We start from the raw sequence: 71,531 nt of genomic DNA, 5'->3' as shown, positions 1-71,531 counted from the left end.
TGCTTGCCGGCAAGCTACTCCTCGTTGTGGTGATTCACTCACTTGGAGGTTCACGCGCTAATTGGCATCACACGCCAAACCCTCGATAGGGTGCCGCACAACCAACACAAGATGAGGATCACACAAGCCACGAGCAATCCACTAGAGTACCTTTTGGTGCTCCGCCGGGGAAAGGTCAAGAACCCCTCACAATCACCATGATCGGAGCCGGAGACAATCACCACCCTCCGCTCGACAATCCTCGCTGCTCCAAGCCATCTAGGTGGCTTCAACCACCAAGAGTAACAAGCAAATCCCGCAGCGAAACACGAACACCAAGTGCCTCTAGATGCAAACACTCAAGCAATGCACTTGGATTCACTCCCAATCTCACAAAGATGAAGAATCAATGATGGAGATGAGTGGGAGGCCTTTGGCTAAGCTCACAAGGTTGCTATGTCAATGTAAATGTCCAAGAGAGCGAGCTTGAGCCAGCCATGGGGCTTAAATAGAAGCCCCACGAAATAGAGCCGTTGTACCCCTTCACTGGGCACAACGCGGGGTGACTGGACGCTCCGGTCATATTGACCGGATGCTGGACCTCAGCGTCCGGTCACGTGATGCACGCCACGTGTCCCTCTCTTCAAATGCTGTGCGCCCGATCTCAACGGTCAGAAGACAACCGGACGCAGCAGCTAATAGTGACTGGACGCTGAACCCCCAGCATCCAGTCGTTTCCAGTAAGCTTCTAGAAACGATTTTTCCCTGATCGGACGCGTCCGGTCATGCTTGACCGGACATAGCCAGCGTCTGGTCACATGGTGTCTTCCTCTGTGCTGCCATGTCAGCATGACCGGACACACCCCTCTAGTGTCCGGTCACTTAGTGACCCAGCGTCCAGTCGTTTGACCGACGCCAGTGTCTTCGCTGTTACACCTGACCGGACGCACTGGTCCAACCGAGGCCAGCGTCCGATCACTTACAGTGACCACTTTCTTTTCTGTCTAGGGCGCTGGTGGAGTTTCTTACCCTTGCACCTAAACTTCACCACCCTTGATCAAATGTGCCAACCACCAAGTGTATCACCTTGTGCACATGTGTTAGCATATTTTCACAAACATTTTCAAGGGTGTTTGCACTCCACTAGATCCTAAATGCATATGCAATGAGTTAGAGCATCTAGTGGCACTTTGATAACCGCATTCCGATACGAGTTTCACCCCTCTTAATAGTACGGCTATTGATCCTAAATGTGATCACACTCACTAAGTGTTTTGATCACCAAAACAAAATGGCTCCTACAATTTATACCTTTGCCTTGAGCCTTTTGTTTTTCTCTTTCTTCTTTCCAAGTCCGAGCACTTGATCATCACCATGGCATCACCATCATCATGTTATGATCTTCATTTGCTTCACTACTTGGAGTGTGCTACCTATATCATGATTACTTGATAAACTAGGTTAGCACTTAGGGTTTCATCAATTCACCAAAATCAAACTAGAGCTTTTAGCCACGGAATGCGCGGCGGGCGAGAAGGCAGAGGCCAAAGACCCCCATACTGTACCATATACGGCAAAAACGCCAGCCACATTACAAAAGATTGCAAATACAATAGAATGGCGAGAGAACTCAAGGACAAAGACGATGCCACAAGAAGAAGTGAACCATCCAAGCATGTGTTCCATAGTGCCAGTCGCGAAATCACGCCCCACCAGCCTTTCAGCCAACCTTACATACCGACAAGCATCAGCACTTTGCAGCAACCAAGTTACCTGCTGGGATACTACCAATCACCATACACCTGGCAACAGACCACTTATCACGCATATCAGCATTCGCCCAGCATCCAGTGCACTCAGCCACTATATCTTCGCCAACTCAGCAAGAGCCGCAGCAGTCTAGCCAAATACACCCAGCAAAGCAAGAGAGCGCTCAGGAACACCAAGCAGTAAACAACATCTTACCCTCATAGGGACATATATTCGCAATCACCGCGGGTCCAATCAAGAGCATGAGAGCAAAAGAGCAAGAAGAGACTACGAAAGAAGGGTTCATGTAGTTTCACCTAGATTACCTCCGAACAGGCTTGCCTAGTCCTTGGTCCCAATAACATTTGACAAGAATGATTTCCAACTGCGAGATGACCCCCACACGAATGCGTTTGTCGCAACGGCGAACGCCGCCGGCTTCACCCTACACAACATCCTCATAGACAACGGAAGCTCTGCGGACATCTTGTTCATAAAGCCTTTCGAACAAATGAATCTCGACAAGCGCACCCTTGAACGAGCCGCAAACTCACTTTTTGGTTTCAGCGGAAAGAAGATCGATGCGCTGGGAAAAAAGCCATACCTGTGTCATTCGCCGAGGGTGAAAAGGTCCGTACAGAAACAATCACCTTTGACATAGTGAACATGGATTACCCCTGCACCTCCATATTCGGCCAAGGTGTTCTCAATAGGTTTGAGGTAGTGATCAAGCAGAGCTACTTGTGCATGAAAATGCTATCACCATTCGACATAATCACTGTCCATGAGGACCACCTGGCCTCCAGGCGAATAGAAGGCAAACCTATCCCAGGCTACAACCTCATTAATGAAGTGGCGAAGAAGCCAACCATCAATGTGGAGAACAGCGAAAGCATAGCCAACCTAAGAGCACAGGCAGCTGAAGACACGAAGAGAACTCCATTGTCCAAGCTGGCACCGGACAAATGCGTGCACATCGACACCGAGCTCACCCAAGAAGAAAGAGACCGACTCTTAGACTTCCTCCATGAAAGCAAAATCATCTTTGCTTGGTCCGGAAGCGACTTGCAGGGAGTGAGCCAGGAGTTAGCACAACACAACTGGAATGTTGCCCAAGGATCGTAGCCAAGAAAGCAGAAACTGAGAAAATGACCACAGAATGAGCAGACGTAGCTAAAGCAGAAGTAAATAGACTATTAGACGCCAGCGTAATCAGGCCAGTGCAATACCCAAAGTGGTTGGCTAATGTGGTCATGGTCAGGAAGAAAAACAAAAAATGGCGAATGTGTGTGGATTTCACAGACCTCAACAAGTGCTGCCCAAAAGACCCATATCCACTACCGAGAATTGACAAGCTAGTAGATATCGCCACAGGTTGCGAAATGATGAGCTTACTGGACTGTTTTTTGGTTACCATTAGATTTGGATGAATCCCAAAGACGAAGAGAAAACGAGTTTTATCACACTAGGAGGAACGTATTGCTACCGGCGAATGCCAGAGGGGCTACGCAACGTAGGTCCCACCTTTTCAAGGATGACCGATGAAGTATTCGACGAGCAAAAGGGAAAAAACCTGGTGGCTTGCGTCGACGACATTGTCGTAAAAAATGACAAGAAGGAAACTCACATCCAGGATCTCCAAGAAACCTTTGGGAACTTGACAAAGAGCGGTCTCAAGCTAAACCCTGAAATATGCATATGGTGCCTAGTATCCACAAGGGGCATAGAGGCGAACCTAGAGAAGATAGCGGCAATAACGAACATGAGACTGCCAGCAACTAGAAAGCAAGTACAGAATCTAATGGGGAGGCTAGCAGCACTAAACAAATTCATCGCAAGATCAGTGGAGAAAGGGTTGCCGTTTTTCAGAATTCTACGGAACACCAAACACACTTCGAATGGGGGCCTGAGCAGCAGCAAGCTTTCGAGGAACTAAAAAGTTACCTAACCAAATTGACAACATTGTCCAAGCCGTTTCCCCTCGGCCACCTTGCTGCTCTATCTGACAGCTTCGCCAGTAACTATAAGCACAGTACTAGTCGAAGAGAATGAGCATGAAAACAAAATGAAGCAGTTCCCCATATACTTCATCTTCGAGACCCTATCAGGAGCAAAGCTGAACTATTCAGAGCTTGAGAAAATAGCATACACTATGGTCATGGCATCTAGGAAGTTGCAACATTATTTCCAAGCACATCAAATCAGGGTACTGTCAGCACAACCTCTCGAGGCATTGTTTCAAACAGTGAAGCCATTGGCCAAATAGGAAAGTGGGCTACCGAATTAAACGAATATGTCATCGAATTTGAGCATAGATCAGTGATCAAGTCCCAGGCACTCACCGATTTCATTGCCGACTGGACACCGGCAGCCTTCGACACAATGCTTCAATTTAACGAACCCACTTGGATAGTACACTCGATGGGGCATGGGGTATGTTCGGCATAGGAATATCAGCGATCTTAACTCCTCCCAACAGGCCCAAGCTTCGATATGTAGCAAGACTGGAGTTCCTTACCACCAACAACATAGCCGAATATGAAGCAGTGTTGTTGGGCTTGCAAAAGCTAAGAGCACTAGGTGTCCGCAGATGCATAATCAAGTCCAACTCCCAAGTTGTTGTGGGGCATGTCGAAAAGGAGTTCACCATAAAAGAGCCAGAACTGATCAAGTACCTGGAAGCCGTAAGAAGAATGGAAAAACACTTTGCTGGTTTCTCCTTTCGACACATTCCGAGGGGCGAAAACCTAGAAGCAGAGTAGCTAGCGAAAGCTGCAGCGCAAAAGGCGCCTTTGCCAGCAAACGTGTTCTATCAAGCACTAACAATCAAGGCAATCAAAGAAGAGGAAGACCATCCGCTCAGTGTACACGCCATCTCCAACGACGACTGGAGGGCACCCATATTCACATACCTCACCGGAACCTATGAACCAGGGTCAAAGCATGAGATCGAAAGAATGAACTCCAGAACGAAACACTACTCCATAGTGACAGGAGACCTATACAAAAGCGGAATCATGGCTCCAATGCTCAAATGCATCACCAGAGAACAAGGAACCCAGCTGTTAGCCGAAATGCACTCAGGCATGTGCGGAGCTCACAGGGGACCGCATGAAATCGCCCAAAGAGCAATGAGACAAGGGTTCTACATGCCAACAGCCATCGAAGATGCAAAACAGCTAGTTCGCAGCTGCGAAAACTACCAGATGTTCGCCAAGAAGCAAAAGGCACCAGCAAACCCAACCAGACCAATATACCCAACATGGACCTTGCAGAGATGGGGAGTCGACATTGTTAGGCCTCTGCCAACAGCGCCAGGGAACCTATGTTTCGCCGCCGTGGCCCTCAAATACTTCACAAAATGGATCAAGGCAAAGGCACTATCAAAGATTACCTCAGGCACCTTAATTAGTTTTGTCTGGCAAAGAATCATATGTCATTTTGGTGTTCTAGCGTACATCACAGTAGATAACAGGAAACAGTTTGACTGCATAGAATTCAGAAATTTCTACAGTGAACTAGGCATTAAGCTAGCATTTGCATCAGTCAATCACCCTGAGAGCAATGTGACGGTCGAAAGAGCAAACAACCTTATTTTCACGGCAATATCAAAAGCGCTATTCGATTCAGCGAAAGGAAAGTGGGCACAGGAGCTATTCACCGCCGTATGGGGGCACAACATCTCAAGAACCAGAACTATAGGGTTTACACCATTTTTCTTGCTATATGTTAAGGAGGCAATTATGCCAGAGGAGCTCAAGTTGGGATCTTTCTGAACAGAAATAGTAGCAACAACACCCATGCAATGATATGTCGAACTTAAAGCCACAGAAAACACCAGGCTTGAAGCAGCAGAAAACCTCGACAAGTACCACCAAGAGACAAAAACCTAGAGAGATAAAAAAGTACTACGAAAAAACATCAACCTGGGGAAATGGTGATCATTCGCCACCCAGACAAGCAAGGCAAATTGCAGTCCCAATGGTATGACCCTTTTGTCGTGGCAAGCATGGTCAAACCAGGAGTATTCAGACTGCTCACGAAGAAGGAATTGAGACAAGTCATTCATGGAACGCAGACAACCTGCGTCGCTTCTACCCTTAAAAAGTAGATTCCAGTCATTCGCCCTGAGCGGGTTGTAATTTTCAGTTTATTTTTGAACTTTCAACCGAAATGGGGTTCACGCTCTTTTTCCTCATAGGGGAAGCCTTTGCGAAAAGGTGTGAGGTTTTTTAATGAGGCAAACTTTTGTACCCCTAAGAAAATCCTAAGTTGATGTTCCCCCATCTCAACTCCATCGCAAAAATGTCAAAACAAGACCTACTGATGCAAAGTGGGCTTGAGAGAGCATCAGCGGTCCCTGCTTTCGCACACCAAGCGAGGTCTCGCTCATGGGATAAAAGGCTGTATAGGCATAGAGCACTAAGTAGCGAAATATTGATGTCGTGAGAAAACATGTAAAGCCCAGGTTGCATACTGTCCGAAAGGAGCATGCACCTGGTTATTGCTACGAGCAAAGCTAGAGGATGGCTCAGCAGGATGTGGCCGCGTCACCGCGACAAGCAAGCATGGGGGGATGTCGTAATAAAAAACGTAACAACCCCCTGTCCGGCGAAACCACACCCCAAAGTCGAACACCTCCAAGAGACTGCATCCTTGCAGCAGCTTCGAGCTGGTAATTTTGCCTTTACCAGCTGATTTTTTTATTCTCGTGCATTCCAGGACTCTGTTTTGTTAATTTTGTGTCCTATTCACGCCACTTTTCCTAAAAAGCAGGCATCTGAAATCTGACTTTCGTTCAGACTATAACGTGATCCTTTGATCTTGCTTTAAGATTCGTACATCTGATCCATTAGATCTTCATCTCATGACTCACAGCCATTGTCTGAACAAATGCTATTTTTCATGCACCTGAAAAATAGCAAATCCTATTATTTGCTACCACCTACCGCAGCTAAAAAACAGATATACGTTACCTTTTCTTTTCAGGTTATTAGCTAAAGACATCCAAAGATTTAGTTGCTCGAGATGATTTTTCTCATGAGATAGAAACAACTCAATATCAATGTGATCCTCTTAATTAAGGCGCCCGCGCCCGTAATGAATGGCACACGCCCACGTCTCTTCTTCTTCCTCACCATTCCAGCCCATGTCCCTAGGCCGCCCCTACGCCCCAGTCAGTGGCTTCCCCGCCACTGGCCGCGCTGCCCATCGTCCAGCCCCGCCGTTCCTTTGCCGCCTTCCACTAACTGGTTGAAGAGTTTGTCCATCACCAGGCTTGCCCCACCGCCGTCGGCCTCACCAACCACTGACGACTAGTGGCACCCCACCGGCGGCCGCACTGCCCACCAACTAAGTGAAAAGTCCTAAATGGCTAGAGGGGGTGAATAGGCTATAAAAATTTCTACAAATACACTAGAGCAACTTTGTTAGTCAACTAAAAGGCGAAATGCATTTTGCTCTAGCTCTACTAAAAGACAAGCCACCTACCAACAATTCTAGTTAATTAGAATCACTAAGCACACAATGGCTATGTCACTACTTCAACTAACTAGTGAGCTAACTAAACAAGTAAATCCACTAATTACTTCTATGCTACACTAGCAAGCTAAGCTACCTCTACACAAGATCTGTAAATGAATGTAATACAAGAGAGGTAGAGGGGTGTATACCGAACCGAGTGTTGGTATTTATTAACTTGTCACTTGTTGAGTAGCCACCTAATGTTGTTGACCTTTCTTAACATCACTTTTGCTAAGTTGTCATCCCTAACTATGATGCCAGAAATGATTGTTGACATTCCTTAACGTCAATTCTAGAATGTTGCTAAGAAGTACTTTAGTATTTTATGTGACTAGAAAGAATATATAAATGAAAGGATCTGCAAGCGTACAAATAATTTACCATTGTAGCATTTCACCCGGGAGTATTCCAGGTATCGTTATTTATATTTTTACCACAGGGAAGGACTGACAGTTGGAATATATTGATAACTAATATGTATGATGTAGAAGTAAACCATAACCAAACTTCTACTCACAACAGGGGTAAGTCAAGAGATAAATATATTAAGTAATGATAAATGATCACTTAGAGTACTCCTTTCTAAGGCATTAGCATTGCTAAGTAGAAATTAGAGGAATAATTTCTAAGTCATTCTTAATTACAAGTCAAAGCATACGTTGTGTAACACCCCATGTGTTTGCCACCAGTTAAGCAATGGGTTTGAGCTCAAACATGGCATGTTAAGTGACGATGAAGATGTCAAGGTCAAACCTATGGAAATGAGCCCCAACCTAAACTCGGATATTGCACCCTTGCTTTACATATAGGCCCTTTTCATGATATATGTTGCTGTTGTAGCCCTAGTTTAAAATGAAATAAACTAATCTTCTTTAATGCATGATTAGTTAATAATGTTTGCTTTGGTGTATCTTTGAAGCATCTTAGATTGCTGTGGTGACTTGGCATGTTAGTACAGTGGTTGTAGTAGTAGTATAGTAGTACATGTTCTTGGATGATGTTGGCTACCTTGTAGAAGAGCTTTACTTCTACTATGTCCAATAAAGTTAAACATGTTCATCTACATTTCATGCATCATGATCATTACATGTCACCTCTCCGATGCACCTATGCATTAGCACTTATACATCTGCATCATACAGGATCGCAGGAGGAGTCGCTAGTAGTAGTTCAGGAAGAGCAGACTGGGACAGATCCACAAGAAGTCCAGGCACAGGAGGTGCCAGAGGAAGAGGAGCAAGCAGAGGACTTGCCCGAGTGCGTGGATCATCAACCTAGTTCGTTCGAACGAGGCAAGCCCCGGAGCATTCTAAGTCTCCTACTTTATAAAAGCAATTCTTTCTATATATGAGTTTATATATTGTTGCATTAAGTTGTAGGAGTTGATTGAAACCGTTGATGGATTTATTACTATCCTTGCCTACCTTATTACCTTTTTACCCTGTTAGGTCGGGATCGAATAACTACTTAGCCTTGCTTAGACTGGTAACGATCGGTGATTTCCGGTCACCTACATTTATAGGCGGTTACTGGAAGAATTTAGCTAAGGAAAGAATGATATCCTGGAATTAACCATGTGTGATGGATAATTGGAGACCGGACGGAAAAGTTGGAGGCAACCAGACAGGGTTCTGGGGTGCTGTTAGTTTTCCATCTGTGTCGATTAAGGACCGATCGTTGGTCATCCCTCTTGTCATGTTGAACGTATGCCTCACATTTAGCTGGCCGAATAAAGTACCTTTCGACCGCGAATCTAGTGACACTATTCGAGCCAGGATAAACTCGGATTGGCAGACTGGTGCTGAAGGGGGTATGACAGGGACGCGAAGAGTGAGCCCAAGGTGTGTCCTGGCTGTCGGGCGGTCCCTAGGTAGTGCGGTCTATGACTGTTATCCCGCGGCTACTTGGAAAGTGTCATTAGTGATCTGTAGCTCACTTGATCGGTGAGTGTGGTTTGTGTGAGGAATAAATCACCAGCTGGTTAGGAATCGATTCGAATCGCCATCGCTCCTGGATAGTGAGCACTTGACTCGAGCTACATCAGCGTAGTAATTATGATGGAACACTGATGGTTATCTGGATGGTATGGGATATGCTAAATCTAAGTTGGTAACTGGATGATATTGGTTAATCAAGTGATTGCTATAGTGTAGGTGCTTACCTAGATGGATAGGTCATAATAAAGATGATGCAAAGTACTTAAAATGGTTTCTTCATGATAGCTTATGCTTTTTGCAAACGAGTCAGCTAGCCCACTAAAGAAAGCCTTGCATAATCCTTGGTGTCACTTTATTTTTGGTTTACGATGGGTAAGTCTGGCTGAGTACATTCCAGTACTCAGAGTTTATCCCACCATGTTGCAGGTGAAGTTCTCGACCTATTGAAGATGGTGGTTAACCGCCGGTGGGCTCGGTGATTCTATAGTTATTTCTCATCTATATGCTTTTGTCTGAGGATGTCACTTATGCTAGCAATGTATTTGGAACTTATATTGAGGTAATCATTTGAAAGCTATGTTGTTTTCACTAAGCGGTTTTGAAACCCAAACTTGTACTATTATTTGTGAACTCATTTGTAATATTATTTCCGCTGCAACCCTGTGTATGTGATGTGTATTTGCTTAATCACGTGATCTTGGTTGTGATGTTGATTTACCGAGGTCTTTCGGGACACTCGGCGGACTACCGGGTTTATATGAGTGAAAGTATGTGTGTGTGAACGTGTTAGCGGGGACAGCCGTACTTGATCTTGTATAAATTGGGCGGTTCTGTCACACGTTGATTAGTGCAGTTACACTTAGTAGTCACGGCTAAGATCAACTTCATATCTACACATAAGGAATATTAATATGGAAGATCAAGAACAGAGCATATCTTCCTTCGTACTTTAGAGCGAGTGCTATACGAACTTATGTTTGAACGTAAAGATAATCTAGCTATACTAAGCATATAATCAAAGTAGACGATGATCATGATAACTAGGAACATGAATAATATTGAGAACAATGTCGAATCAATTGTAGCAAACATATGAATAATGAAAGATACAAAAGAGGGTAAAAGGGGCTATACCATGCCACGCTCTTGACAGGATCAGGAATAAGCAAAGCTTGCCTCCCTCTAGATCTAGCCTAGCTAGCTATGTCCTAGAATATGGTTGAGCTTTGAGGATGATTAGGGTTTCTGCCCTCTCAATTGACTTATGCCTGAGGGAGGGGCGTAGGGGCTGGTATATATAGGGCATAGCATCAATTCTGAGCCATCGGATCAAACCGGCCTATAAGAACGACGTAGATGCAAACCCTAAGGCGGTGGAGAACCGACATAGCAACGAGGGGACTGACAGGTGGGCCTAGGGGTTGGCTGGCCTATAGGTGGTGCCGACCGGCCCCACCTGGCTGCCTCTCACAGTCTTCTTCTCTGTGGAGTCCTCTGGAACCTTCTAGAGCTATTTTTGTCTCGGATAATTACGATTAATTCTGACATATAGGTCCACCTTGATGGATTTCTGAATAAACCCTACTGAAAACATAGATTCACCAAAACTCATGGAATTTGTTAGTTTAAACCCCTAAACCTATGTTGATGATTATTTTCATGCCATTATACATGTTATATTGATGGTTTATAATGGTTGTTAACTACCGTCAACACCGGGCAAGCAAAAAATCAATCACAGTGAATACCAATTAACACAATGATTTTTCTTCCAAGGTTCACTTGCTTGCTGGCAAGCTAGTCCCCATTGTAGCAATTCATTCACTTGGTGGTTCACGCGCTAATAGACATCACACGCCTAACCCATAATCGGGTGCCACACAACCAGCACACGATGAGGACCCACAAGCTATGAGCAATCCACTAGAGTTGCCTTTCGTGATCTCCCACGGGGAAGACATGAGAACCCCTCACAATCACCACAATCGGAGCTGGCAACAATCACCGATAGCCGCTCAATGATCCTCCAATGACTGGGCCATCTAGGTGTCGGCAAACACCAAGAGTAACAAGAATTCTATCAGCCCATAACGCTCAACTAGTGCCACAAGATGCAAAACCACAATGCAATGCACTAGAGGCTCTCCAATCTCACTCAAAATGATGAACTCAAGTGTAGAAGTGAGTGGAGCGTGTTTGCTTGCTCACAATATGAAATCTCAGCACTTTGGGGTCCAAGAGAGTGGCCATAGCCGGCCAAGGGGGCTATTTATAACCCCCACCTCGAAATAGAGCCGTTACCCCTTGGAATCACTTTCTGCGAGGGCACCGGACATGTCGGTGTGGCACTGGACATGGGGGGGGGGGTGCCCCAACAGTCGAATTCCAATGGCTAGGGTCACCAGACACAGAGGCATTGGTGCCCCCATCACATTTTCCTCCTCCTCTGGATAAAAGGGGCGGTGGCACCGGACAGGCAGGGCGGTGCCCGCGGGGTGCCCAACACCGAAACCCCTCCCTCTCTGGAAAACACGGTGGTGGCACCGGACATCCCTTGGCGGTGCACCGCCCTACCCATGGTGGTGTACACTGGTCAGGGCGGTGACCATTCCTCAACACACTGCTCGGGACTGAGTCCGGCCGGTCACCACCCTAAGGGAAGCGGTGACCCAGACTCCTTGTCCGGTGCCCCAGGGGCAGTACCTTGAGCCTGACTTTGCCTCTTTTCTTCACTTTTGCAAATGTGCTAACACCTCAAGTGTTCCACCGTCACATGCAAGTGTGTTAGCATTTTCACAATCATTTTCTAAAGGTTTATCACTTCTCACCAATTGTGCACTAGGCCTAAAAGCAATGCATGAGTCCAATGCATAGTGGCACTAGATGACCGAGTTGTCTAATAGAGCTCCCCTCTTAATAGTACGGCCATCTATCCTAAACCTTGGCACACTCTCTATAGTGTCTTGACCAGCAAAACAAAATCCGTATTTATACCTTTGCCTTGATCTCCATAGGGTTTTGTTTTTCTCTTTCTTCTTTTCCAAGTTGGAGCACTTGATCATCATTTCATGTGGCCATCTCCATCCATGAGTGCCACCTAGCTCCATCACTTGGATTGGACCAACCTATCTCAATCATACACTTAGAGCATAGTGTTAGTCTAAATAGGTTTCATCAATTATCCAAAACCAAACTAGGGCTTTCACCAAGGCTGTCGGTCGGCATCCTCCCTCCCCTAATCTCAGTCAAAGGAAGAAGTGATGGACCCCATGCCCCACTGGTGGATCCACCCCAGATATCCCCATTCCTCGCTCGCCGCCGATTGAACCGCCACCATGCTGGTCTGGCCACCGCCCCTTGCACCCTTCTAAGCTCGGAGGATATTGGAGTTTACCACCGTCGCTAGGAAGATGAAGGCACGTGCGTTGTGTCATTCAATCACGCATCGACATGTGTCTACACGTCAGTAACGATGGCAACGTGCGTGCGCCAAATAAAGATTTGGAGATAAATGAGATAGCGACCAATTTTCTACACAACATTTTTGCTTTTTTGAACAAACCCTCATCACCAATTCCATGGTTTCCACCCCTGCCACCGCGGGAATTTTTGAGCAAATCATTTTCACAACGAAAAATGTTTTTTTTCTAAAAAGATAAGCTTTGATAGGCGATTAATATGCCCCTTAAATTTTGTATCATTTTTTCGAGCATGTTAATGATCTCAAATGAAAAACTTCAAAACAAAAAACTAGTAGATCTCATTAATAGCTTCAACTTTAGTATAAATAATATCTTCATTTGGAATGGTATGAATCAGACTCTGTATCATCGTTAGATTCAAATTGTTCTAACTCGTATAAGTGTGGCTCATAAGTCCGGGTCACAAACGAGTAGGCCTCTACTCATTATGTATTGGAATTTCAATGGGGAGAATGGACTGTCTCATCAGGAAAGATATGCTTTATTCAAATAAGAAAGCATGGGACTTGAGAAATAAAAAAAAGCATACTAATTTTGTCCCTTAGCCCAACATTAGTCTCTAATTGAAGTATGGCTTGCTTTCAGTATTTCTAGCCAAAGCTGATTAGTGTTTGCATGTCCACCAAGTTTCTTATTCTAGTTTATTCTGGCCAACGCTGATTAGACTAGTTCATAGAGCTTGTTTTTGGAGACTTATATGCCTTATGTTTGTCATTTTGGCCAACGCTGATTGATGAATATTTGACCATAAAAGTTTTACTGGGCAAAACCTTAGCAAGAAATAAGTGTCGTCAAGCTAAGGATAAGAAATGAGATTCTAAGTAAATGAGCTATCCACATGGCACCCTGATTATGTTCCTAGAGAACACAGAAATCAGTGGGAGCAAAGTCCAAGGAATTGCGTTTCTACTGTTAAAACTATTTCACTAAGTTAAGATTTGGTGAATGTGTTTCTAGAGAATGCAAAAATCAGTGGGAGCTAGGGGAGTTCACAAAGGAGGAAGATTGAATCTTGGAGATATATGATATGAGCTTAATTTTCTGTATCAATGACTCAAAAAGACATAAATATCTCAGTTTGTGCCAAAAGTCATTAGTATACCTCCATTTAAATTACTACAATTCTATTGTGGATTTTCAAGAGTCCATTAGTAAGCCACAACAGATACATGTAGCAAGCATTGGTTGATAATTAGGCACATAAGTAAACCTCTATTGTTATTAAACTGCTTGTGATCCATGGTAAATCTGTAAGTGATCACATTAGAAGAGGAATTTGTTATTCTAAACTAAATAATTTTTATAAGCTAAGGTCCATAAGTATATATATAAAGTGTGGTTGTCAATAAGTTTTCTAATGAAGTCAAAACAGTAGGCTATAAATGGGTCTATAATTCTAAGCGTGACTTCAAAGGGAGTTTTAAAAGATTTAAACTAAGAACATAGCCCGTGATGGTTTATAATTTCATTAAGTGGACAATTATGTTTAAAAAAAAGGGTGAAAAAGTTTATTGTCCTAATACTCTACATGGGTTAAGTTGGGTTATGTGGCAATAGGAATGTCACATAAGTGTTTGCGCCCAAAATTTTTAATATGATATATTTTGGTAAAGCCTCTAAGTTTTTTTGGCTATTGAGATACACCATATAGGACCAAATGAGTACTAGGATTATCACGAAAAGCATATCAAATGAATGCATAAGTGATGGATTTTGAATAAGTAATGACATGCCTATTTGTTCACATAATGCAATTGCATAATGCATTAAGTTTAATTATCCCAAATATTCTAAGAATAAGTTAGTAACAATTGAAGAGGAAGACGTTCCATATGCTCCGGCTGTCATTAACTTTAAGAATGCTCAAAGTCAATACTAGTCTAGCTTGGCATTGGGATACTAGGCAAAATATTAGTTTATTAATCTAGAATAGGTCCACTGGAAGGTGCTAAAGAATTTTAACATATTGCTGAGGCACTAAAAGAGTCATCATGCCACTTATAAGAATTAAGAATTATTCGCCAATTCTCTAGAGTATGTATAAGAAAGTGCACAATTAGATTATACCCACTCTGGGAGAGAAGGACAACTTTAATGAAAGCTCCAAATATAATTAGTATTAAGATGAGCTCAATTAGTGGCATGAATACGGCAGGCTACGTGGCTTAAGAGATATTATCCCAAAATTGAGTATTGACATACTGCTACAGGCCTACAGTTAAGTTGCAGTATTATTTCGAGTAACAACAGATTAAATGCTGATGCCAAGCACATTGATTAAATGTTGTGAAAGAAAGAACCCATGATCAAATTATTAAGCTTGAGAAAAATAAGATCTAAGCTGATGCTAGGATATTTGATTATTTGAGGATTAACACTTATCCTATTTATGAGCGCGCAAATCAATTTGGGTTTTAGTGCAGAGTCTCTAACTTGATTTCTGGTAATAGGGCCATATTCTCCCAATAAATAATAAGCGTTCTAATAAGGTATTGCGGTGAACTATGAGTAATAGGGTCCCAGTGGCGATTCATGCTACTACCGACGCATTGGTCTGGTCTTTGCTGTAGTACTGAGTGTGAACATAAGTGTAAAATGAACATTAGTTGCATAAGTGCATTAGCCGTTCGATCAAGTGGGAGAATGTTAGAATGTGATCGGTTCGGCTAATCTCGAACTTAAATACGAGATTAATTAAGCGTTAAGCTTTTGGTATACCCACTCGTCATTTATTTCCAACTAAATAAGAACTGCCGTGATTCGGCGGCAACCCTTAGAATTCCGAGGATCCGTCCCCCTGGCCCACAGCGTTATTATAAATAAGAGAGGCGTCCCTGGCATCACTATCTATTGAAACCACATGACTATTCGCATAACTGATCGATTAGGTGCTGGAGGGTTCAGGAAGACCGTCTACCCAAGTCCATCCAGGTATTGCAAGATCTACGTCGCGTTCTTCACCAACTGGGAGCATCAAGCCCCGATCTGGTGAAGACTAAGATCTACTTCATCTACGTCAACTTCATCACATTTCCAGCGACACAGATGGCATTCATAGGCTCTGGTTAGTATCTAAGATTAGTTTCCGCATTAAGATGAATTAGTGATCATGTTTAGGCTAAGTTAAGATCCTGCTAGTCTAAGTTTTATTTCTACAATTTTGACATGATCTGTATTGATCGTACGCACAAAACCATGCCGCGTACACTACTGGAATCTCGCTTTTTTCTGTGTGTGTGAAAACACACAGAAAAATGCGAATACCGTCAGAAAAATATTTTTCTGACGGTGTACCCTCAGAAAAATACCCACAGAAATATAATGACAGAAAAATTAAATTTTTCTATGGGTGGGTCAGAAATAATTTTTCTGTGGGTCTCGCACGCACAAAAAAATTATGTTCGCCCAGATTAAGACTATTTTTTCTACGTGTTAATCCACATAGAAAAAAGAAATAAACGCACAGAAAAACACATGTTTTTTTTTCTGTCAGTCTAGGTGAACTCATAGAAAAATTCATTTCACCCAGATTAAAAATAATATTTCTGTGTAGCCAGCCTCACAGAAAAAAAGAGTTAAACACAGAAAAAATATTTTAAAACAGTAGCAACAACGTATTAAAATATATATTTTCCATACAGTAAATTTTGTGCATGACCAACAAGGTTTCATTCAAATAATACACAAATCAGTAGTTCATCATAAATGGAGTCAATACTTATGTCAAAAATAGAATTAGTCTGATCTATCAGCACATATATCATATATACAAATATGATATCTGGTCATCTACATGTTCAACATGAATACTCTAGAACCCTGTATCATAGCAGCTGTTTGTTCTGTTGGGGTAATCATTAGCAGACTAGAACTAGATCCTGTGCCATTTGCAACAACGGCACCATCAAATCGTTGCCTAAGTTGAATGGCATGTTCAGCCTCTGCTCGAGCAACCTGTTATGGCAATCAGATAAGGGATTACCAATAATGTCATAAGACAGCTAAAAGATTATTACACCATAAATAAATTTCAGAAAAAAAAGAAAGGAGCTAATTGAGAAGCAGCGACTGGAATCAAGACATGCATGTCGGCATCACCCAAGGCACAAAACAGAGAAATGGAAAGGCCAGACTAAAGGATGTGAAGACCACTCTGAAAGGTGATCAAACATCTCAATATGCTATGGAAGCAGTCTAGGTGGGCTTTTTCAATATAACAGGCTTAATCTCAAGGTGCTAAGAAAGAACTCTAGGTGGGTTTTCTCAACATAACAGACTTAAGTTGTAATCAATAAATAAATAGTTCAAGTGAGCAATGGAATTAATAATTAGTTTTAAGTGAACATGGGTTTGGCTAGGTAGGAATCAGAACTGGCAAGAGGCATACTTGTGCCATAAAGGTGCTAGATGTCTCAGACAACACACATGCTCATGGCTTACTAGTGCAGGTGCCATTTATGAAAACAAGAATTCAGTTGGGAATGAACGGATTAGGTCTCTCTAATTGAAGTTCTACACATATCCTCTAATAGTACCCACTTTCATAACTGTGGACGGACATGATTGCAAGGAACAATAACAGATGAAATGCCATCATGCAATAGGGCATAAAGAATAGTTCTTACTTGCAACTGGCTGCGAAGAATTTCTGACTTTGATTCCTGTTATAGAAATAGGAAAGACAATTTCGAAAAGCATGAGTCATATGTAACTGAGATGGAACATTTGGAAGATAATGAAAGTGTGCATAAGACCTGTTCAATGAGAGCTTCTTTTAATTGATTTATCAGCGATATTTAGGGGATTTCATGCTAGCTGTTTTATCTCAAAAGTTATCAACATGTTGCTAAAAAAACATTTAAGCTCTTGTTCTGATTCGAGACACATGTTTTGTGCTGTAAACACAAGCAACCTTAATACATTTTGAGAAAGCATAGAACACAGATTAGAACTTAGGGCAAAACCAAATTGTCACTGCGATACAGGAGGTAGTATTTGCTAAGTTCCTCCAGACTTCAGTAGAAAAAAAGCCATCCTACATATCCCACAGTTGTAACTTGTCATTGGAAAGTATAAAATTTGTTTAGCCAAAGCCCCTGCAGATAACTAAGCGTTCAGATAACATTTTGTTAATACTCAACTGGTTAAATACGCAACAGGTAAGAAACAAACACTAACTTTACTTTTTCGTACCACACATTGCAAGTGGATGGGCATGTAAATGGATAACACATAAATTCAGTACAAAATGCAGATACAAAGAACTAAATGACTGAGAGGATACATATGTTGGCTTTAATTGTGCGTTTAGAATACGTCGGCATAATGTTTCAAGCCATCGATAAGGTTTACCTGATGCACATACAAGGTTACAAGATGTCCTTCCTGTCAAAATGCTTTACACTACTAGCCTACTAGTAAGAAAAGATCAAGGAAAAAAGAAAGAAAAATATTGCTAACATAACATACATTCAAATCAATAGGAGGCTGCTGATGTGATTTCCCCAGATTCTTAGAAGGGCTGCTGATGTGATTTCCCCAGATTCAAATCAAGGAAAAAAGAAAGAAAAATAGGAAAAGTAGTATAATAGGAAAATCAACTGGCATGGTTCCTGTAGGCTGGCTGAAATAAACATGCTTTGCTCCTGTTATCACGATGAGTTGACATGGATCTATTTGCCAAATCAGAGTAAAGAACTAAAGAAACTAGAAAGGTGTTGTACAATACTTAAGTTGGAGAGCAAAATATTCAGAAAGGCAGCTCATGAGAAAATGGCACAACAATGAACTCAAGTTGGGAACAAAATGCTAGTGCTGCGAATGATTCTGGTGACTGGGGAGGCTGGGGTAGTGGAGTTGGAGCTGCTGCAAAGCTAGCAGATCAAGATAATTCATGGGAGGTGCATGCTAAGGTGCCGGACAATTCTTGGAATGCTTGGAATGCTTGGAATGCTGGAGATGGAATTGGAAGACCAAATGCCAAGTCTAATGCAGGATCCAGTCAAGCAAACAAATTTCACATTTAAAATTACTTCTAGCCTTCACAAAGCAGTACAGCTGCAAGAGACAGGAAGAACTTACAAATCTACAAGTGCAAAAGAAATGACAGGTAGGCAGTGACCATCTCCAGAAATTTCACATTTAAAAGTATATAATTACCAAAATTTCACAGAAGAAATACCACAAGACGGTGACCATCTCTAGAAATTTCACATTTGAAAGTATTACCTAAGTTTCACAATCCAAGGAAACAAATATATGATTTGCATGCAAAAAAGTCATGTTCTTCTACAAATAGCAATGCAAAAATCACAGAGCTCTATTGAACTGAGCTAATAGAAAAGAAACTATTGGTCATTCCAGATCCATTAGAGAGCAGTATGTCAAAAGCACAAGAACTACATATATTTCACCTGGAGTAAAAGAACAAGAGCAAAAGAACTCGAGAAATGGCTCAGATTTACCCATTATCAGCATGACAACTGCAACTTAATTTCACCTGGAACTTAATTTAATTCTCTCTCTCTAATGGGAATTGAACTAGCCACAGAACTGGTTGCTTGTACTGGTACAAGCCATCCTAGTTAAGCAGCAAATAGAACAAAATATCCCAAGTACCAGCTCATAAGGTGCTAAAGTGCAGAAGTTCTCTAATGGAAACTTGATTCATCACAGCCACTAAAGAGTAGTACAAAACAAAAAAAGTCACAAGGCATAGTTAGGGAAGGGGAGAGCAGCGCGGCACAAAACTGCAACATAGAAGGTGGTAATTAGATTACTATAAGTATGATGGCTGCAGTCACTAATATGAATATCACAGAAAAAAGAGCAAATCTGTCGGTGTTTCGGACCGGGGGGTCCTCAACCAACCGACTAGTGAATTTGTACTGCGTGCCCCTAATCCCGGATGGTGATGCAAAGAGACACAAGGTGTATACTGGTTCAGGCAATCGGTGCCCTACGTCTAGTCTGAGAGATCGATCTTGTATTCCTTGCACCGAAGTGCTTGTAGTAGGGGGTTACAAGCTGGGTGAGAGAGGGAGCTAGTCCCAGGTCTCGGCGTGGAGCGGTGCGGGCTGCTTGAGACGTTGCTCTCAGGCAGCGGGAGAGTGGGCGTCAATTGAGTGAGTGCGTTTGCACGGGAGGGTGTGTGCGCATCGGAGTCAGCCCCCAGAAATGGCCCTGGCTGCCCCCTTTTGTAGCTGTAAGGAGGGAGCCAGGAATACATGAGAGCTACACGTGGAGCCTTAGAAGAAAGATCTAGTACTCTATTCCTATAGCAGCATAGTGTCGGGAATGGCAATTGGTACTTGATCACTGGTGCGTCATGCCGGCCATGCCTGAGGCTGTTGAAGTCGTAGGAGTCCTTGTTGACGTCTAGTCAGCATGGCCTCTACTGTAGGTGACATGCCATGCCTTGAGAATTTTTTGACTTGGTGGGGTGTCGAGGCCTGGCAGGTCGTAGCTAACCGCGCCGAGGCCTGATTTGCCGAGGCCTTGGAGGTGACCTGTGTAGCTGACCGCGCCGAGGCCTGATTTGCCAAGGCCCTAGAGGGAGCAGTTGGGCCTATGCACTGATTCCAAGGCTATAGTGACCCGGTTTAGGTGGAAAAGTGCAGGGCATGGTAACCCCTGCACCGTCAGTAAGGGATGGTAAAAAAGGAGATTTGACCGTTGTCCCATCGCTCCTGTTGCTGTACCCTGTCGGTCGTGGCTGACGTAGCGGGTGCATTCATGCGCATTAAATGGATGGGACAGCCTGCCAGAGGGACGGCCTCGGCGAGAGGGCCTCGGCGAGAACCGGCCTCGGTGAGAGGGCCTCGGCGAGAGGGCCTCGGCAGGGCGAATCAAAGAATCGGCCTCGGCGAGAGGGCCTCGGCGAGAGGGCCTAGGCAGGAGGGCCTCGGTGAGAGGGCCTCGGCGAGGGCCAAGGCCACGTGGTTGTCCTTCGGCTTTGATATTTGTAAGGTCTAAGCAATCTTTTCGGTTCTTGCTTAGGGTACCCCTTTTTATGGTATCCGACAGTAGCCCCCGAGCCTCGGGGGGAGTGCGAGCACTCTCCCTGAGGGTTTGTCGAGACTTGGCTTGCAGCTGCTCCCATCGGGATTGTGTTTTGTTCTCGTGGTTCTGGTGGGTGCGCGCGAGCGCACCCGCCGGGTGTAGCCCCCGAGGCCCTGGAGGAGTGGATTTGACTCCTCCAGGGGCTTTTCTTACGTCTTGCCGAGCCCATGAATGCGAGTTCGGGTCGCTGAGCCTCGATTTAGTTACAGGAAGAACCCCCGAGCCTCTGCTCGGAGCGAGAGGACGACCAGGAGTTTCCCTGTCTTTTTTGCATCGCCCTCACGCATCCGTTTTGTTCAGAAGGAGGGGTGGAGGGTGCCATGCTACCCTTGGTGGGCTCGAGCAGTGACACCTTCGGTGAGCTGTTATTAGGTAAGTCCAAGTGGAGGCCCGAACCCCGTTCTTTAGGGGTCGGCTAGCGGTCCATGGACGCACTCCAAAAGTACCAGAGGGTTTCTCTAGTGGGTGTCGGGGCCGTTCGCTAAGCCCCGGTGGCTCGGTGCCTCCCTACGGTGGGATCCCATTCGGAGACTTCCCTGCCGGTCTCGGACACGACTTAGAGCATCCCGAGCAGTCGCCTGCTCGGGTCTCGGCCAAGCATGGGCTCGCCCATAGTCGTCCCTAACTCTGTTGCCCTAGGGCGGCTATCGAAACCCTTAGGGGCCCAGCCTTCGAACCCCTAGACCGTAATGGGCTCGATGCCCTTTTATCGCGTTTTTTGAGTCTTCAGGTGCGGGCTTGGGTCGCTTGTCTTTGTCTTGGGCGTAGGAGGAGCCCTCGAGCCTCCGCACGGAGCGAGAGGGCAGTCAGGGGTCCCCCTAACTTTTTTGTTCAACCCTCGCACATCCTTTTCGTTCAGACGGAGGGGTTGTTTGCCGAGCCCACTTGTGTGCAAACCTGGGTCGTTGGGTCTCAGCAAACTTGCAGGAAGAGCCCCCTAGCCTCTGCACGGAGCGAGAGGGCCGTCAGGTGCTCTCCTGGCTTTTTTATACGACCCTCGCGTGTGAGGATTTGTTTGCCGAGCCCCCCTCGGGTGCGAGCCTGGGTCGCGGGGGCTTAGCATATCTGCAGGAAGAGCCCCTAGCCTCTGCGCGGAGCAAGAGGGCCATCGGGAGTTCCCCTGGCTTTTTTATACAACCCTCGCGCTTCCTTTTTGTTCGGAAGGAGGGGTTTGTTTGCCGAGCCCCTCGAGTGCGAGCCTGGGTCGCTGGGTCTCGGCAAAGGTTGCAGGGAGAACCCCTTAGCCTTTGCGAGAGGTCCATCAGGGGTTTCCCTGGCTTTTTTATACGACCCTCACGCTTCCTTTTCGTTCGGAAGGAGGGGTGGAATATGCCAGGCTACCCTCGATGGGCGCGAGCGGTGGCATTTCTGGTGAGCTGTTATCGGGTAATCTGAGTGGAGGCCCGAGCCCCGTTCGTTAGGGGTCGGCTAGCGGTCCATGGACGCACTCCAAGAGTACCAGAGGGTTTCTCTAGTGGGTGCCGGGGCCATTCGCTGGGCCCCGGTGGCTTGGTGCCTCCCTACAGTGGGATCCCATTCGGAGACTTCCTTGCCGGTCTCGGACGTGACTTTGGGCGTCCCAAGCGTTTCGCTTGCTTGGGTCTCGGCCCTGTACGGGCTCGCCCGCGGTCGCCCCTGACTCTGTTGCCCTGGGGCGGCTGTCGAAACCCTTAGGGGCCCAGCCTTCAAACCCCTAGACCGTAATGGGCTCGACGCCCGGTTCCTTCATCTGAAAGGAATAGGGTGGGGGGATATCTCCCCCATCGGTTCGACAACGGTCGGCGTGCCTTTTGAGGCGATTTCCTCGGGGAGGCGGAACGATGCCTGCTACTGCAGCGGTCGGACGTGACGTGGCGTCAGTGGATGGGACGTAACTGTTCCCACGATTAATGAGGAAAAGGTGGACACGCGGGCAGTAAAATCGGATCAGGATTAATCGCACCGGATCTGAGGGAAACTTCCCCGATTTCGTCGCCCGTCCGTTTCGCCTTCACCCTACATAAATACGCAACGAGCTTCGCCCCTCCCCTCCTTACCTTGCCCACATTAGCATTGCCGTCTTTGAGCCGTCGCCAGAGCAGAGAGCCCCGGGAGGAAGAAGGGAAAGAGGCGAGGCAGAGAAGGAGAGAGAGAGACTCACCACCGTAGTCGAGCCCTCCACCGCACTCATGGCCGACGACACTGTTGTCATCGGGGCGGACCCTTGGGATCCATCCGACGTCACCGTGGAGATGCTTCAGTCGCTCATCGACAGCGGGCTCCTTCGTCCAGTGACCGACCCCAACAGGCCAGAGTGGATCGCTCCATCAGGCGAGCCGGAGCCGAGGCCTCGCGATGGTTATGTCGTGAGCTTCGTGTCCTTTCACAAGCGCAGCCTCAGCGTCTCGGTGGACCGATTCATGCGGGCGCTCCCGCACTACTATGGCGTGGAGCTCCACAACTTCAACCCCAATTCTATCGTGCAGGCGGCCATCTTCGTCGCTGTCTGCGAGGGGTATTTGGGGATTGCTCCCCATTGGGAGTTGTGGCTCCATCTCTTCCGAGCGGGGCATACCACCAAGCCGACGGGCACGTCGGGCACGAGGAAGGCAGTGAGGGCCGGTGGCTGCACTCTCCAAGTGTGCTAGGACCTCTAGCACCTCTATATCCTGGCCTGGCTCGCATCAACCAACCGTCGATGGTACACGAGCTGGTTCTATCTCCGCAACGACGACGGCGGACTTCCCCCCTACACTAGGCGGATTGTGGGGAGCTGCCCGGAGAGGTGGAAGTATGGCGTCCCGAGGGAGGATCAGCCCAAGCTGCAGCCACTCCTGGAGGGGCTGCAGAGGCTATGGGACCGCCACCTTACTGCGGCTGTGGTCGTGGCCGCCTTCCAAAGCCAGAGGGTGCTGCCGCTGATGGTTCGGCGGCACGCCTGTTCGAGATGAGGCCGGATGAGCCGATCGCGGGCATCCAGTTGTCTACCTCTACCCTCTCTGATGAGGAAATTCTTCGCCAGGTGAGGGAGACGGTGGACGCGAAGCTGAGGAGCGGTGGGCTGACCACCCTCGCGATGCGTCCGTCTTGGGGGTATCTCTCGCTGGTAAGTCACGCGCCGCTACAGCCCCCGAGCCTTCTCCATTTCTCATCATTTCTCGTTCCCTTATGCGTGTTCGCTATTCCTGCAGGGGATGAGGGACGTGCGACCCTCCCCGCCACCCGTTCCCGAGGACGCGAGGCGGCGGGCGATCAACCGGGCGCACGCCGAGGCACAGAAAAAGCGGAAGGACGCCAAGGCGGCGAAGCGCATGAAGCAGATTCTTGCGCGCGAGAAACTAGACGAGCGTCGTCGGCAGCAAAGGAAGGACGGCCTCTCGTTGGAGGAGTCCCCATCGTCGTCGCTATCGACGAATGCCTTAGACAGAGATGACGAAGGTGAGATGGGGCGGGGTCCCCTGGACCATCTCCCTGACGTTGAGGAGACGACGCCCGGGGCGTCGGCAAGCAGCCCGGCGCTCCCAAGAGGAGGAGGAGCTGACCCGGGGTCGGCGATTGCCTGCCTCTGGGCCGAGACCGACACACCCGAGGAGCGGGCATTGGGCAAGCGTGCCGTCAACCCGGTGGGCTCGACGGCAGCAGTGGTGCAAGTGGCGGCGGAGGCGACGCAACTGCTCCCGCGGAGGACCGAAGAGGCACCGGGATCCATTGAGGACCGGCCGGCGCCGATGGATATGGAGGCCGTGCTTTTGCCACCGCCACCGCCTTTGCAGACGAGGGTCGCCGTGTCGAAGCGGTTGCTGCCCCGGTCGAGGTAAGCATACTTTAGGTGGTGCCGCAGCGTTTTCCATTTGTTCCTTTGTCTCGTGCTGACCCTGTAAGTGTTTTGCCCTTAGCCAGAAGCAACCTGCAGAGGTGCCTTCCTTGGCGCCCCTTAAAGCGCTCAAGGCGAACCCTGGCTTCACCGCCCATTGGGTGGCGGAGGCGCATGCCACCCTACAACGTGGCGCGGCGTCGGTGAGGGTCGACCCGAAGGAGCCGGCCACCCACAGAGGGGCTGCCGAGTCCGTCTTGACACGGACGGGGGAGGGGTCGTCTCCGCCCCACGAGGGTGAGGTCCATGAGTCAGATGGGGCCGAGGCGCCCTCAGTTGCCGAGGCCACCGAGGTCGAGGCCCCTAGGGTCTCGGAGGCCAAGGCGATGGAGGACGAGGCGCCCAGGACCGCCGAGGACGCAACGGCGGCCGTCGGAGCCCCCGCGCCCACCGAGGCCACGATGGCAGAGGCCGGAGCCCCCGGGACCACCGAGGCCGTCGTGATTGCGGCGAGGCCGTTGGCCCCGGAGTTGGAGACAGAGGCGACGGTGGCCTCGGTGGCACCCTTGGTTCAGGTCTATCCGGTATCTTCCGACGAGACTTCGCAGGGGCGGGAGGCGGTCGACGCCGAGGTGGCCGCCGCCATGGAACAGCTGGTTCCATCCTCGGTCAAGGGAAGCTCGGCCCTCATGCGAGTGCGACCCGAGCCCCACGGGTGGGATCACCCACGTGTCCGGTGGCAGAGCCGGGATGACCCTGAGGGGGAGCCTCTGTTCGCCCTTAAGGACGCGGTCGAGGGCGGGCGGTGGGACACCTTTGAGCAATACCGCCAGCTAGCGGAGCGGTCACTATGGATGGCGCTGTCCGTGGTGGCCGATGATCTGCCCAGAGTCGCCCAGGTTCGTACTTTCTTTTCTCATGCGGTGTTGTCTTTTTCTGGGTTTTCTGGTAGTGAATGACCCCTGTTCTGCTTACCCAGGAGCTCGAGACCCGGTCCCTCAGGAAGTCGGTCTTTCTCCGACGGGAGAGGGACGTCTAGGACAAGCTCCAGCGGCAGAAGGGCCTGCTTGCAGGTGCCAACGAACTTTTGGCGACACGGAGCGCGGAGGTGGAGGACCTCCGCCTTCGTTGCTTCGATGCAAAGGTCGAGGCAGCCGTGGCCCAGGAGCAGGTCGCCCCTCTGGCGGCGCGGGTCAAGGAGTTGGAGGAAGAGCTAACCCATGTGGTTGGTGAGCGGGATGCCTTCAGGTCCCGGGCTGAGGAAGCCACGGCCTCGGGCAAGGTCCTTGTTGGGCAGCTAGGGGCGGAGCAGAGTGCACACCAGCTGACGAAAGGCGCCTTAGATGAGGCCCTTACGGTGGCTGAGGCCTCCCGGACCGAGGCTGTGGTCTGGAGGGGAAAGGCCGAGGGTGAGTCCTATCCCTCGTTTAATTCTATTTTCTCGTGTTCGCTCCCTAACTCCCTGTATAACGCAGAGCTGGGGAGTGAAGCTTCCAAGGCAGCCGAGGCTGCTCGGGTCGAGGCCCAGCACCTGAAGGAGAAGGCCAAGGCGTCTCGGGTTGAGGCCCAGCGTTGGAAGGAGAAAGCCGAGGCCTCACAGGCCGAGGCCCAACGCTGGGGGCAGAAGGTCGAGGGTGAGTTCCGTAGACTTCCACCCCTGATCTAGCTTGTACTCCTTTGCGCTCAACCTTGTTCCGTTGCGTTTGGCGCAGAGTTGGAGAAGGAGGTCACCCAGGCAGCCAAGGCCTCCGGCGCAGTGCAGGCGGTGCTTGACACCGAGATCGGAGAGCACGATGCGCTGAAGAGCGCCATCCGTACCGCCTGCGAGGCCCTAGAAGTCGAAGGGATCCAGTCAGGAAGCTCTCTCAGGAGCCGCCTGGTTGCGTTGAGCGACCAAGTGCGTGAACGGCTCCGAGGGGCGCTGCATACGGGCGTCAAGCGCGCGCTGGCCGTCATCGCCTTGCACTACGTCGGCGTTGACCTTCAAGCCATCAGCGATGGCTACATCCTACCCGATGATGACGAGGAGGCCGACGAGGCAGTGATGAAGCTGATGGAGGCGACGGAGGGTCCCGGCGCAGCGCTGGCTGGGCTGTTCGAAGAGGAGGTGGTCCCTCCGCCGCCGTCCGCCGATGCTGGAGACCCTGCGCCTTGATCTGGGCCCAAGAGACCGTGTAATTATATTAGGGATTATGTTGCCCTACCATAACGTTGGTGGCCATTGAGGCCTTTTTAAAGTGATCGTGCGCCGACGCTTTTTTAATCGTTTTTCTTTATTGTATTTCCGAGCCTCTGCCCTCTGTCTTGTTTCTGAACGTATCTCTTGCAAAAAACTTCCTCGGAGCCTAAGCTGCCCCTTGGGCAGAAGGTGGTGAGGGAGTGCCGTAGCCCGGAGGCGTAGGCCATCTCGCGACTCAGCCGGCCTTCTGGCCTTGAGACAGTCTTTCGGTCCTTAGTTTTTTTCACAATCGATTTGTCAGAGCACGCTAGAGAGTTTGGCGTAGGAAGTTTTTCAAAAAACGACTAAAAAACAGTGCGTGGGACTTAGGGGGGAGGTCCCCCCTTCTAGCCCCCGAGGGAGGCTCGGTTCTGCAGAGACAGAGCAGAGCGTTCCTTGTGGTGTTATCATAATGCCGAGGCCCGCGATGGGCTCGGTGGGTTTCTCTAAAAATTAGAACTAAAGAACGCTTCTTAATTGTATTCCGAGAAACAATGTATACAATGCTTGGAAATTCTAAGGGTAGAAACGACGTAGTTGTTCTATGTTCCAAGCGTTGTTGAGGATTTCGCCCTTCTCGTTGGTCAGCTTGTAGGTCCCAGGCTTGAGCACCTGGGCGACGATGTACGGTCCTTCCCATGGCAGGGTCAGCTTGTGGCGGCCCTTGTTGTTCTGCCTCAGCCTCAACACCAGGTCGCCTACCTTCAGGTCTCGGCTTCGAATGCGCCGGGCCTGAAAGAGCCGTAGGGCTTGCTGGTACTTGGCCAAATGTAGTAGCGCCACATCTCGGGCTTCCTCTAGTTGGTCGAGGGCGTCCTCACGGGCGGTGTGGTTGCTTTGCTCGTTGTAGGCCTGTAGCCTCGGGGAACCATATTCCAAGTCAGTGGGGAGGATAGCCTCGGCTCCATAGACCAAGAAGAAAGGTGTGAACCCTGTGGCTCGGCTTGGGGTGTTCCTCAGGCTCCAGATGACCGACGGGAGTTCGGTGAGCCATTTCTTGCCAAACTTCTTCAACCGGTTGTAAATTCTTGGCTTGAGGCCTTGTAGGATCATGCCGTTAGCACGTTCTACTTGGCCGTTTGTCCTTGGGTGTCCTACGGCTGACCAGGCCACACAGATGTGGTGGTCGTCGCAGAATGTCAGGAATTTACGACCGGTGAACTGTGTCCCGTTGTTGGTGATGATGGTGTTCGGAACCCCGAACCAATGGATGATGTCCGTGAAGAATAGCACCGCTTGCTCGGATTTGATCTGATTGATCGGGCGAGCCTTGATCCATTTGGAGAACTTATATATTGCCACCAGCAGATGGGTGTAGCCCCCAAGGGCCTTCTATAGAGGCCCAACCATGTCAAGCCCCCACACGGCAAACAGCCATGTAATGGGGATGGTTTGGAGGGCCAGGGTCGGGAGGTGCGTCTGCCGCGCGTAGTACTGGCATCCCTCGCAGGAGCGTACTAACTTGGTGGCGTCAGCAACCGCTGTTGGCCAGTAGAACCCTTGGCGGAAGGCGTTTCCAACGAGGGTCCGAGGCGCTACGTGGTGACCGCAGGCTCCCGCGTGCAAGTCCCAGAGTAGGGCTTGTCCTGCCTCGGTGGTGATGCATCGTTGGAGGACGCCAGATGGGCTTCGCCTATATAACTCGCCATCGCTGAGAACGTAAGTCTTGGCTCGCCGAGCGAGCCGTCGGGCTTTGGTCCTGTCAGCGGGAAGCTATCCTCGAATGAGGCAATCAAGGAACGGGACTCGCCAGTCCATGTCCTGGTTGGCCTCAGGAGGTTCTGGGTTGACTTCCATGACCTCGGGCTCGGCCGAATGAGTCTCAGCGACAGAGGGGGCCTCGAGCCCTACGGCGGGCTCGACCGACGGGCCCTCTTCCGCTGCCGAGGCGTGGTCGATGGAAGGCTTGTGGAGGTCTCTGGCGAAGACGTTCGGGGGGACCAGGGCCCGTGCCGACGCCATCTTTGCCAGTTCATCCGCGGCTTCGTTGAATTTACGCGCGACGTGGTTGAGTTCGAGACCGTCGAACTTGTCTTCCAGGTGACGTACCAGTTTGCAGTACGCCTCCATTTTGGGGTCGAGGCAGTTTGACTCCTTCATGACTTGATCGACGACGAGCTGCGAATCGCCCCGGATGTCGAGACGTCATGCTCCAAGTTCGATGGCGATTTGCAAGCCGTTGACGAGAGCTTCATACTCGGCTGCATTGTTGGAGGCGGGGAAGTGGAGCCGAACCATGTAGCGCATGTGTACCCCGAGGGGGGAGATGTTCGAGCCAGGCTCGCGCCGAGTCTGACAGGAATAATGGGAGGTTGCGGATGATGAGCAGGTCATCATCCGCGCCACCTAGCTGACAAGCTAGGCGATAATCGGCCAGCCAAAGTTCGGGATTGGTCTCGCCGCTGTATTTCGTGAGGTTGGCTGGTTGCCGAAACCGGGCCGGGAAATGGGCGACACGGATAGCTCTGCTAAAGACTCGAGGGCCAGGTGGCTCAGGAGAAGGACTGCGGTCCTCCTCGCTGTCGTAGCGGCCACCTCGGTGCACATGGTAGCCTCGGGCGGGCCCCTCGCTGTCATGGCGCCGTCGCCTGCCGACTACCTCGTGCTCGTCCTGCGCCTCGCGTCGGTTGCCAAGGCAGTCGTGAAGCAAGGGGACCCTGTTGAGTGCCGGCACCCGAGCGGGCTCGGGATGGACCGAGGCCTCCCTATCCTACCGAGGCGGGGCCATGAGACGTTCCGAGGCGCCACCGCGCCGCCGAGAGGCGGAACTTTCGGCCTGCTACACCGCGACGGTCTCGAGGAGATCCTGGAGCTCACCGTGGACCCGTCGCCCCTCCGTGGTAGAGGGCTCGGGCATTGTTCGGACTAACATCGCCGCAGCCGTGATGTTCTGGCTAGCGCGATTGAAGATTGGGGGCTGCTCACCCCCGTCGTCGTCGTTGATGTAGTGGTGCACATCACGGGCCCTCCGCCGGGCTCCTCCGCCATCACCGCGACCTCGCTGCTCCTGCTCCAGAGTGTCTCAAAGCTATTGCAGGAGAAGTCGGTCCTGTTCGACCTTGGCCTGAAGCTCACGGAGCTGCTCCAGGTCCGGGCGTCGAAGTTGTGCAGGGGCAGGGTTCTCGTTCCTCGCTGCAGGCGGGACAACGCATGGAGGTGTGGCATCGCCCGCTCCCCGGCGAGGCGGGGAACGGGTGCCTGTCCCCTCGTCCTCATCGCCTATTCTCGGCATGCCGAGTTCGACGTGAAAGCACTCGCGAGTGGGGTCGTAAGCGCCCTCGTCGTCAGAGTCAGAGTAGCCGAAGCAGTAGTCGCTCGCGAACAGGAAGCGGCGCATGGATTCAGGGTCTCGTAGTCCGGAGAAGTCTGCCCCGGCCCATGCCTCGTCCTCTTCCGAGGAGTCAGCGTGGGTGTGGACCGAAGTCGTGGTGTCGAAGTCGAGGGCGAAGCATTGTGGCGTCCTGAGGGCTCTGCGTGAGCAGAGGCGTAGGCGGAAGCGTAGGTGGCGGTGGCATTTCTCAACCCGAAGGGGTACGAGGATGGTGCCATTGCCAGGTTCTGCTCCGCCGAAGTCGATCCCTCAGGATGCCGTAGGGAAGAGCTAGATGACGGGGCGTCGCCGCATGCCGCCGGCATTTCGCCCATGTCCAGGCTTAGGCTAGTCAGGTCCCCAACCAGGGACCCTGTGCCAACAGCTGAACATGGGGTGTCTGCAGGACGCGGTGCGTCACCGCGAGCTCGCGTGGCGTCGGAGTGGCCTCGCTCGTGTCGTGCCTGGCGAGCGCGACGAGAGCGGCCGCCTGGGCGCCGTCTGCGCCTGGGTTGTAAGTGCGTGATGTCGACGTCGGTCAGAGGGGCTCGGGGCGTGAGGAGTACCATATCGTACTCACATCCTAGAGACATGAACTCTAGGCTCCCGAACCAGATCACCGTGCCGAGACGTAGTGGTCGTACGGGGTCTGCTATCCGGGACTTGTTGGGATGGCGAAGTTGACACGCAGAATCCCCTACCTGGCGCGCCAACTGTCGGTGTTTCGGACCGGGGGGGTCCTCAACCAACCGACTAGTGAATTTGTACTGCGTGCCCCTAATCCCAGATGGTGATGCAAAGAGACACAAGGTGTATACTGGTTCAGGCAATTGGTGCCCTACGTCTAGTCTGAGAGATCGATCTTGTATTCCTTGCATCGAAGTGCTTGTAGTAGGGGGTTACAAGCTGGGTGAGAGAGGGAGCTAGTCCCAGGTCTCGGCGTGGAGCGGTGCGGGCTGCTTGAGACGTTGCTCTCAGGCAGCGGGAGAGTGGGCGTCAATTGAGTGAGTGCGTTTGCACGAGAGGGTGTGTGCGCATCGGAGTCGGCCCCTAGAAATGGCCCTGGCTGCCCCCTTTTATAGCTGTAAGGAGGGAGCCAAGAATACATGAGAGAGCTACACGTGGAGCCTTAGAAGAAAGATCTAGTACTCTATTCCTGTAGCAGCACAGTGTCGGGAATGGCAATTGGTACTTGATCACTGGTGCGTCATGCCGGCCATGCCCGAGGCTGTTGAAGTCGTAGGAGTCCTTGTTGACGTCTAGTCAGCATGGCCTCCACTGTAGGTGACATGCCATGCCTTGTGGATTTTTTGACTTGGTGGGGTGCCGAGGCCTGGCAGGTCGTAGCTAACCGCGCCGAGGCCTTGGAGGTGACCTGTGTAGCTGACCGCGCCGAGGCCCTGGAGGGAGCAGTTGGGCCTATGCACTGATTCCAAGGCTATAGTGACCCGGTTTAGGTGGAAAAGTGCAGGGCATGGTAACCCCTGCACCGTCAGTAAGGGATGGTAAAAAAAGGAGATTTGACCGTTGTCACATCGCTCCTGTTGTTGTACCCTGTAGGTCGTGGCTGACGTAGCGGGTGCATTCATGCGCATTAAATGGATGGGACAGCCTGCCAGAGGGACGGCCTCGGCGAGAGGGCCTCGGCGAGAACCGGCCTCGGCGAGAGGGCCTCGGCGGGGCGAATCGGAGAATCGGCCTCGGCGAGAGGGCCTCGGCGGGAGGGCCTCGGCAAGAGGGCCTCGGCGGGGGCCAAGGCCCCGTGGTTGTCCTTCGGCTTTGATATTTGTAAGGTCTAAGCAATCTTTTCGGTTCTTGCTTAGGGTACCCCTTTTTATGGTATTCGACAAAACCTGTTCAACATTAGTAAAAGTTGCCTCCTCTGGAATCTCAGAAATTCCAGATGACAATAGGTGACGAGAACGTTCACGTGTGTTGTACAATTTATCCCTGACATCACCAAGTATGACACGATATGGTTCATTTTTGAGGAACTTGCTTCCAGAATTACATCTACATTCCTGTTTGTGAACAGTACACTGTTGTGTTAATTTATACTTGACCTCATTGACACACGGAGGTCTATTCCATATGGCATTCAGCAAGTGAGGGAACTTATTGGCATCTCATGTGCCCTCAAGCAAGTGTTGTATAATACTTAAGTTGGAGAGCAAAATATTCAGAAAGGCAGCTCATGGGAAAATGGCAAAACAATGAACTCAAGTTTGGAACAAAATGCTAGTGCTGCGAATGATTCTGGTGACTGGGGAGGCTGGGGTAGTGGAGTTGGAGCTGCTGCAAAGCCAGCGGATCAAGATAATTCATGGGAAGTGCATGCTAAGGTGCTGGACAATTCCATTGATTGGGGAGGCTGGAGTAGTGGAGGTGGAGCGGCTGCAAAGCCAGCAGATCAAGATAATTCATGGGAAGTGCATGCTAAGGTGCAGGACAATAATTCATCAGAATATATTAAACTACACATAGAAAAATAATTGACATGGTGTAGAGCAAATAACAAGCTTACTAACCTACACAAGTTTGTTGATTGCAAAGAGTCAAGCATTGTGTACAGACTAATATTAACATCAACCTAGAGGCATGTAAGGTTACCTTGTCTCAGGTGCATGTATGTCAGAAACAGCAGCAACAATCATCCAGCATGCAGCAACAGCAAAGAGCAGCAAGCCTGCAAAAGGGCTTATTAAAATAGAAACACTACAATGTTTGAACTGTCAAAAAATCAATGAGCCAACGAGGTACTGTACCAATAGAAGATTTACGAAAACAGTTCCTTAACTAATTGATCCATGCCAGCTGCTCCATGGCATCACTGCGTCCTGCTTCATGACAAATAAAGTTATAGTCAAAACCACTGTGAAGCACCAGACTTATGCCATGCTACTGCACTAGATCGACCATTTCAGCTTTAGGCAGTTCATACGGTTGCAAATCTTCGAATTCCTTTTCAGCAGCAGCAAGATCTTCCGTAGTCTTGTGTTGCCATGTGTTTCTTGAGTTTGCTACAAAATGCAAAAAAAAATTCTCAAGCAAACATAAACATAAATCATAGGAGCAAGATTCGACTTTATCACTTCTAGCGTTTTCAGTTCCTTCTCCCTACAGAGCACACAAAATTATGCATATGCCGAAGGAAGAAAAATAACTTTGGTGGCCTCACGTAGTATTGTATTGCTCATGCCTCCGTACATGTTCTCGGCCTATGTGACACTTAAATCTTTCTGCTCTCTAACCAAATCAAATTTACTAGTTATTTGGTTTGTGTGAGAAGTAATGCATAGCTCTTTCCAAAGTCTTTCTACAAGGACTTACACTAACAATGCTATCATTATTTCCTTGCAAAATTTTGGGATGTAACTTGCACAAGGAACAGTACCACGATAATTTCCAGTATTCCTATTTGAATGACACCTAACAGAAGGATATGATTTTGCAGCAAATATGTGCAGCTCCACATCCTAGAATGGAACTTTTGTACTCTTTCTTAACTCTGGCATCCTTGCTAACATATTTTAACTCACACCTACAATACCACAGGCTGCAGATTTCTTTTTTTTTTATCTATATAATGGTCACTGAACTTAGTATCATTAAGAATCAATGTAATTGGTTAAAGATTCAACCATATCTCCAACGACAGGCTATTCCCAGATCTATTAAAGGCAATTAAAAGGACAAAGAGAGCTGATAGGGTTACACAGCACACACCTTGATGCTGATCTAAAAAGCTTGATGATGCCATGAGCAAGGTGGAGACGAGAGTAGCCGGATCTGCCGCTGCCTTGGGGACCGCCGCCGCCTTGGGGCCGCCGTCACTTGGGGTGCGCACCGCCGACTTGGAGCTGCACCGAGGAGAGCAGCTGGGGGGCGCACCGCTGCCTTGGGGGCCGCCGCTGCCTTGGGGCCGCCGGGCGAGCAAGCGAGGGCCCCGGACGCGGGAACTGGCAGGCCGCCACGACTGCCCACCTGGGCGCCGCCGCTCCTGCTGGCCACGTGCCACCCGGCGAGCGTGGGGCGAGCCGGCCGCCGCCGCTTAGATCCACCCGACCCACCGCGATGAGAGGCAGAAACAGCGCCGCGATGACGACAGGCACGAGCGGCGGCTGCATCTGGCGAGCGCTAGGGTTGGTACACCATTTATATATGTGTTCAGGCTAAGCACGGCTGGATCTCGGGAAGAAGGTAGGGGAGGGGGGAGCTGGAGGGGGCGGCACCGGCCACGCCGAGGAAGAAGGGGAGGGAGGGGAGGGGCGGGATCCGGCGGAGGATGGGCGGGTGCGGGTGCGGGAGGAGGGGAGGGGAGTGTGGGGGGCTGGGGAGGGGAGGGGAGGGTGCGGCGGGGAAGAAGAAGGGGAGGGAGGGGAGCGTGCGTGCGTGAGGAGCCGAGCGGGCGAGTCCGCGGCGGGTTAGGGTTAGGACTTCTTGGATTTTTTCCGTGCGTGTGTACGTTTTTTCTGTGCGTTTTAAAATAACCGATACAATAATAATATTTTTTCTGTACGTGTATATATTTTTTCTGTGCGTTTTTAAAGAACCGACAGAATAAGTTTCATTTTTCTGTGGTTGCTGATTTTTTTCCGTGTGTGTATTGTCACGCATAGAAAAATCATACAATTATTCTGTGGGTTTTCGTATTTTTCTGTCGGGATATTTTGAAACCCACAGAAAAATCGTAATTTTTCTGTACGTACCAAAAACGCACAGAAAAATTCGTCGCCCACATACCAATTCGAGTTTCCAGTAGTGGTACGGTATGGATTCATGCGTTAGCCACTCATCGTCCTTCCTTCACTTCTTTGTTCCTATCACAAATACCAATCCGTCGACCACCCTGGGGGAATCATATCTTTTCGACTTTTCATAATGGAAATTGGAAAAATCTAAACACCTACTCTCCATTTGAATCGAACCTTTGAACGAGTTTCGATCGCGCGCCGGCGCCGGTTCTGGCCGAACCAAGACTGAGATCCGTGTTTTTTTTTATCACATATGCTAGAATTCAGTCGCCTGAGGGTCTTAGGCGATGGGTTTTTGGGGTCCGTCTGCTGTCTTTTGCTGTTGAGCTGGCGTAAGCACCAAGATGCCAATAAGTAGCCATGGAGATAGCGTTGTAATCGAAATCGACATCCAGCAAACTACAGCAAGGAGCCGTGTTTACGATGTGTACGATGTCACATGCACGTACATAGACACGCAGAGGCATTCGGCAATGTAGAGAGGACAAAAATGTGGGCATATATCGAGAGACCTGCTAGCTAGACAGCAGAACATTCATTCGTATGCTTGTAGAACGAACGTAAAATATCATCGTGTCTAGCTTTCTCCGTCCCTGCTTGTAGGCATTCGATGCCGTGTTTGATACTCCTAAATAAAATGTTCGCCAAATTGCCCGATAAATAATGCCCCGGCTCCTCGGTACGGAAACGTACTTTGCAACGAAAAGCATCGCCATGGCTTCTTCCCCTCTGCTTCTGTGCGTCCTCCTTCTATGCAGCTACTGTTTGATTGCACTTGGAGGCAATGAGCGCGGCTTTGTTCTGGTGCCAACAAGCACCTCTTCGCCATCCAATCCTGCAGCGTGCTCACCGGCACCACAAGGTACGCAATGCAATGCTACTGATGAATACGAATCAAAGTTTCAGACTAACTCTGAAGTGCTATCCGTGTCAGTGACTTCTGATCCCAACCGTGCGTCCATGCCGCTGGCGCACCGGCACGGACCGTGCGCGCCGGCATCGGTGGCGGCCACGAACAGGCCGTCCCGGGCCGAGATGCTTCGCCGGGACCGCGCTCGCAGGAACCATATCTTGCGCAAGGCATCAGGGCGCAGGATCACGCTGTCGGACGTGGGCGTGAGCATCCCGACGTCCCTGGGCGCCGCCGTGGACTCGCTGGAGTACGTCGTCACGCTGGGCTTCGGCACGCCGGCTGTGTCGCAGGTCCTCCTCATCGACACCGGCAGCGACCTGTCGTGGGTGCAGTGCCAGCCCTGCAACTCCTCCACGTGCTACCCGCAGAAGGACCCCCTGTTCGACCCGAGCACGTCGTCCTCGTACGCGCCCATCCCGTGCGACTCCAAAGCGTGCAGGGACCTCGACACCGACACCTACGCCAATGGCTGCACCAACTCCAGTGGCACCTCCCTGTGCCAGTACGGGATCCAGTACGGCAACGGGGACATCACAGTGGGGGTGTACAGCACGGAGACGCTGACGCTGAGCCCACAGGTTTCGGTCAAGAACTTCAGCTTCGGCTGCGGCTTGGTCCAGCGTGGCACGTTCGACCTGTTCGACGGCCTCCTCGGGCTCGGCGGCGCGCCAGAGTCGCTCGTCTCGCAGACGGCGGAGACGTACGGCGGCGCCTTCTCGTACTGCCTCCCGGCGGGCAACAGCACCACCGGGTTCCTCGCGCTCGGCGCGCCCAGCAACAACACGGCAGGGTTCCTGTTCACGCCGCTGCACAGCGTGCCTAAGGAGCCGACGTTTTACTTGGTCAATCTCACCGGCATCAGCGTCGGAGGGACGCAGCTCGACATACAGCCGACCGTGTTCTCCGGAGGCATGATCATAGACTCCGGCACGGTCGTCACGATTCTCCCGGAGACGGCCTACTCGGCGCTGCGGACAGCCTTCCGGAGCGCCATGTCCGCGTACCCGCTCTTGCCACCGAACAACGACGAGGATCTCGACACGTGCTACAACTTCACCGGCAACAGCAACGTGACGGTGCCGACCGTTGCCCTCACGTACGACGGCGGTGTCACGATCGACCTCGACGTGCCTTCGGGGGTTCTGCTCGACGGCTGCCTCGCGTTCGTCTCAGGGCCCCCGGATGGCCATACCGGAATCATTGGCAATGTCAACCAGCGCACGTTCGAGGTGCTGTACGATTCTGGCCGCGGACACGTCGGATTCCGGCCAGGCGCTTGCTGAAGTACGTCTCAAGTGCATGCTGCTGTATTTCAAAATTTCACACGGTCGTCATACAAGAATCGCAGCTGAAATAATGGATCGGAAGGATGGTACGTGCAGTAAGTGAAAACTAGACGAGCAGTTTTTTTTTTGTTTGTTGTTGTCATGCCTAAATATATTATCAGTCAATATAAAGGAACAATGCTATATTTATATTTTATCTGTGGCTTAAAAATTGCACATGTACAACTACGATTTCACTTTAGTTTTATATAGCGGCAATATAATTCTGGCAAAACATCAGACAAATATGCACTGTAAGGTCGAACTAAAAAAGAGGGTACATTATATGCCCTTTGATTTTTTTTTAAAAAAATAGGGATGACGTATCTATGATAACAATTTTATTGGAAGCAGATCAATGTTGTAATATTGCAGATATAAGTGACATGCTCCCAACATATTTAAATAAATTAAATAATCTAATTTCGAACATAACAAGCATATTACGCAGAGAAAGGCCATATAAAAATGTGATATAAATGCACAGGAGGTATTCCAAAGCTTTTATAGAATAAATACAGCTACTCTTGCTCATATCAACTTTAAACATGGCATGTAGATGAAGAAGGCAAATTAACAACATAAACATATTTGTTTATTTATATTTGCTCTTAAATCAGCGGGTTACTGTATGAGACAACCTTCTGTTGGGGGGAGGCCCAGCCTATGGGCACCCCCACGGTGCTCGGGCGTCCTTACCCCCTCTCTCTCTCAGCGGTGCAGCCAACACTTCGCACTGGCAGATTGATGGATGCACTACGGCGGCGGGAGGAGAGTTCCGCAGCGCGGCGCTGCCTTTTCGCCAAGGCGAATAGAGAGAGCCTCGCGCGCTGATTCCACGCTCGAGACCAGTCTTTTCGCTAGGGTGATACGGCGAGTGCCCTGACAATCTGAGGATGGATCCTTTCGTCGGGGCGAATAGGTGGCGCGTCAGCATGCTGAAGTGCCTCGGACTGTTCGCCCGTATGAATAGCCGCCGCTCGCCAGGGAAATCGGTCCCGTTAGGTACTATGTCGGCATTTTGCTTGGGCGAATAGTTGACGTCAGGTCGCGTGACTAACTTTGCAGGTTTGGCCCCTAAGAGGACTCCGTCGCGGGACAAGGTGCCAATAGCCCTAGTCTGTCGTGGCCCGCTCGGTCGGCAAAGAGGCAGCATAAGGCGGGACTAGTCGGGGACCAGAGGGCCTACGCCATCCGGGGCGGGTGTTATCTCCAAAATGGCGAACATGTCCCGAGCGGACGGGAATATTCCCTGAATGTGCAGTAGTTGCAGGGGCAATGTTGTCCGTAGGCTGCCCGCCGGCCTGTATAAATAGCCCCCTTGGCGGGGATTGTAAAAGAGAGACATGCGGTTCCATAATGAATACATGAGTTTCGTTTTGTCCACCCAGTGTTCGAACTGGTATTCGGTTGCTTGATTCGCTCGTTCCTCAACCCGATGTTTGAAGGCTAAGGCCTAGAACAACATTGGCGCCCACCGTGGTTGTTGCTCGAGGTTATCATGCCACCAAAGAAGTCGAAGATACCGACAGACAGAGTGGAGCCATCCGCAGTTGCCATAGCCGCCGCCACAACGGCGGAATCAGCCTCGCGCGCTGATTCCACGCTCGACCTACATGCGGACCGGTCTTTTCGCTAGGGCGATAGGCGAGTGCCCTGGCGATCCGAGGATGGATCCTTTCGCCGAGGCGAATAGGTGGCGCGTCAGCATGCTGAAGTGGCTCGGACTGTTCGCCCGTACGAATAGCCGTCGCTCGCTAGGGAAATCGATCCCGTTAGGTACTATGTCGGCCTTTCGCTTGGGTGAATAGTTGACGTCAGGTTGCGTGACTAACTTTGCAGGTTTCGCCCGTGAGAGGAGTCCGTCGCTAGACACGGTGCCGACAGCCCTGGTCCATCGGGGCCTGCTCGGTCGGCAAAGAGGCAGCATAAGGCGGGACTAGTCGGGGACCAGAGGGCCGGCGCCATCCGGGGCGGGCGTTATCTCCAAAATGGCGAACATGTCCAGAGCGGACGAGAATATTCCTAGAATGTGCAGTAGTTGCAGTGGCAATGTTGTCCGTAGGCTGCCCGTCGGCCTGTAGAAATAGCCCCCTTGGCGGGGATTGTAAAAGAGAGACATGCGGTTCCATAATGAATACATGAGTTTCGTTTTGTCCACCCATTGTTCGAACTGGTATTCGGTTGCTTGATTAGCTCGTTCCTCAACCCGATGTTCGAAGGCTAAGGCCTAGAACAACATTGGCGCCCACCGTGGTTGTTGTTCGAGGTTATCATGCCACCAAAGAAGTCGAAGATACCAACAGACACAGTGGAGGCATCCGCAGTTGCCGCCGCCGCCGCCGCGACGGCGGAAGCAGCCACCCGAAGTGGCACAGAAGCGGCGGCAACCTCGGAGCCATCCGCACCCAACCCACAGCCAGACGGCGCTGCCACAACTCGAACCCATCAGGAAACACCAGAAGGCGTCGCCGAAGAGATCCAACTCGATCAAGACAAAAATGAAATCGAAGAAGATGAAGACAGCGAGATCACTGATCAGGCAAGGGAATTGAGGAGGCTAGAGCAGTACTAGCAAGATATCGTGAAGCTACAGTACAAAAAGGACCAGCTGTTACAGCGGGCCGCGGCGCGAAACAGAGCCGATCAAACTCAACGAGCCATTCGGCAGGCTAAAATCCAAAGAGACAGACTACATAGGGAAATTCGAGCCCTGCATGGAGCGGGGGCCGCAGGGAACGCAATGGGGACGAAAACCTTGCAATCCCTAAGGACGCAGCACTAAATGAGAATGCCAACGCATACGACTCAACTTCGCCCCTGTCCAAAGAGCTTCAGTAGTACCCATGACCACTATGTTACAAGCCACGTATTCCAGCTTTTGGCAGAAAGGCAAACCCAAAGAAATTCCTAGCTAGCTATGAGACCACTGTAATTTCTGCTGGAGGAGACACGCAAACTCTAGCGAAGTCTCTCATCATGGCAGTCGAAGACATCGCACACGATTGGTACACTTCGCTAAAACCTCTCTCAATCCTTTCTTGGCAGCAACTCAAGATGGAGTTATTATCCACCTTCCAAGGATACCAGTCTGGGGCGAAAACAACAAGAGACCTCCTCAATTGCATCCAAAGAGACGACGAGCCCCTATCCGAATATCTGGAGAGATTCATTCAGATTAAGGCGCATGTGCCAAATGCCCTAGAGGAAACAATGATAGCAGCAGCGATCGACGGCCTGGCCATTGGCCAATGCACCGCCCATTTCGCCAGAAAGCAACCCCAGTCTTTAAAGGGGCTGTTTGAGGTAATGGGCAGTTATGCAAGGTCCGACGATGACCTCAAAAGGTGAAAGGCAACTCGCAATTCATGGAGACAGGCAAACAAAACCCCAAGACTTCCGCAAACACCAGTGCAGCGGAATGTCAGGCCCTTCCACTCGATCAATAATCTCTAGGAGGAATCGGGACAGTCTCTGACAGTTCAGGTACTGTCCGTACCACCGCCGAACCAGCAACACAGGGGTTTCCACCATCCTAATCACGGTGGCCACGGAGGCCGCGGAATGCGCGGCGGGCGAGAAGGCAGAGGAAGAGGCAGAGGCCAAAGACCCCCATACTGTACCGTCTGCGGCGAAAATGCTGGCCACGTTACAAAAGATTGCAAATACAACAGAATGGCGAGAGAACTCAAGGACAAAGACGATGCCACAAGAAGAAATGAACCATCCAAGCACGTGTTCCATAGTGCCAGTCGCAAAATCACGCCCCACCAGCCTTTTAGCCAACCTTACATACCGACAAGCATTAGCACTTTGCAGCAACCAGGTTACCCTTGGGATACTACCAATCACCATACACCTGGTAACAGCCCACTTATCAGGCATATCAGCATTCGCCCAGCATCTAGTGCACTCAGCCGCTGTATCTTCGCCAACTCAGCAAGAGCCGCAACAGTCTAGCCAAATACACCCAGCAAAGCAAGAGAGTGCCCAGGAACACCAAGTAGTAAACAACATCTTACCCTCGCAGGGACATATATTCGCAATCACCGGGGGTCCAATCAAGAGCATGAGAGCAAAAGAGCAAGAAGAGACTACGAAAGAAGGGTTCATATAGTTTCGCCTAGATTACCTCTGAACAGGCCAGCCTGGTCCTTGGTCCCAATAATGTTTAACAAGAATGCTTTCCAACTGCGAGATTACCCCCACATGGACACGTTTGTCGCAACGGCGAACGTCGCCGGCTTCACCCTACACAACATCCTCATAGACAACAGAAGCTCTGCGGACATCTTGTTCATAAAGCCTTTCGAACAAATGAATCTCGACAAGCGCACCCTTGAACCAGCCACAAACTCACTTTTCGGTTTCAGCGGAAAGAAGATCGATGTGCTGGGAAAAAAACCATACCTATGTCATTGGCCGAGGGCGAAAAGGTCCGTACAGAAACAATCACCTTTGACATAGTGAACATGGATTACTCCTACACCTCCATATATTGGCCGAGGTGTTCTCAATAGGTTTGAGGTAGTGATCAAGCAGAGCTACTTGTGCATGAAAATGCCGTCACCATTCGACATAATCACTTTCCATGAGGACCAGCTGGCCTCCAGGCGAATAGAAGGCAAACCTATCCCTGGCTACAGCCTCATTAATGAAGTGGCGAAGAAGCCAACCAGCAATGAGGAGAATAGCAAAAGCATAGCCAACCTAAGAGCACAGGCAGCCGAAGACATGAAGAGAACTCCATTGTCCAAGCTGGCACCGGACAAATGTGTGCACATCAGCACCGAGTTCACCCAAGAAGAGCAAGATCGACTCTTAGACTTCCTCCACGAAAGCAAAAGCATGTTTGCTTGGTCCGGAAGCGACTTGCAGGGAGTGAGCCGGGAGTTAGCACAACACAACTTGAACGTTGCCCAAGGATAAGAAAGCAGAAACTGAGAAAAATGTCCACAGAACGAGTAGACACAGCTAAAGCAGAAGTAAATAGACTATTAGACGCCAGCGTAATCAGGCCAATGCAATACCCAAAGTGGTTGGCTAATGTGGTCATGGTCAGGAAAAAACGGAAAATGGCAATTGTGTGTGGATTTCACAGACCTCAACAAGTGCTGCCCAAAAGACCCATATCCACTACCGAGAATTGACAAGCTAGTAGATATCGCCGCAGGTTGCGAAATGATGAGCTTACTGGACTGTTTTTCCGGTTACCATCAGATTTGGATGAATCTCGAAGACGAAGAGAAAATGAGTTTTATCACACTAGGAGGAACGTATTGCTACTGGCGAATGCCAGAGGTGCTATGCAACGCAGGTCCCACCTTTTCAAGGATGACCGACGAAGTATTCGATGAGCAAAAGGGAAAAAACCTGGTGGCTTACGTCGACGACATTGTCGTAAAAAATGACAAGAAGGAAACTCACATCCAGGATCTCCAAGAAACCTTCGGGAACTTGACAAAGAGCGGTCTCAAGCTAAACCTCGAAATATGCATACGGTGCCTATTATCCACAAGGGGCATAGAGGCGAACCTAGAGAAGATAGCGGCAATAACGAACATGAGACTGCCAGCAACTAGAAAGCAAGTACAGAATCTAACGGGGAGGCTAGCAGCGCTAATCAAATTCATCGCAAGATCAGTGGAGAAAGGGTTGCCGTTTTTCAGAATTCTACGGAACACCGAACACACTTCGAATGGGGGCCTGAGCAGCAGCAAGCTTTCGAGGAACTAAAAAGTTACCTAACTAATTTGACAACACTATCCAAGCCTTCGCCCTCGGCCACCTTGCTACTCTATCTGGCAGCTTCGCCAGTAACTATAAGCACAGTACTAGTCAAAGAGAAAGACCATGAAAACAAAATGAAGCAGTTCCCCATATACTTCATCTTCGAGACCCTATCAGGAGCAAAGCTGAACTATTAGGAGCTTGAGAAAATAGCATACACTATGGTCATGGCATCTAGGAACTTGCAACATTATTTCCAAGCACATCAAATCAGGGTACTGTCAGCACAACCTCTCGAGGCATTGTTTCAAACAGTGAAGCCATTAGCCGACTAGGAAAGTGGGCTACCGAATTAAACGAATATGTCATCGAATTTGAGCATAGATCGGTGATCAAGTCCTAGGCACTCACTAATTTCATTGCCGACTGGACACTGGCAGCCTTCGACACAACGCTTCAATTTAACAAACCCACTTGGACAGTACACTATGATGGGGCATGGGGCTTGTCCGGCACAGGAATATCAGCGATCTTAACTCCTCCCTACGGGCCCAAGCTTTGATATGCATCAAGACTGGAGTTCCTTACCACCAACAACATAGCCGAATATGAAGCAGTGTTGTTGGGCTTGCGAAAGCTAAGAGCACTAGGTGTTCGTAGATGCATAATCAAGTCCGACTCCCAAGTTGTTGTGGGGCATGTCGAAAAGGAGTTCACCGTAAAAGAGCCAGAACTGATCAAGTACCTGGCAGCCGTAAGAAGAATGGAAAAACACTTTGCTGGTTTCTCCTTTCGACACATTCCAAGGGGTGAAAACCTAGAAGCAGAGTAGCTAGCGAAAGCTGCAGCGCAAAAGGTGCCTTTGCCAGCTAACGTGTTCTATCAAGCACTGACAATTAAGGCAATCAAAGAAGAGGAAGACCATCTGCTTAGTGTACACGCCATCTCCAACGACGACTGGAGGGCACCCATATTCACATACCTCATCGGAACCTATGAACCAGGGTCAAAGCATGAGATCGAAAGAATGAACTCCAAAACGAACACTACTCTGTAGTGACAGGAGACCTATGCAAAAGCGGAATCATGGCTCCAATGCTCAAATGCATCACCAGAGAACAAGGAACCCAGCTGTTAGCCAAAATGCACTCAGGCATGTGCGGAGCTCACAGGGGACTGCATGAAATCGCCCAAAGAACAATGAGACAAGGGTTCTACATGCCAACAGCCGCCGAAGATGCAAAACAGCTAGTTCACAGCTACGAAAACTACCAGATGTTCGCCAAGAAGCAAAAGGCACCAGCAAACCCAACCAGACCAATATACCCAACAGAGCCATCAAGTATGGGGGCACAACATCTCAAGAACTAGAACTACAGGGTTTACACCATTTTGCCTGCTATATGTTAAGGAAGCAATTACGCCAGAGGAGCTCAAGTTGGGATCTTTCTGAACAGAAATAGTAGCCACAACACCCATGCAATGATATGTCAAATTTAAAGCCACAGAAAACACCAGGCTTGAAGCAGCAGAAAGCCTCGACAAGTACCACCAAGAGACAAAAACCTGGAGAGATAAAAAAAAGTACTATGAAAAAACATCAACCTAGGGACATGGTGATCATTCGCCACCCAAACAAGCAAGGCAAATTGCAGTCCCAATGGTACGGCCCTTTCGTTGTGGCAAGCATGGTCAAACCAGGAGTATTCAGACTGCTCAATGAAGAAGGAATTGAGACAAGTCATTCATGGAACGCAGACAACCTGCATCGCTTCTACCCTTAAAAAGTAGATTCCAGTCATTCGCCCTGAGCGGGTTGTAATTTTCAGTTTATTTTTGAACTTTCAACCGAAATGGGGTTCACGCTCTTTTTCCTCATAGGGGAAGCCTTTGTGAAAAGGTGTGAGGTTTTTTATTGAGGCAAACTTTTGTACCCCTAGGAAAATCCTAAGTTCATGTTTCCCCCATCTCAACTCCATCGCAAAAATGTCAAAACAAGACCTACTGACGCAAAGTCTGGGCTATCGACAAAACTATCCGGAAAAACAGGTTGCATTATTCGCTAACCGCAAAATATAGCGGCTAACAATAACGCAACCTCATGCAGCCCAAGGGCTACATCAACTCTTCGACTCTCCAAAAAGGCGAGAAAATGACTGAGATAAGCCCAAGGGCAAAACAAGAGCCTCGTTGCTCCAACAAAACACGAGAGCGAGCGGCTTAAGCCTGTGGGCCTTTTGGACTTTTCACCTCTCAAACAGGAAAGAGGACAAAGTCACAGGTTTCCTCCGAGCGAAACCAACACCAACAAAAAGCCATCGAGTTTGAACACCGGTAATACATTGAGCGGTCAAAATCCGTGCAAAGACACGAAAGCCAAAAATTGAAAAAGACATAAACACCTTGCGTCATCCAAAACAACAAGCATTAGGCGCAAAAAGCAAAATCATAGAAACAGCAAAGACCAAGAAACAGAGGTACAATCAAATCGACTCAAGTACATACAGTACGACAAAGGACAAAGCACAATCAAGACAAGCACCAAACTTCTTGTAGCAAACACGACCACCCACCGCAACAACCAAAATTAATAATCGCAAGGCCACAGAACCCTATAAATAAGATACCCAAGGCTCCCTGCAAATTAGATCAAGCCTTTAGTCTAGAGCAAAGCATTAGGATAGCCACCTACATAGCTCAAAGCGGCTACGAGAGCGCTAGAAGGGTTTCACACATGCAGGTAGCGAGTGGGCTTGAGAGGGCATCAAGGGTCCCTGCTTTCACACACCAAGCGAGGTCTCGCTCATGGGATAAAAGGCTATATAGGCATAGAGCACTAAGTAGCAAAATATAGAAGTCGTGAGAAAACATGTAAAGCCCAGGTTGCATACTGTCCAAAAGTAGCATGCACCTGGTTATTGCTACGAGCAAAGCTGGAGGATGGCTCAGCAGGATGTGGACGCGTCACCGCGACAAGCAAGCATGGGGGATGTCGTAATAAAAACATAACATTCCCCTATCCGGCGAAACCACACCCCAAAGTTGAACACCTCCAAGAGACTGCATCCTTGCAGTAGCTTCAAGCTGGTAAGCGCGACACCACAGCGCCACACATCAATTTAGCTAATTCGCCCGGCAATTTTGCTAATTCTCCTGGGTGAAACAATAACACAAGCTAGATGTGGCTAGCCATGAAGTAGAAGGAAAGATACCGATTGCGCATATCTGCCAATACACTCGGTACCAACTATAAATGTAAAAACATCTTTTCGATACTGAAAGCTCTAGTTTGGTTTTGGTGAATTGATAAAACCCTATGTGCTAACCTATTTGCTCTAATGATCATGAGATAGGTAGCACAATTCCAAGTGGTGGAGCAAATGAAGATCATGTTGATGGTGGTGATGGCCATGGTGATCAAGTGCTCGGCTTGGAAAAGAAGAAAGAGAAAAACAAAAAGCTCAAGGCAAAGGTGAAACTTAATAGGAGCGTTTTGGTTTAGTGATCGAGACACTTAGTGAGTGTGATCACATTTAGGATCGATATCCCTACTATTAAGAGGGGTAAAACACGTATCGAAATGCGGTTATAAAAGTGCCACTAGATGCTTGAACTCATTGCATAAGCATTTAGATTCTAGTGGAGTGCTAACACCCTTGAAAATGTTTGTGAAAATATGCTAACACACGTGCACAAGGTGATACACATAGTGGTTGGCACATTTGAGCAAGGGTGGCAAAGTTTGTGGGGTCTAGGAGGTCACTAGGAGTGACCGGATGTAGGACCAGACCCTGGACCTGCGCGTCCGGTCAGCTCTACAGTGCTGTGCGCGGTTTCGGTCGTTGACCAGACACAGCACAATAAAAGTGACCTGATGCGCAGGGCCCATGTCCGGTTAGGGATGACGTACGTTGACGCAATCGTTTGTGAGAAGCAAAGGAGGACCGGACTCTAGCGTGGGTCCGATCGCGGGAGAGCGGATGCGTCCGGTCGTGTTTTCGTGGCTCTAGAACCTCTCTAGAAATGACCTGACATCGGGATCTCACGGGGAGCAGCGTGTCTGATCAAGGTGTGGCAGTGGCGCACATGCGTGGGCTGACTTGGCACCGGCACGTCTAGTCTTTGGGATGGCGTGTTCGGTCTTAACTTAACACGCAAGGGTTTTATCTCAACCGTTGGAATCACGTGGACGATGTTGAACCAGGGGATCACATGGATGGAGATCCACGATCGGACACTAGGGGGCATGCGTCCGATCAACGCGATCTGCGCGTCCTATCACCCGGAGTTGGGCTGCTCTATGAGCCCAACCACTCTATTTTGTGGGGGCTTCTATTTAAGCCCCTTGGCTGGCTCAAGCTCACTATCTTGACCATTTGCATTGACATAGCAACCTTGTTAGCTTAGCCAAATTCCTCCCACTCATCTTCATCATTGATTCTTCATCTTTGTGAGATTGGGAGTGAATCCAAGTGCATTGCTTGAGTGATTGCATCTAGAGGCACTTGGTGTTCATGTTTCGCTGTGGGATTCACTTGTTACTCTTGGTGGTTGCTGCCACCTAGATAGCTTGGAGCAGCGAGGATCGTCGAACGGAGGAAGGTGCTTGTCTCCGGCTCTGATCATCGTGATTGTGAGGTGTTCTTGACCTTTCCCTAGCGGAGAGCCAAAAGGTACTCTGGTAGATTGCTTGTGGCTTGTGTGATCCTCATCTTGTGTAGGTTGTGCGGCACCCTATTGAGGGTTTGGCATGTGATGCCAATTAGCGCGTGAACCTCCAAGTGAGTGAATCGCCACAACGAGGACTCGCTTGTTGGCAAGCATGTGAACCTCGGTAAAAAATCTTGTGTCACCTTGTCCGAGGTTTTCTTAGTATTCATTGATTGATTGTGATTGATTGGCTCCATCATCTTGTGATTGGCTCTATCCTCGACACATCGGTATAATCATCACCACTCTCTCTTGTATTACATTCTTAGTGTTGCTTCGCTTTTTAGTGTAATTAGTTTGAGAGCAAGCTTGTGTCGGGTCGAGTGGTTAGTGTGGCTCTTTAGTTAGCCTTTGAGAGCACACTAACTTAGTGTAGTAACTTAGCCTTTGTGTGCTTAGAGATCATAGTCACTAGAATTATGGTAGGTGGCTTGCATTTTTAGTAGGCTAGGGCAACACTCACTTCACCGTTTAATTGTCTAACATCTTTGCTAAGTATTGTTGTAGAAATTTTCAATAGGCTATTCACCTCCCCTCTAGCCATTAGGATCTTTCAAGTGGTATCAGAGCTGTGTTCACCTTGATTTGAAGCTTAACAACCTTCGGTGTCAAAATGGCTCAAATCAACAACACCAAGAAGCCACCCCAATTTGATGGCTCCAACTATCCTTATTGTAAGGCAAAGATGACAACATACATCAAGTTAATAAATAGAAAGGTTTGGAAGGTGGTGGAGACCAAGATTGAGATTGCCAATGAGGAGGCTCCTAGCGCCGCTGAAGTAGTGCTACTCCAAAACAATGACATTGCTCTTAGTGCCATTCATGATGCATTGGATGAGAGGACATTTGAGCAAATCAAGAACATTGAGATGGTTCATGAGGCATGGAAGAAGTTGGAGGAGTCATTTGAGGGCACTCAAGCCATGAAGGGTGCAAAGGCATATATCCTCGTGGAGATGTTTGCAAGCTTTAAGATGAAGGAGGATGAGAGTGTGCCAAAGATGTTCCAAAGGCTTCAAGTGCTTGTCAATGATCTCAAAGCACTTGGAGAAGTGGTGAAGGAGAAGGACTTCTTCCATAAGTTCTTGAGATGTTTGCCATCAATGTTTGGCACATTGGTCACTATTTTAGTGAGGAGTGGTTTGGACACCATGACACCAAACTAAGTGTTGGGAGATGTGATGACCGATGACACATATAGAGATGACGATAAAAAGGAAGAAAAGAAGTAGAAGAAAGATGAGAAGAAGAAGAGTGTGGCATTCAAAGCCACATCATCCAATGGCAAGGCAAAGCAAGAATCATCAAGTGAAGATGAAGACTTGAGCTTTGATGAGATGGATGATGAGAAGATGGCTCTCTTTGTCAAGACATTTGGCAAGTTCATGGTGAAGAAGGGCTACCGGGCTAGAAGGAAGAAATCTTCATCCAAGAACAAGGAAGAGTCAAGAAGGTACTTCAAGTATGGAAGCAAGGATCATCTTGTTGCTCAATGCCCATAAAATAGCGACAATGATGATGATGACAAGAAGAGCAAGAAGGAAAAGAAAGAGAAGAAGGACAAGATGACCTTCAAAAAGAAGAATGGTGGTTCATATGTACTACTCTTGGTGGTTGCCGCCACCTAGATGGCTTGGAGCAGCGAGGATCGTCGAGTGGAGGTTGGTGATTGTCTCCAGCTCCGATCATGGTGATTGTGAGGGGTTCTTGACCTTTCCAGTGGATTGCTAGTAGCTTGTGTGATCCTCATCTTGTGTTGGTTGTGCAGCACCCTATTGGGGGTTTGGCGTGTGATGCCAATTAGCGCGTGAACCTCCAAGTTAGTGAATCGCCACAACGAGGACTAGCTTATCGGCAAGCAAGTGAACCTCGGTAAAAAATCATTGTGTCAACATTGGATTCCGAGGTGATTGGTCTTCATTGGTATTCATTCTTGTGATTGATTGGTTCATTCCTCGACTCGGTGGTATAACCAAGTTGCTCTCTCTCTTTACATTACCGCAAACTAGTTGTCAAGCTCTTTAGCATAGCTCATCGTGAGAGCTTGTTAGTTTGGTTAGTGTAGCTCTTTAGTTAGCCTTTGAGAGCACACTAACTTAGTGTAGTGACATAGCCATTGTGTGGATAGAGACTATAGAAACTAGAATTGTGGTAGGTGGCTTGCATTTTTATTAGGCTAGCGCAACACTCACTTCGCCTCATATTTGTCTAACCGGTTTGCTAAGTGTTGTTGTAGACATTTTTAATAGGATATTCACTCCCCTCTAGCCATTAGGACCTTTCAAGTGGTATCGATGCCGTGGTCACTGTGATTTGAGGGTTAACAACCTTCGGTGTCAAAATGGCTTAAATCAACAACACCAAGAAGCCACCCCAATTTGATGGCACAAATTATCCTTATTGGAAGTCAAAGATGACCACACATATCAAGTCAGTCAATAGAAGGGTGTGGAAGGTGGTAGAAACCAAAATTGAGATTGCTGATCCGGAGAATCCCACCGCGGCCGAAGAAGTGCTTCTCCAAAACAATGACATTGCTCTAAGTGTCATTCATGATGCAATTGATGAGAGAACATTTGAGAAAATCAAGAACATTGAGACGGCTCATGAGGCTTTGAAGAAGTTGGAAGAATCATTCGAGGGCACCAAGGCAATAAAGGGTGCAAAGGCATACATTCTCAAGCAGAAATTTGCTAGCTTCAAGATGAAGGAAGATGAGAGTGTACTGGACATGTTCCATCGGATGGAAGTGCTTGTCAATGATCTCAAAGCACTTGGTGAGAAGGTGGAGGACAAGGACGTCTCTCATAAGTTCTTGAGATGCTTACCCGCAAGATTTGGCATGTTGGTCACCTTGCTAGTGAGGACCGGTTTGGACATAATGACACCAAACCAAATCTTGGGAGATATCATTACCGATGATGCTTATAGAGATGATGATGAGAAGAAAGAAAAGAGAGAGAAGAGAGATGAGAAGAAGGGTGACAAGAAGAAGAGTGTGGCATTCAAGGCCACATCATCCAAGGGCAAGGCAAAGCAAGAATCATCAAGTGAAGATGAAGACTTGAGCTTTGATGGGATGGATGATGAGAAGATGGCTCTCTTTGTCAAGAGATTTGGCAAGTTCATAATGAAGAGGGTCTACCATGCTAGAAGAAAGGAGTTTTCATCCAAGAACAAGGAAGAGTCAAGAAGGTGCTTCAATTGTGGAAGCAAGGATCATCTTGTTGCACAATGCCCATACAATAGCGACAATGATGATGACAACACGAAGAGCAAGAAGAAGGACAAGAAGGAAAAGAAAGAGAAGAAGGACAAGATGACAATCAAGAAGAAGAAGAATGGTTCATATGTGGTCACTTGGGATAGTGATGCTTCCTCAAGTGATGATGATGATAGTGATGATGACAAGACCACCAAGAAGAAGGCTCTTGCAAGCATTGCTATCAATGAGAAGCCTTCTCTCTTCAACACTCCATCATGCTTCATGGCTAAGGCCACTAAGGTACAAACTTATGATAATGGATGTGATGAGGAACATGATAATAAAAGTGAAAGTGAAAGTGACAATGATGATGAATGCACTAAAGATGAATTAATTGACATGTTAGAAGATGCTAAAGAACATTTTGATATTAAGAGAAGGGAATGCAAAGACTTGCAAAAGAAACTGAAAGCCCTTAAGCAAGCCTTTGATGAGCTCAACGCATCTCATGAGAGGCTAGAGGAAGCCCATGAGAAGCTTGGCAAGGCTCACAAGAAGCTTGAAAAAGCTCATTCCTCTTTACTTATTGAGCAAAATGAGAAGGAGCATGTTGTAACATGTGACAAAAGGCTTAACTTGTGATATAATTGATGAATCATTCTACAAGCCTATCATTGTTGCTCCCACTAACCCTTCTTGTAGCACATCTACTTCTATCTCATCTAGTAGTGATGGTTTCACTTGTGATGCCTCACTAATGGTTTTGAATGAGACCCTCAAGAAGGAGGTCAATGAGCTCACTCGTGCCTTAGGCAAAGCCTATGGTGGTGAGGACCGCTTGCTTATGTGCTTGGGTAGCCAAAGAGCCTCTCTCTACAAAGAGGGATTGGGTTATACCCCCAAGAAAGGCAAGGCGGCCTTTGGTCCTCACAAGACTAGTTTTGTGAAGAACAATGGTTGGTTTTGCACTAGTTGCAAGCAAGTTGGTCTTAAAAGAGCATGAGTGCAAGACCAAGAACAAGAATGCTAATGTATCCTCAATTAAACTTGATTCTTTCTATGTGCTTACTAATGGTACAAACGGTATGAAGGCTAAGTTCATTGGTGCACTGTCGACAGAATATCGTCGGCAGTCCTCCGAGGGGTATCCCACGAAGGTAGATTGATCGGTACAGAGGTGTGTAATCAAGAACAAGAAGACAACAGAGACACACGAGTTAGACAGGTTCAGGCCGTCAGTATGACGTAATACCCTACTCCTGTGGTCTGTTGGTTTGTATTGGCTATCATATGATATTGCGTGCGTTTGGAGGGGGTCCCTGCACGCCTTATATAGTCCAAGGGGCAGGGTTACAAGTCGGTTAGATCTGAGAGATAACCAGAAAGTAATAACAGATTACAGGAATCTTGGGATCATACGTATCCTATCAGATCTCATAGTATCTTCAGGATATCTTCCTGGTGTCTTGTAGGAGGCACCAAGAAGAGTCGTGCCCCGCAAGGCTTTGTCTTGTGGGCTAGGCCGCCCCTAGGGGCATAGCCCATGTGGTCTGCCATGGGTATCCGGGGTCGTACCCCCATGGCTAGTCCCCGAGCGCCTTGTACCCGTTGTGCAACGCCGTGTTGAGCTTGTTCGAGCAGATGCGAACAAAGCCGAGCAATCAAACTCATGGTCCGACCACCGTGATGAGTTGCCAAGCAGTTGTGAGTAGTCGTCGAGCAGTGTGAACCATTGCCGAGCAGCGTGAACCATTGCCGAGTAGCGTGACCCAAGTACGGCTTGCCATAAGGGTGTAAGGAGCTCAAGTTCAGAATCAAAAATTTCTTCGCAGTGGACCAAGTGTGCCCACTTAGAGTTTGACCACGAGAAAAAGAGATAGTCTTCTTTAGCTTCAAGAGGCGCGGAGTCCTTTAGAATAAAGCAAACACATTCACCGCGAGGTGAAGTGTGCCCACTTAGTCCCCGAGCTTGATAGTAGATGACGTAGTCATATGGTGCCAGGGTCCAAAGTAGAAGAATAGTAGAAGACCAGCCAAGCAGGCAACCGGTCCCCGGGCATAGCCCCAAAATGAGAAAAAAGCACATTCACCGCAAGGTGAAGTGTGCCCACTTAGTCCCTGAGCCTAACAGTAGGTGACGTGGTCACGTAGTGCTAGGGTCAGAAACAGCAGTCATCTAAAGAAAAATCCTGAATGCGGTGAGGAACCGAGACGTAATGCTGACGCAGTCCCTGTGCCACAAGAGGGAATCTTGGAGAAAACAAAATCACGGAGAAAATACCAGAGTAATGGCTGTACAGTAGTAATTACTGAGCCGTAATGGTTGGCGGAGAAGTCGATGAATATTCGGCGAGCCATAACAAATTGCGGAGATAAATCGGTGATACGGGCCGCGGTTTGCGCGAAGGCCTAAGTAATGACCCACCTTGCTGTTGCAGAGAATGCGGAGAGGCGCCAATCACGGGAGCAGTTTCCCAAAAACCCTCGAATGCGAAAACGTGGGGGGAGTGCTTTATAACTGCGTCGCCGAACCCCGCGCTCCTGCCTATGCCACTTTGCCATTTTTCGCTTCTTCCTTAGCCCTCACATTTCTAGATTCACATCCACGCACGCTTTCACCACCATGATGAAGAGTGGGTGCCGCCAGCCGTGACAAAGAGTGGGTGCCGTCGCGCACGAGGGAGGCGGAGCTCAACAGATTGGTGGAGGCTGGCGTTCTTCCTGACCACATCACCGCCGGATGGCGGAAAGCTAGTGGTGAGCCCTTCCCAATGCCTCACACTGATGAAGTAGTGGTGTTTGAGGATTATTTCTGGCGAGTATTGTGATTTCCTGTTCATCCTTTTTTGAGGGATCTGTTGGAGTTCTAGGTGGTTAGTCCGTGCAATCTCCACCCAAACACCATCTTGCATATCTGGATCTTTATCCACTTCTGCGAAGCGTATTTGGGGATTCTTCCACACTTCAACCTGTTCAGACACCTATTCTGGTTGAAGAAGAAAGGCGGCAGCGGTTCCAAAGTGGTCGGCGGAGTGTATCTTCAGTTGTGTGATGGAATGGCGGGCGAGTACTTTACTGTGCTGCTGAACACGTCACTGAAGGGGTGGAACGCCAGGTGGTTCTACATGAAGCAGAGCCATCCTACCATCCGCTGCGATGCCAACCACATCCCGGAGAGCTAGAAAAGCTAGTCGAAGAGGCCAAACAGTGCTGATATGGAGCAAGTGAGGGAGCTCCTTGGCCTAATAAAGGGCGTGAAGACCAATGGTGGTCTGGTAGCAGCGAGCTTCATAATGCGCCGCATCCAACCCTGCAAGGAGAGGGCCCATGAGGGCTTTGACTTTAAGGGGGACACCAATGGCACCCGAGAGAGATCGGAAACGCTATCGAGAGACAAGGTTGTAGAGCGGGCCGTAGAGCTATTTGCTAAATTAGCCTCGTTCCGGGTGTTGGGGCAGACGAGACCCTTTAACTGCACAAATCCACCTCCTCAGGTAACTATCTCAATTGTTTGTTCCTGATCCTTTTAATCCTATAGCATTGCCGAGCAGTGAACTGATTCACTTATGGGAAGATTCACTTGCAGGAAAGAGCGGTGTACTTCTCGGGCGTGCTGAGGGGTGATTGGCCATGGGCAGTAGATGCCCGGCCACCAATGTAGCCTAAGGAGGGAGCCATCAACGCCTCATTGGAGTCTAAAGGTGCGGACGCTGGTCGGACGGAGAGTCCACCCTCGGTGTCAGAGAAAGTCCGGGGGAAGAGGGCAGTGGCAGACGAGCCAGCCCGAAAGAAGAGAAAGACAGCGGGTGCCGCTCCCCTTAAGCCAGGCGGCATCTCGCTTGGCGGCGACCAGACCACACGGACGTGGAGTACCGCTATGTCCTAGTGGTCGGATGACGATGAAGTTCCGGTGGCTCCTCCACCAAGCACGAAGGCGCCTCCGCGCAGCACGTGGGTGGAGGGACAATCGGAGATAGGGGAGGAAATCCCCCAACAGCAGGTGATGGGAGCCCTCGAGCAGCAGGCGAAGGAGGTTCTGGAGCAGCAGGCGGGGGGAGTCCTGGAGCGGCGGATGGAGGGAGTCCCCGAGCAGCAGGCGAGGGGATCCCCCGGAGCGGCGAGCGGAGGAGAGGCCGATGGCGAAGACCACAGGACCTCCACACCAAGACGTAGGCATCGACCCCAAGGCCATGGCTGGGGGCTCGGGTAAGCAGCGGCAGTTTAGAAAGATCTACCTAAAAACCACTGCATAAGTACCCTTGTCTTGGAGTTATTTGGTTGTCATTTCCTTATCCTTTTTTGGCGATTGACGAGCTAGTCTGATGCAGAGCGAGGCGTACGGAGGATCTGGCCCCGCCCGTCTAGACTGACGAGTAGCCGAAGGCTGGCCCAAGGGTGGATGAGATGCCGGTGGACCCTATCCTAGAGTCCACGGGTGCTCGGTAGTCGGTAGAGGAGTCAGCCGCTGCTGCTAGCAGACATGGCGGCAGTGAACAGTTGGCGCCGATGACAGACAGTTCAGCGACGATGCTTGGAGCAACGGCAGAAAACGCTGGGTCTTTGGGAGCAGAAGCTGGAGCCACCGATGCCATGCCAGCGATCGGAGCGAAAAGGCCTGTGGTGCTGGAGGGGCAGACAGCGCTACCTGAGGCCTCAGAGGGCATGGTCAGACATGCTATCCAACCACCGAGCCCCCAGGTGGTGCCTCTAGCTGTGGCGGAGGAGGACGAGGTGGAAGAGATCGAGCGTGATGAACCTCGACCCCAATTTGTCTAAATCCTCCACAAGAGTGGCGATGAGGTGGTGGTTGTCGAGGAGGAGGACACCACCAGGGAGATGAGGAGACTGAAGTCTGTCCTTACCGGAGTGATGAAACAAATTGAGGTCAGTACTACATCTGGAGTGCTCGTCTTTGATGTTGGAGATCAAAGTTCGTCATTGTCATTGTGCGTTTGCAGGGGATAACTTGGACTACCAAACAGCGGCACCAGCTGATCGAGAGGTTGGAGCCCCTCGCCGAGGAGAATGAAAAACTCAAAGAGGTGATGAAGCTGATGCAGAGAAACGTCCAAAGGGCCCAGCACAAGCGAGACCTTGCAGAGTCCAATGCGTGGGACCTAGAATACTAGAAGGGCTTCCTGTCCGAGTAGGTGGCGACCATGTCCGAGCAGCTGCACAGCAAGTCTCAGCAGCTGTCGAGTGCTTTTGAGCAGCTGGAGCGGAAGTCCGAGCAGCTCAGGAACGTATCCGAGCAGAAAGCAGGTATGACGTATCGGCGAATGTGCTTCGTATAGTTGAATAACCATACTTTGTGGTGATGACTGTTGTGCTTGTAGAGCAAGACGCGGAGCTCAGCCAGCTGCGCCAGGCCCTCGAGCAACTCCAAGAGGAGAAGGCAAAGGAGTCAGGGCGAGCAGACAAACTAGCCAAGGAGCTAAAAGGTGAGTACTTCCTGGTCGGAGTTACTATTGAAGTAGTTTCCTTGCTTAATGGAACCTTGCAATGCTTGCAGACTACCGTCAGAGGGTCAAGGCACAGTTTGATGTGCTGGTGCAGGAGGCCTAGACCTAAAGGGACAAGTTCGACGCCGTAGTCACCGGAGTCAAACTGGTGCTCGACTGCGTCGACCTGAAGGCAGCTCCTCAGCCCGATGGTAGGCCGCCATGTTCGGACACCATCATCGAGAGGTGCAAGGCGGCGTGGGAGAACTTCTAGAGCTTCAACCGCAATGCCGTTGTTACTGCCATTACTCATGCCCTTGCGGTGGTTCGGTCCCACTATCCAGCCGTTGACCTTCAGGCGATAGGGGCCGGATTCACCGAAGGGATGAGCGAGGCGGAGCACTAGCAGCTTGAGGATGAGGTGGAGGACGCGGCGAAGAAACTGTCCAGCGACATCGACCTGTTCGGCGAGACGGACGGCGATGGCGATGCTCAGTGATCTGCTTGGAGAGTATTATCTGTAACATCTAGAGAGGGTAGTTAGAGCGCGCGAGAGCGCAGAAAACATTATGTATATGTATAAATGTTATAAAGTGCTTGTTTATGCAGTTTGCTAGTATTTGTGGTGAAGAATCATTGTAGTAATAACCCTAACGCAATTATACATAGTATAAGTAGCGTCCGAGCAGTTAGTTCATTACTGAACTCTTTGGCCTTAGCTAGCCCATAGTCCATAATGTCAAGCGCGGAGCCCATGCACGTGTAGGAGGAATAGGCGTCACCAAGGAACCATAGCCGACCACCCATAATGCAGAGCACGGAGCCCATAGCACGTGTAGGGAGAGATCGGAGACTAGGTCTTCTCCATAGAGCGTAGAGCGGAACGTGTGCTGCTCGGCGGTTGGCAAAATAACTTGGAGATAAACGTAGTATAAGTGGCATCCGAGCAGTTAGTTTTTTACTGAGCTCTCGGCCTTGGCTAGCCCATAGTACATAACATCGAGCACGGAGCCCATGCACATGTAGGAGGAACAAGCGTGACCAAGGAACCGCAGCCGACCACCCATAACACAGAGTGCAGAGCCCGTAGCACATGTAGGGAGAGATCGGAGACTGGGTCTTCACCATAGAACACAAAACAAAACGTGTGCTGCTCGGTGGTCGGCGAAACATTTCGGAGATATGGAGAAACGTGGTCGGCGATTTGGAGAAACTATTCGGCAAAACACGTTGGAGATTTGGAGAAACGTGGTCGGCGATTTGGAGAAAACTATTCGGTGAAACACGTTGGAGATTTGGAGAAACGTGGTCGGCGATTTGGAGAAAACTATTCAGCAAAACACGTTGGAGCTTTGGAGAAACATGGTGGGGCAGTTATGGCGATCTCGTACTGGAATTTGTTAAGGAGTAGCTAAGAGCTCGGCGACCGTAAGTGGAGATTAAATTGTAATGGAGAAAAAATGGAGACAAATTATGGAGACCAAAACTTTATTCATCGTGAAGTGGAGAGTACATATCTGGAGCATTTCAAGGATAGAAACCTATAAGGTGCTCGATGTGCCATGAATTGGGGACATCGATTCCGTCTAAGTCACATAGGCGATAAGACCCTGGTCGGGTAACTTCTTTGACGATGTAAGGCCCTTCCTAGGGGGAGGAGAGCTTGTGCATCCCTTCAGTTTTTTGTTTTCTACAAAGAACGAGGTCGCCGATAGCAAATGAATGGCCTTTGATGTTGCGGTTATAGTACCTCTGCAAGCCTTCTAGATATTTGGCTGTGTGGACGCAGGTGATTAGGCATTCCTCCTCGGCCCTATCGACGTCCTCTATCCGAACAGCTGCAGCTTGCTCTTCATCATAATTTTCCACCCTAGGTGCTCGGAAGGCAATGTCCGCTGATAGTATGGCTTCTGAGCTGTAGACCAAGAAATATGGAGACACACCGGTGCTGCAACTAGCTTGAGTGCACAGTCCCCAGACCACAGCTGGTAACTCTTTGAGCCATCTACCCAGATGCTTTTCTTCTTTCTGATATAGCCTCTTCTTGAGGGCATCAAGGATCATGCCGTTCGCCCGTTCAACCTGGCCGTTGGCTCTAGGATGGGCAACGGAGACGTATTTGATGAAGATGCATCAGTCTTCGCAAAAGTCCAAAAAATGATGGCCAGTAAACGTAGTTTCGAGGTCGGTGATAATGCTGTTCGGGAGACCGAATCTGTGGATGATGTCTTCGAAGAGCTTGACTGCTTTCTTTGTAGTAACAGAGACGCGCGGTTTATACTCGATCCACTTGGAGAACTTGTCGATGGTGACATATATGTACCGGAAACCACCTGGCGCTGGCTTGAAAGGCCCAATCATATCTAGTCCCCAGCACGCGAAGGGCTAGGATGCTGGGATGGTCTGCAGTTCTTGTGCCGGCACGTGTATTTGCTTGGTGAAAAATTAGCATCCTTCACAACATCGGACGAGGTCTTCTACATCGGAGATGGCCGTGGGCCAGTAAAAATCAGCTTAGAAAGCTTTGCTGACCAAGTTTCTCGAGGCCGCGTGGTTGTCGTAGGAACCAAAGTGAATTTCGAGAAGTAGCTTCACTCCCTCTTCGTGGGTGATGCATTTCTGCAATGTCCCTTCCTTGGCACTTTTCCTCATTAAGTTGCCGCAACCATCACGTAATGCTTGCTTCGATGAATTAGGCATTCAATTTTAGTCTTGTCGGTGGGTACATCGGCGCTAGTGAGGTAGTTGATGAACTATTCCCTCCAATCGGTGGTCGGCGAAGGTACCGCAAGTACCAGCTGCTCGGCGAGGGGAACTTCCTGAATTTCCTTATCTTCCTTAATGGATGGCGCCATAAGATCTTGAACAAAGACCCCTGGCAGAATCGCGGCGCGAGAGGAGCCTAACTTGGATAGGTGGTCGGCGAGCTGATTTTGATCGCGTACCACGTGGTGGTACTCGATACCGTAGAACTTCCCTTCAAGCTTCCTGATTTCGGTGCAATATGCATCCATCTTCTCGCTGGAGCAGGACCAGTCTTTGTTGAGCTAGTTGATGACCATTGCGGAGTCCCCGTATACCATGATGCATTTAACACCGAGCTCAATGGCTATACGGAGTCCGTGGAGACATGCTTCATATTCGGCGGCGTTGTTGGAGACCGGAAAATGTATCCGGAGAACGTATCGGAGCTTATCCTTGGTCGGCATGATGAACAGAATGCCCGCACTTGCACCATTGATGTTGAGAGCACCATCAAAGTACATCACCCAGTGGTCGGGGCAAGTAGCGGCGATGGGCTCTTGAATCTTGGTCCACTCAGCGACGAAATCAGCAAGTGCCCGAGACTTGATGGTAAGCCTGCTTCTGAATTCGATGGAGTAAGTGCCGAGCTCAACAGCCCACTTGATGATGCGGCCATTGGCCTCTTTGTTGTGGAGAATGTCCCTCAGAGGGAACTCGGTGACCACGGCGATCTTGTAATACTCGAAGCAGTGGCGGAGCTTGCGCGATGTAATCAGAATGGCGTATAGCAGCTTTTGGACCTAAGGATAATGAGTTTTGGGCTCATTAAGGACCTCGCTGATGAAGTAGACCGGATGTTTCACCTTATAGGCATGCCCGGCCTCCTCATGTTCCACGACGATAGCTGTGCTGATGACCCGAGAAGTGGCGGTGATGTAGATCAGTAGAGTTTCATCTGGTTGAGGTGCCGTCATGACCGGAGGCTTTGTTAAGAACAACTTGAGCTGCTCGAAAGCTTTGTCTACCTCCTCCGACTAGGAAAAGCGCTCGGAGGCCTTGAGGAGTTTGAAGAATGGTAGCCCTTTTTCGCCGAGGTGTGATATGAAGCGGCTTAAAGTAGCCATGCAGCCTATAAGCTTCTATATATCCTTGACACATGTTGGCTGTTTCATGTTGGTGATGGCGGAGACCTTGTTGGGGTTGGGCTCGATGCCACGTGCGCTGACGATGTAGCCTAGGAGTATACCGGATGGAACTCCAAAGATGCACTTTGAAGGGTTCAGCTTCCATCGGTACCTTTTCAGGTTGGCGAACGTTTCCTCGAAGTCGGCGATAAGATTGTCGGTGGTCTTAGACTTGATGACCACATTGTCGATGTAAGCTTCGACATTGTGGTCGATCTGTTGATCAAGGCACATCTAGATGGCCCTTTGATAGGTCTCCCTAGCGTTCTTGAGTCTGAAGGACATGGTGGTGTAGCAGTACGCACTGAAGGGTGTGATGAACGATGTCTTGATCTGGTCTTCTTCCTTGAGGGCGATCTGGTGATAGCCAAAGTAACAGTTGAGGAAGGAGAGCAATTCGCAGCCAGTGGTGGAGTCAACAACCTCATCTATCTGAGGTAGACCGAAGGGGTCTTTAGGGTAGTGTTTGTTAAGATCAGTGTAATCAACACACATTCTCCATTCTTTATTCTTTTTTTTGAACGAGAATAGGGTTTGCTAACCACTCAGGATGATACGCTTCTTTTATGAATCTGGTAGCTAGGAGCCATTTTATTTCGACCCTAATAGCCTCCTTCTTGTCATGCACAAATCGGCGGAGTTTCTGCTTGATCGGTTTGGTGGTCGGCGAGACATTCAAGGAGTGCTCGATCTTCTCCCGTGGTACCCCCGGCATGTCTACAGGTTTCCAAGCAAACATGTCGGCATTGGCACGTAGGAAGGAGACGAGCGCGCTTTCCTATTTGGGGTCGAGGTGAGCCCCAATCTTCATGGTCTTGGAGGGGTCGTCGAGGCTGAGGCCGACCTCCTTGGTTTCCTTGGACTTGGCGAAGGCGCGAGGAGGCTCTAGTGATGGGATCTCCAGGTCATCGGCGGGCACCGTCTTGGCGTCGGTGACTACATTGGCCATCTGGATGGAGAGATCGGTGGCTTCGGTGAGAGTGAGACTCTCTATCTCGTAGGTGTAGGCGATGGAGAGGTTGGCCCACAAGGCCAGGACTCCTGCAGGCGAAGGCATCTTCAGCACCAGATAAGTGTAGTGCGGAACAACCATGAACTTGGCCAGAGCTGGCCGACCAAGTATGGCATGATAAGAGGTGTTGAAGTCGGTGACATAGAAGTTGATGTGCTCGATGCGGTAGTTGCTTACCATGCCGAACTGTACTGGTAGGGTGATCTCTCCAAGCGGTTTGAACGCCCTGCCAGGTACCACACCCTAGAAGGAAGAGTCTAAGGGTGTGAGATGTGTTATCCCAAGGCCCAACTCCTTTAGGGCTCCGGCGAAGAGGAGATTCAGAGCGCTCCCACCGTCGATGAGCACTTTTCTGAAAAGCACTTTCTAGACGGTTGCATCGAGGACGACAGGGAAGCGCCCTATGTAGGGGATGTCTGCCCACTGGTCAGCCCTACTGAAGGTGATGGGGACCTCGGACCATGGGCGATAGCTGGGGTTGGCAGTGGCATCTTCCGTAGTGACGGCGAGCACCCGCCGGGCGGCGAGCTTCCGTTCTCTTCTGCTCTCGGTGGAGGCGAGGCCCCCGAAGATGGTGGCGACCACCTTGTCATGGTCCTAGAAGGCATTATTATTCCCCTAGGTGGTCGGCTGCCTCCGGCTCCGTCGTTGGTGTCGTTGTCTAGCTTTTTGTCCTACAATTCCTTAGCCAAGCCGAGGCAGCCTTCATCTTATGTCTGACGTTCTTGTGGAGAGGGCATGAGCTGTCGAGGATCTTCTTGTATTACTCATCGTAGTTGCACTTGGCGCGAGGTTCATTAACGGCGGCGGCGATGTGGTCTAGCCGGCGGCGGTGATTTTGACCAGACTTGGGTCCTTCTAGCCGATCACGGCCGCTGTCACGATGGTAACTGCGGTCGTCATAGCAGTGGTCGTTGTGGCGTCGGTCGTCGTAGCGGCGTGTTGGGCGATGAGTGCCTGCATCCTCGTTTAAGCGCACCTCGGCTTCCTCAGGGTCGGCGTACTGGTTGGCGATCGTGATCATCTCGCTAATCCCTGTGGGCGGCTTGCGGTTGAACTTGGAGCGAAGCTCATGGTGATGGAGTCCTCTGATGAAGGCAATGACGACCTCTGCTTCCGTGATGTTGGGAATAGAATTCCTCATCTCAGAAAAGCATCTGATGTAGCTACGGAGGAGCTCGGATGGCTTCTGGTTGATGCAGTTGAGATCATGCTTGGTGCCCGGCCGAGTACACGTAGCCATATAATTGTCGGTGAAGACTTTTTTCAGCTCTTCCAAGGATCTAATGGAGTCCAGGGCAAGGCTTGTGAACCAGTTCATGGCAGTTGGCATGAGCATGACGGGAAGATAGTTCGCAATGACACTGGTGTCTCCTCCATCGGCGCGACAGCAGTGGCGTAAGCCTGTAGCCACTATGTTGGGTTCATCCTTCCTTCGTAGGGCTCAACCCCGGTGATTTTAAAACCATGGGGCCACTGAAGTGTTTGGAGCGCCCTCATGAATGCTGGAGCCCTTTGGGGTTGGTGGCACCATCATCTGCAGTGTTACCGGCGTTGAGCGGCTCGAGAGCTGAGTCCAGGTTACTGTACTCTTGCTCGTGCTCCTGGCGGTGGTGTATTTCTTCTTCATGGCGACCGAAGCGGCACTCGTCGATACGTCGTCGTGCATCTCCGAGATTGTTGAGGTGAACTCAGATATCCTGGTCTACCTCCTGGTCATGTTGGTCATGATGTTCGATGCAGTTGCCCCTGGCTCCACCCTAGAGAGGTTGCCTGTCGTTGCGGTGCTGGTTGGTGAAGCGACTTGGGCGGCGATCGGATCTTTGCACGGCTGATCGGCGAATCGAGGTTGTGGAGCATGAAGGTCTCTGATCCTAGCAGATCTCACTGACCTAACAGTGCGCCGCTTTAAGCATGGCGGCGACCTTGGCGACCTCTAGTGTATGCGGGAGCCGGGCGAGCTCGTTGGTGGCCACTGCTAGATTGGTGCTTGGAGTCTTGTAGATGTCATGGCCGTCAACACGAACAAACTCATCATTGAGGTTGCGCTGGAGTGGCCTTCCTTGTGAGTCAAGCTGCTGCTTGGCCCTTGTAAGGGTGGCCGCATTTGCTCGGTGATGCGCACGGTTGATGTTTTGGTTCTCGCGAGCGGCGCATTGCTCCTTTGTTTCGCCGTTCCGAGGGGGGCTGTCGACGCTGACGTTGAAGATTGCACCACCATAGAACGGAGGGGGAAGAAGTAGTTCAGTGCTGGTTTTAGCAACGGTCTCCGTAGAGCCCTGGGACTCAGAGTTTGGATTCTCCTCCAGGATGGTTTGGAGGGATGCTCTGGGGCTTCGGCTGATGTGTAGCATGTTGATGGCCAGCGAGAGCTGGTCGGCGAGCTGGTCGGCGATCTGGTTGGTGAGAGGATGGATATCTCTAGCCTGGTCAGCGAATCTGCCCCTTAGGGCATCTTGGTAAGCGGCGGCGACGTTGGCAAACCCAAAGGGTAGGGTCATAACCCTTGGAGTCTCCTAAGCAGCCTTCAATAGATCTAGATCGGAGGGTGGTTAGCGCTGAACTAGAGTGTCCAGAGCCAATTCGGTGATGGAGAGGCAATCAGCGAGCTTCAGACCAACCTGATCGATGGATGCAATCAGATCATCGTTGTTGATCTGCCTCCTCTGGTAGTGAGGAAGCGGATGGCGAGTTGTTGATGAAGGTGACCTCAGAGGCGGTTTTGAGGTCGGATCTACAGTCGCAGGTGTTGGGGTGATCGGCGCAGAATCGATCTACACCGACTCGATGAGCTCTCCAACTCTATCAATGTTGATGATCCACGAGATCAATCCGACCGTGAAGATCTAGCCATGCTGCGGGAGGGACGAAGAGCCTGTGGAAAAAGCTATCTTGTTCGACAAGGAAACAGCACGCATAGCCCTACCTGGTGCGCTAACTGTCGATAGAATATCATCGGCAGTCCTCCGAGGGGTATCTCACGAAGGTAGATTGATCGATAGAGAGGCGTGTAATCAAGAACAAGAAGGCAACAGAGACACACGAGTTAGACAGGTTTAGGCCATCAGTATGACGTAATACCCTACTCCTGTGGTCTGTTGGTTTGTATTGGCTATCGTATGATATTGCATGCATTTGGAGGGGGTCCCTGCCCACCTTATATAGTTCGAGGGGCAGGGTTACAAGTGGGTTAGATCCGAGAGATAACCAGAAAGTAATAATAGATTATAGGAATCTTGGGATCATACGTATCCTAACAGATCTCATAGTATCTTTAGGATATCTTCCTGGTGTCTTGCGGGAGGCGCCGAGTAGAGTCATGCCCCGCAAGGCTTCGTCTTGCGGGCTAGGCCGCCCCTGGGGGCATAGCCCATGTGGTCTCCCATGGGTATCCAGGGTCATACCCCCCACATGCACCACGGATGGGCTCAAGGAAGAATGTCATTTGGGTGCCAAAGAACTTAGTCACTAACCTTCAAGGACCCAAGCAAGTTTGGGTACCTAAAAAGAATTGAACTTCTTTTATAGGTCAATTATAAAGCCGGAGGATTGGGTTCTTGATAGTGGGTGCACTCAACACATGACCAGTGATGCAAGAATGTTCAACTCAATCAATACTAATGGCAATGATGGTTATGACAGTATCACATTTGGTGACAATGGCAAAGGCAAGGTCAAAGGGCTCGGTAAGATTGCAATATCCAATGTGTTCCTAGTTGAGAGTTTGAACTTCAATTTGCTATTTGTGGCTCAACTGTGTGATCTTGGATTCAAATGCATATTTGGGGTAGATGATGTAGAGATCATAAATATAGATGGCTCTAACTTTATCTTCAAAAGCTTTAGATATGAGAATCTATACTTGGTTGATTTCAATGCTAGTGAAGCTCAATTGTCAACATGCTTGTTCACTGAGTCTAGTATGGGTTGGTTATGGCATAGAAGGCTTGGTCATGTCAGAATGAAACAATTGAATAGATTGGTTAAGCATGACATGGTTAGAGGCTTGACAGATATTGTGTTTGAGAAGGATAAACTTTGTAGCTCTTGTCAAGCTAGCAAACAAGTTGGAAACACACATTCTAAGAAAAGCATGATGAGCACTAGTAAAGCATTTGAGTTATTGCACATGGATTTATTTGGGCCAACACAATACACTAGCATCGGTAGAAACAAATATGGCTTTGTGATAGTGGATGACTACACTAGATACACATGGGCATTCTTTCTAGTGGACAAGAGTGATGTGTTTGCAATATTCAAATCATTTGTCAAGGGCATTCATAATGAGTTTGAAACAACCATCAAGAGAGTTAGAAGTGATAACTGTAGTGAGTTCAAGAACACAAGAATTGATGAGTTGTGTGATGAATTTGGAATTAGACATCAATTCTCGGCCAAATACACTCCATAATCAAATGGCCTTGTTGAGAGGAAGAATAGAACTTTGATTGACATGGCAAGATCAATGTTGAGTGAGTACAATGTGAGTCAATCTTTTTGGGCCGAAGCTATCAACACGGCTTTCTACTGTAGCAATCGCTTATATTGTCACCCATTGAAAGAGAAGACACCGTATGAGCTCTTGAATGGTAGAAAGCCCAACATTGCATATTTTTGGGTCTTTGGTTGCAAATGCTATATTTTGAAGAAAGGCACTAGATTGGGCAAGTTTGACAAGAAATGTGATGAAGGATTTTTGCTTGGATACTCAACCACTAGCAAAGCATATAGAGTTTGGAATTTGGCAAGTGGTACTCTTGAAGAGGTTTATGATGTGGAATTTTATTAAACCAAGGGTTCCCAAGATGAGAATGACAACTTGGAAGATGTTAGAGGCATTCATCTTTCAAATGCCATGAAGAACATGGATGTTGGTGAATTGAGGCCTAGCCAAGTGAATGTTGATGAAGATGATCAAGTGCAAGTGCTCTCTAACTCAAATGTACAAGTTGATACTAATGAAGCAAGTACAAGTGTCTCTCATGACAATGTGCAAGATCAGCAAGTGGATAGTACATCATCTCAACCCAATGATCAAGCAAGTGCAAGCAATGTTTCTATTCTCCAACCAACCAATATTGCAAGAGATCATCCATTGGACAATATAATTGGAGATATCTCTAGAGGTGTACAAAGAAGATCAAGATTGGCTTCATTTTGTGAGCATTTCTCATTTATGTCATCCATTGAACATAACAAGATAGATGAAGCATTGAAGGATGTTGATTGGGTGAATGCAATGCATGAAGAATTGAATAACTTCACAAGAAATCAAGTATGGGAATTAGTTGAAAGACCAAAGAACCACAATGTGATTGGAACCAAATGGGTCTATAGAAACAAGCAAGATCAAGATGGGATAGTAGTGAGGAACAAAGCAAGATTGGTAGCACAAGGTTACACACAAGTTGAAGGTCTTGACTTTGGAGAAACATATGCCCCTGTTGCTAGATTGGAAGTAATTAGAATCTTGCTAGCCTATGCTTGTGCCCACAACATCAAGCTACATCAAATGGATGTCAATAGTGCATTTCTCAATGCCTACTTCAATGAAGAAGTATATGTTGAGCAACCTCCCGGTTTTGAAGATGACAAGAAGCCCGACCATGTGTATAAGTTGAAGAAAGCCTTATATGGCTTGAAGCAAGCGCCTAGAGCATGGCATGAGGGGTTGAGGAATTTCCTACTCTCTAAAGGGTTCATGATGGGCAAGGTTAACACCACTCTTTTTACCAACAAGATTGGCAAGGACTTGTTTGTGTTGCAAATCTATGTTGATTACATCATATTTGGATCAACCAATCAAGACTTTTGTGAAGAGTTTGGAAAGATGATGGCTAATGAGTTTGAGATGTCCATGATTGGAGAGTTGAGTTACTTCCTTGGTCTTCAAATCAAGCAATTGAAGAATGGTACATTTGTGATTCAAGGCAAGTACATCAAAGACATGCTTAAGAAGTTTGGCATGAGTGATAGTAAAGCCACAAGTACACCAATGGGAACAGATAGAAATTTGGATAGTGATGCAAGTGGCAACATGGTGGATCAAAAGTTGTATCGGTCTATGATTGGAAGCCTACTCTATGTGACCGCATCAAGGCCGGATGTCATGTTTAGTGTATGCATGTGTGCAAGATTTCAATCCTCACCAAGAGAAAGTCATTTGAAGGCTATAAAGAGAATATTGAGGTACTTGAAGCATACACAAAATGTTGGTTTGTGGTATCCCAAAGGAGCAAAGTTTGAGCTAGTTGGTTACTCTGACTCGGATTATGTAGGATGCAAAGTTGAAAGGAAGAGCACCTTGGGCACATGTCAATTGTTGGGAAGATCACTTGTTTCATGGTCATCAAAGAAGCAAAATATTGTTGCATTATCAACCGCTAAAGCCGAATACATATCCACCGGTAGTTGTTGTGCACAAATACTTTGGATGAAGGCCACCTTGAATGACTTTGGAATCAAGTTCAAGAAAGTGCCATTGCTTTGTGACAATGAGAGTGCGATCAAGCTCACCAACAATCCGGTTCAACATGCAAGAACAAAGAACATTGATGTCCGCCACCATTTCATAAGAGATCATCAACAAAAAGGGGACATTTGCATTGAAAGTGTGGGCACCGAAGATCAACTTGCCAGCATATTCACCAAGCCATTGGATGAGAAGAGCTTTTGCAAGCTAAGGAATGAGTTGAACATATTGGATTTCTCAAATATGTGTTGATGCACCCCCCACTTCTATGACATGCCTCTCCTTCAAGCAATCCAAGGTAAAAGTTGATTGACATGCATACATCCTTTGCTAAGGACATGTTTAATGCATCTAGTCATTCCTCATGTCTTATAGGCTCATTCATGAAAATTAAATGAATTTGATGCTTGTATGGCACCGCTATTGCTTCTATGTATGACTTGGTCTAGTGGTAGCATATGACATGTTTGTGGGCTTGTGAACCTAGTGTTTGATCTAGAAAATGAGCTATAAGTGTTTAACTCAACATGGTATAAGATAACCCTTGCAATGAGGTGTGAAGAAGCTTGTCTTTGGATCAAACCAAGTTAAATATCTTAGGCAAGTGTTCTAGATTGAACCAAATTTGAGAAAATGATCCTCACTCCATTGATTGGCATTGATAATCTTCAACTATCTAAAATTTAACCTTTGTGGTCATTGATGACAAAGGGGGAAAAATAGTGCACAAAGATAGTAAAAGATAACAAAGGGGAGAACTTTGACATAGGGGGAGAAATATGACAAAATAAGGGGATCAATTAAAATTTGAGCACACAAGTAGGGGGAGCAAGCTCATAAACTTGATTGATGCATTTGAATGTGCATTTCATATGTTTGCTTTCATGGCACAAGTTTTAATTAAAATTCCATGCTTGTGTGGTGGATGCTAGTTGTAGGTTTGAATGATGAAATGAAAAACTAGCATGCATAGGATGAGTAACTAGACTTGTATTTATATTGTAAAAACTAGACCCTTGCTTCTAATGTTGATCTCACGGGGTATTTTAGTTTTTGTGTATGTCTAGTTACTAATGATGCTAAGGATAGTATAATGGTGCACTCTGATTGGTATCACGCTTCAAAGGTCCATCTCTTATACCTTAGCATTATTTGGTAGACATTACTCTCCTACAACTCAAATCTATGCATATGTGCAAGCTTCAATCCAAACTCTTAGCACATATGTAGGGAGAGCTAATGCTACCATTTCGGGTTCATGAAACTTGTCCATATCCATTTACACATGGTAAATATGCTTAGGCAAGCAACATGGATTCAAATGAATTTCAATTCATATCTTTGTGAAAGGGTTGTCATCAATTACCAAAAAGTGGGAGATTAAAAGCTCTAGTTTGGTTTTGGTGAATTGATGAAACCCTAAGTGCTAACCTAGTTTATCTAAGTGATTATGAGATAGGTGGTACTATTCCAAGTGGTGGAGCAATGGTGAAGATCATGATGATGATGTAACAATGGTGATGATCAAGTGCTTGGACTTGGAAAAGAAGAGAAAACAAAAAGCTCAAGGCAAAGGTGATACTCCATATGAGCTTTTTGGTTTGGTGATCGAGACACTTAGCAAGTGTGATCACATTTAGGATCGATAGTCATACTATTAAGAGGGGTGAAACTCGTATTGGAATGCAGTTATCAAGGTGCCACTAGATGCTCTAACTCATTGCATATGCATTTAGGATATAGTGGAGAGCTAACACCCTTGAAAATATTTGTGAAAATATGCTAACACACATGTACAAGGTGATACACTTGGTGGTTAGCATATTTGAGAAAGGGTGGAGAAGTTGGAGTTGAAAAGGAGTTAGTCGCGTTGGTCACAGGGTGACCGGACGTGTCCGGAATTGGGACCGGACGCATCCGGTACGTTACCCTAGCTCAGGCAAGTGCTAAAGAGGTGATCGAACACGTCCGGTATTCTAGCCAGGCACAGGCAGTGTGGCCGGGTTGATCGAATGCTGGCTCAGTTGTGACCGGCACGTCTGGTCACCTTTTGCCACAATGGAGCAACGGCGCGCATCCGATCGGGCGTACCAGACGCGTTCGATCGCGGTTCAGAGGCTCTGGTAGCTCTCTAGACTCGACCTGACGCTGCTTCGCCTGTGTCCATTCGATCTCTAGCGTCGTGTCCAATCGGTTGTGTCAGAGTGTGACAGAGAGAGCCATTGGTCCACGAATGGCTAATTCATTTGAAGGGGACACGTGGCTCTCGCAGAGCGACCGGACGCAGCGACTGGACATGTTCGGTCACCACACCGGACGTGTCCGGTCACCACATAGATAGCCCAATAATAGAGGTAACGGCTCTATTGTTTGGGCGTGTCTATAAATATCTTTGGGCTGGCTCTAGCTCACCCTCTTGGCCATTTGCATTGACATAGCAACCTTGTGAGCTTAGCCAAAGTCCTCCCACTCATGTCCATCATTGATTCATCATCTTTGTGAGATTGGAAGTGAATCCAAGTGCATTGCTTGAGTAATTGCATCTATAGGCACTTGGTGTTCGTGTTTCACTATGGGATTTGCTTGTTACTCTTGGTGGTTGCCGCCACCTAGATGGCTTGGAGCAGTGAGGATCATCGAGCGGAGGTTGGTGATTGTCTTCGGCTCCGATCGTGGTGATTGTGAGGGGTTCTTGACCTTTCCCTAGCAGAGAGCCAAAAGGTACTCTAGTGGATTGCTAGTGGCTTATGTGATCCTCATATTGTGTTGGTTGTGCGGCACCCTATTGAGGGTTTTGTAACATCCTGGCCCAGGGCTTAACAGGATTAATAGGATACTCAAACCAATAAGTTGCAACTTCTTTTCCAGAAGCCCATCTGCAAATAACTCTGAGGTTAAGCGTGCTTGGCCTGGAGCGATGGGTGACTGACCGGGAAGTTCTTCCTGGGTGCGCACGAGTGAGGACAAAGTGCGCAGAAAAGACCTGTGTTGGTCTGTAAGGGCAGTCTATATCCTAGAGAAGCTGCCAGATGTAAGCGGGCCTAGCCTCGGAGAGGCGGGACGTTACAGAATGGTATCAGAGCTGACTCTCGCGGTTTCATAGGCGCGTGTGTCGTAGTTGGGCAGGCACGGTACGCATGGCTGGAGTGGTCCTAGAGTGGTCACACAGCATGGTACATGCGCTGGCACTGGACACATGGATGTGGCCAAGAGGGGACGTTCCTGGCTTAGGATTGACCGACGAGGACATCGGTCTCTTTAGGGGGTGAGGATGTAACATCCCGGCCCAGGGCTTAATAGGATTAATAGGATACGCATACCAATAAGTTGCAACTTCTTTTTCGGAAGCCTATCTGCAAATAACTCCAAGGTTAAGCGTGCTTGGCCTGGAGCGATGGGTGACCGACCGGGAAGTTCTTCCTGGGTGCGCACGAGTGAGGACAAAGTGCGCAGAAAAGACCTGTGTTGGCCTGTGAGGGCAGTCTATATCCTAGAGAAGCTGCCAGATGTAAGCGGGCCCGGCCTCGGAGAGGCGGGACATTATAGGTTTGGCGTGTGATATCAATTAGCATGTGAACCTCCAAGTGAGTGAATCGCCACAACGAGAACTAGCTTGCTGGCAAGCAAGTGAACCTCGGTAAAAAAAATTATTGTGTCATCATTTGATTCTGAGGTGATTGGTCTTCATTGGTATTCATTCTTGTGATTGATTGGTTCAATCCTTGACTCGGTGGTATAACCATCTTGCTCTCTCTCTTAACATTACCGCAAACTAGTTGTCAAGCTCTTTAGTGTAGCTAGTCGTGAGAGCTTGTTAGTTTGGTTAGTGTGGCTCTTTAGTTAGTCTTTGATAGCACACTAACTTAGTGTAGTGACATAGCCATTGTGTGGATAGAGACTATAGAAACTAGAATTGTGGTAGGTGGCTTGCATTTTTAGTAGGCTAGCATAAGACTCGCTTCACCTCATATTTGTCTAACCGG

General features: G+C 48.9%; 3 protein-coding genes across 3 annotated transcripts; 2 read left to right on the top strand and 1 right to left on the bottom strand.

The window, feature by feature from the left end:
- Positions 1 to 22,899: 22,899 nt before the first annotated feature.
- Positions 22,900 to 26,679, top strand: LOC136523926 (uncharacterized). Its single transcript, XM_066517439.1, has 7 exons — positions 22,900 to 23,190; positions 23,733 to 23,816; positions 23,902 to 24,524; positions 24,607 to 25,423; positions 25,564 to 25,753; positions 26,000 to 26,158; positions 26,237 to 26,679. Exons 1-7 carry the CDS (start codon positions 22,900 to 22,902, stop codon positions 26,677 to 26,679), a joined length of 2,607 nt encoding a protein of 868 aa, XP_066373536.1.
- Positions 26,680 to 28,455: 1,776 nt separating this feature from the next.
- On the bottom strand, positions 28,456 to 28,812 carry LOC136523925 (uncharacterized). The gene has a single exon (XM_066517438.1). It carries the CDS (start codon positions 28,810 to 28,812, stop codon positions 28,456 to 28,458), a length of 357 nt encoding a protein of 118 aa, XP_066373535.1.
- A 6,754-nt stretch (positions 28,813 to 35,566) lies between these two features.
- LOC136519567 (aspartyl protease family protein At5g10770-like) lies at positions 35,567 to 37,068 on the top strand. The gene is made up of 2 exons (XM_066512952.1): positions 35,567 to 35,668; positions 35,741 to 37,068. The coding sequence occupies exon 2, from the start codon at positions 35,767 to 35,769 to the stop codon at positions 37,000 to 37,002; it is 1,236 nt and encodes a 411-aa protein (XP_066369049.1). The 5' UTR covers positions 35,567 to 35,668; positions 35,741 to 35,766; the 3' UTR covers positions 37,003 to 37,068.
- Positions 37,069 to 71,531: the final 34,463 nt, after the last annotated feature.

Source organism: Miscanthus floridulus, chromosome 18 (genome assembly GCF_019320115.1).
Source record: "Miscanthus floridulus cultivar M001 chromosome 18, ASM1932011v1, whole genome shotgun sequence".
NCBI classification, from domain to species: domain Eukaryota; kingdom Viridiplantae; phylum Streptophyta; class Magnoliopsida; order Poales; family Poaceae; genus Miscanthus; species Miscanthus floridulus.
This window is presented reverse-complemented; position numbering and strand designations above follow the sequence as displayed.

What these genes read in the sequence shown, in the direction of transcription:
- LOC136523926 (XM_066517439.1), top strand. Translation starts at nt 22,900, where the DNA reads ATGGCCGACGACACTGTTGTCATCGGGGCGGACCCTTGGGATCCATCC. An exon ending in CGGTTGCTGCCCCGGTCGAG is followed by an intron (nt 24,525 to 24,606) that starts GTAAGCATACTT and finishes TTTTGCCCTTAG; the next exon opens with CCAGAAGCAACCTGCAGAGG. An exon ending in ATCTGCCCAGAGTCGCCCAG is followed by an intron (nt 25,424 to 25,563) that starts GTTCGTACTTTC and finishes AGGGACGTCTAG; the next exon opens with GACAAGCTCCAGCGGCAGAA.
- LOC136523925 (XM_066517438.1), bottom strand. Translation starts at nt 28,812, where the DNA reads ATGGAGGCGTACTGCAAACTGGTACGTCACCTGGAAGACAAGTTCGAC.
- LOC136519567 (XM_066512952.1), top strand. Translation starts at nt 35,767, where the DNA reads ATGCCGCTGGCGCACCGGCACGGACCGTGCGCGCCGGCATCGGTGGCG.